This window comes from Patiria miniata, unplaced genomic scaffold, assembly GCF_015706575.1.
Source record: "Patiria miniata isolate m_02_andy unplaced genomic scaffold, ASM1570657v1 HiC_scaffold_15, whole genome shotgun sequence".
NCBI classification, from domain to species: domain Eukaryota; kingdom Metazoa; phylum Echinodermata; class Asteroidea; order Valvatida; family Asterinidae; genus Patiria; species Patiria miniata.
In genome coordinates, this window is record NW_024037053.1 from 65,633 (window position 1) to 126,882 (window position 61,250).

At 40.6% G+C, this 61,250-nt stretch overlaps 5 protein-coding genes and 1 long non-coding RNA gene across 7 annotated transcripts; 3 read left to right on the forward strand and 3 right to left on the reverse strand.

Moving 5' to 3' along the window:
- The first annotated feature begins 3,761 nt into the window (after positions 1-3,761).
- Positions 3,762-4,966, forward strand: LOC119722280 (alpha-N-acetylgalactosamine-specific lectin-like). The gene has a single exon (XM_038192322.1). It carries the CDS (start codon positions 4,228-4,230, stop codon positions 4,939-4,941), a length of 714 nt encoding a protein of 237 aa, XP_038048250.1. The 5' UTR covers positions 3,762-4,227; the 3' UTR covers positions 4,942-4,966.
- Positions 4,967-18,009: 13,043 nt separating this feature from the next.
- LOC119722281 (zinc transporter ZIP11-like) lies at positions 18,010-28,146 on the reverse strand. Of its 2 annotated transcripts, none has more exons than XM_038192324.1 (10): positions 28,059-28,146; positions 27,509-27,717; positions 27,089-27,127; positions 26,559-26,726; positions 25,007-25,121; positions 24,226-24,402; positions 21,109-21,178; positions 19,180-19,278; positions 18,408-18,566; positions 18,010-18,230 (listed from the first exon to the last, which is right to left on the reverse strand). In XM_038192324.1, the coding sequence occupies exons 2-10, from the start codon at positions 27,614-27,616 to the stop codon at positions 18,152-18,154; spliced, it is 1,014 nt and encodes a 337-aa protein (XP_038048252.1). In that variant the 5' UTR covers positions 27,617-27,717; positions 28,059-28,146; the 3' UTR covers positions 18,010-18,151. The 2 variants fall into 2 exon arrangements, with proteins under 2 accessions (XP_038048252.1, XP_038048251.1); XM_038192323.1 differs by lacking the exon at positions 28,059-28,146 and adding an exon at positions 27,949-28,039.
- Positions 27,972-35,081, forward strand: LOC119722282 (target of rapamycin complex subunit lst8-like). Its single transcript, XM_038192325.1, has 8 exons — positions 27,972-28,189; positions 29,000-29,051; positions 29,602-29,764; positions 30,492-30,567; positions 30,890-30,964; positions 31,831-32,033; positions 32,424-32,566; positions 33,211-35,081. The coding sequence occupies exons 1-8, from the start codon at positions 28,064-28,066 to the stop codon at positions 33,327-33,329; spliced, it is 957 nt and encodes a 318-aa protein (XP_038048253.1). The 5' UTR covers positions 27,972-28,063; the 3' UTR covers positions 33,330-35,081.
- Positions 35,082-35,435: 354 nt separating this feature from the next.
- Positions 35,436-41,805, reverse strand: LOC119722283 (intraflagellar transport protein 27 homolog). The gene is made up of 7 exons (XM_038192326.1): positions 41,616-41,805; positions 40,959-41,038; positions 39,933-39,992; positions 39,695-39,754; positions 38,496-38,610; positions 37,599-37,708; positions 35,436-36,504 (listed from the first exon to the last, which is right to left on the reverse strand). Exons 1-7 carry the CDS (start codon positions 41,662-41,664, stop codon positions 36,403-36,405), a joined length of 576 nt encoding a protein of 191 aa, XP_038048254.1. The 5' UTR covers positions 41,665-41,805; the 3' UTR covers positions 35,436-36,402.
- LOC119722284 lies at positions 37,179-37,588 on the reverse strand. The gene is made up of 2 exons (XR_005270428.1): positions 37,493-37,588; positions 37,179-37,370 (listed from the first exon to the last, which is right to left on the reverse strand). It is a non-coding gene; the product is annotated as an uncharacterized LOC119722284 (long non-coding RNA).
- Positions 41,806-49,280: 7,475 nt separating the features above from the next.
- On the forward strand, positions 49,281-59,582 carry LOC119722285 (N-acylneuraminate cytidylyltransferase-like). The gene is given in 9 exon segments (XM_038192327.1): positions 49,281-49,539; positions 49,542-49,586; positions 50,441-50,593; positions 52,371-52,526; positions 54,887-55,025; positions 55,561-55,748; positions 56,575-56,661; positions 56,961-57,098; positions 58,184-59,582. Coding segments are annotated over 9 exon segments (1,230 nt in total). The 5' UTR covers positions 49,281-49,427; the 3' UTR covers positions 58,396-59,582.
- Positions 59,583-61,250: the final 1,668 nt, after the last annotated feature.

Here is a 61,250-nt window from a genome sequence, read left to right on the forward strand (position 1 = left end):
CGTTAATTCTGTCCCCCTCCAGGTAATTCTGTCCCCCCCCCCCATTTTTTTTTGTCCCCCTCTTTTGAAACCCGGAAGGCCACTTCTCTTTGTTTTTATGAATTCACTCTACAAGGTATACATTTTGGACTTTTAGTCTGCCTTTAATGAATATCAAAATATTTAATTTGGTCTATAATGATTCCTCCATGTGTGCACACAATGTTTCGATTTGGAGTACGGTGAAATCTATCGCGATTCTACCGCGATAGGTCAATACAGCGGCGATGCATGGCGATGGCCCTCCTCTCATTGATACAACGCCTACTTGGATTGGTCTGTGTTCCCATCATAGCGTGTAACAAAATTTCCTATTGGATGAATTTCCATTGTAGAGTGAGACGCATATGTACACATGTGATAATCACTGCCACATATCTTGCAGCATGTACTGGCGCGCGCGACACGCTGCTGCTCTCAGTACATACTGCATGGGGACACATTTACCAGGGGGACACTTTCACCGTACCGTTGGGCAGGGGGACATTTTTACCTGGAGGGCAGTGGCGTAGCCAGGAATTTTTCAGTGGGGAAGGGGGGGGGGGGGGGGGGCGCTGGGGGGGGGGGGGGGGGGGGCTGGAACATTTCATGGGGGGCGTCATGTAGGGGGGCAAATCTACCTGGGTAAAAGTGTCCCCCGGACACATTTACTGGGTCACGAGCCGGTAAATCGTCGCTTTGCTCACGAAGTGACAAAAACCTCCAAAATCGATAATTATTCGATTTTGAGTTTTACTAGCCATTTTATTATAGTTGTCTCAAGGAACAATTTGACCAAGTTTCAAGGCAAAATATTGTTTACTTTCTTAATTATTGTAAACAAACAATTGACAAAAAGCCTGAAATCGGTGATTTTCATTTTCACAAAGTGTAAAAAAGTGTAAAATGTTCTCACGAAGTGACAAAAAGTCACCTCGTGGGCAGGGCCAGAAATTATACAATGGTCTATTCGCGGCAGGATGGAAGCATACACGCGCGGGCGAACGATGTTGAAAAAGAACAGACGCGCGCGCGCTCAACTGTCGTGACGCGCAAAAGTAACAAGTTTGTTGCGTCGAAAAAAAGATTCATGATCCCACGAAGTGACAAAAACTGTGTACAAAGTAATTGGCAAAATATGGGAGCCAAAGTTCTGATGTTCTCACGAAGTGCAAAAAAGTTTTATTAATGAATTACTGTTTAATTACGAACTATTTTTAACAAACAACTATGAACTAACAAAGAGCAAATCATATCCTATCGGACAATGTAAAAATTTCCGAATTCTGTTACTGCAAAATGGTCGAAAATGTCCTTTGAAAAAATGAATAACTTCAAATGCGATTATCTCAGAATGAACTTTTGTCAAATTTTGAGGTTTTTGTCACTTCGTGAGCAAAGCGACGAAATGTGTCCGGGGGGACACATTTACCAGGGGGGGACAGAATTACCTGTCACACCGGCATGCATCTTTTTCATGTTTTTTGGGGGTCCACATTAAACAGTTTATGTCAACACTTTTAAACCATCACATTTCAAGCGACATACAGTGCTGAGGACAAACGTTTGCTGAAAGTTTGTATCATGTGACCACACAGTCAACTAATGTCACATGGTCTATATACAGTTTGGTGAAAATGCAAATGGCGTTGGGCTTTTGGGAATAGCGCCCTCAAAAGTTAAAAGATTTGGTGTCCACTTCTGAATGTGAGGTAGCAATGTGAGCGCAGAAAAATGCGAAAGATCTGCCCAGTTTTAGAATGATTAACTTTTGAAACAATATTGTAAACACCCTATTTAGGCATAATGTGTATTTTATATCTTCTTGTCCAGAGATATTGCCTAAATCATTGACATGGGAACATGCCGACAGGGGAAAGCGTATTAACTGTGGACGCTAATTTTGATGGACAAGAGCTGGAATCTGAATTTAATGAAAACCGCGTAGCCACGTTGGCAAATAACCGTGGTTATTGCTGGATAAAACAGCAGTTCCGGATCAACACATCCGTGCCAGTTTAAATATCACAGTCGTTCTTAACGAGGGCTTCATTTCAGAATTCCACGTTCCAACACTTGCATAAGTGAGACTTTCTGGCGATTTGTTCCATTTTACTCTGTCACAACCTGTATTTCTCAATAAGACTTGCGAGATTGTTCACACGGTCCGAAACCATTTTGCACGATGAAGCTGATCTGCTGGATGAGTGTTGTTGCCATCATGCGTGCGTGTGTTTACGCCGAGGCTTGCCAGCCCGCCCAGGAGAGATTCGGGGGTTCTTGCTATCAACTCCTGGCCGAGAAAATGACGTGGGACCAAGGTGATGCTGCCTGCTCGGAGATGGGCGCTGGCTTGGCGGTTCCTGACTCCGAGGAGAAACACCAGTTCATCTGGAAGATGTTCACGGCAAACGTCACCTTGGGGGACCTTTGGATCGGATGTAACGACAGGGAGGAGGAAGGCAAGTGGGTGAAGTCTGGTGAGGGAGGAGAATGCAACTTCGTTAATTGGGCACAAGGAGAACCAATTGTGGGAGACTGTATGCAACTGTGGCGAGATCGAAACGGCCTCATGGATGACACTGTCTGCGTCAATCTGATATTCGTCATCTGTGAGAGTCCCGTTCCGCTTGCCGTGCCCACGATGTCCTGCCTGCAAAGCTACGCCGACGCCCGCTCCCCATCCCACTGCCTCACCGGTCACGTCATCAAGGAGTTCTCGGCCAAGGGTGTCATCGCGTGCGGCTCGGCGTGCCGGGGTGAGCTTGGATGCCGCTCCTTCAATCTGCGCCGAGGCGGCCCTGGAGAGATGATTTGCCAGCTGAATAGCATCACCCGTAATGAAGCCGACGGGAAGAACATACAACTGGACAACGGCTGCAAATATTTCAATTTCTGAATGCTGAACAAAATATCGGAAATCCGCTCAGCACAACGTTTTGGCCAGGCACGGTTCTACGGGGGGGGGGGGGGGGGGGCTTTAGCCCCCCAAAATTTTGTCTAGCCCCCCCCCCAAAAAATAAATTCCGTAAAAAGATATTGCATTAGCAAAAAGAAGGATTGTGATGTACATGCGAACGGTCTCCCCCTAAATAAATAGTCGTGACAAGGGTGCATTTGTAGTTAATAGAGTGTGAATGATTTTAGGATTTTATTGGCGCTCCCCATTGAAAATATGGCATGAGCCCCCCCCCCCCTCCCCCCCCCCCCCCCCCCCCCCCCCCCAATGATTTTCGGAGGCCGAAGTGTCTGGAGAAAATAACCGGTCTACATTTCAGCACGCCTCCATGAAAAAAATTCTGGATCCACCCTGCTAGCCCCCCCCCCCCCCCCCCCAAAAAAAAAATATTGGTTCTAGAACCACGCCTGGTTTTGGCGAGGCATAACAATTCGATGTACATTTAAAGCTCAGTAGAATGACACCAAACAAACAAACCGAAATTTCTACAGTTTAATTAGTTTTCTGCGTGGACTCCATTGTAATATTCAAACTCTAGTCGCTGGCATGAAATAATAACATCTTTGTAATGTTTTGAAGATTTTTTTTCTGAGAATTTAGCCCGCGCACAATTAGGCCTATCTTTTCCAATCGTTCATAATGTCACTCCCAAATGCCCACTTTATTCAAGTCAATTGATCGGCAGGTCTGCGTTCTAAAAGCTTTTTTAATATGTCATGACAATGTAATAGGTAGAACACGCTGGATCGCTTATCCATTATTAATGGAAAAAAAAGATAAATTGCAGCGGCCATATCCAATGCGTCATTACGTATGCAAATACTATTATGGTAAAGGTTGCCATTGCTATGACAACCTAACAAAGTGATCAAAGAAAATAAACAAAAAAATGTTACTTTCTAGGTCTAACAATGACATGGGAACATGCTGACAGGGGAGAGCCGTATTAACTGTGCACGCCAATTTCAGTGATGGACAAGAGCTAGAATCTGAATTTAATGAAAACCGCGCAGCCACGTTGGCAAATAACCGTGGTTATTGCTGGATAAAACAGCAGTTCCTGATCAACACATCCGTGCCAGTTCAAATATCACAGTCGTTCTTGACGAGGGTTTCATTTAAGAATTCCACGTTCCAAAACTTGCATAAGTGAGACTTTCTGGCGATTTGTTCCATTTTACTCTGTCACAACCTGTATTTCTCAGTAAGACTTGCGAAATTGTTCACACGGTCCGAAACCATTTTGCAAGATGAGGCTGATCTGCTGGATGAGTGTTGTTGCCATCGTGCGTACGTGTGTTTACGCCGAGGCTTGCCAACCCGCCCAGGAGAGATTCGGGGGTTCTTGCTATCAACTCCTGGCCGAGAAAATGACGTGGGACCAAGGTGATGCTGCCTGCTCGGAGATGGGCGCTGGCTTGGCGGTTCCTAACTCCTTGGAGGAACATCAGTTCATCTGGGAGATGTTCACGGCAAACGTCACCTTGGGGGACCTTTGGATCGGATGTAACGACAGGGAGGAGGAAGGCAAGTGGGTGGAGTCTGGTGAGGGAGGAGAATGCAACTTCGTCAATTGGGCATCAGGAGAACCAATTGTGGGAGACTGTATGCAACTGTGGCGAGATCAAAACGGCCTCATGGATGACACTGCCTGCGACAATCTGATATTCGTCACCTGTGAGAGTCCCGTTCCGCTTGCCGTGCCCACGATGTTCTGCCTGCAAAGCTACGCCGACGCCCGCTCCCCATCCCACTGCCTCACCGGTCACGTCATCAAGGAGTTCTTGGCCAAGGGTGTCATCGCGTGCGGCTCGGCGTGCCGGGGTGAGCCTGGATGCCGCTCCTTCAATCTGCGCCGAGGCGGCCCCGGAGAGATGATTTGCCAGCTGAATAGCATCACCCGTAACGAAGCTGACGGGAAGAACATACGACTGGACAACGGCTGCAAATATTTCGAATTCTAAATGCTCAACATCATCGGCAATACGCTCAGCATGAAGTTTTGGCGTGGGCATAACAACTGGGTGTACATTTTAAAACTCAGTAGATTGACGGAATCATTTTGTGAACATAAACACTAGGAAGTTGTTCCAAACGGAAGATGCAGAGCCTGCGTTGACACTCGCGAAAAGACTTTTTGATTCCCTGAAACAGGGTCCACGGGCGGATCCAGCAATCAGACCCGGGGGCGGGACAAGACAATAAGCCCAGGATAACCAGAAATATTCCCCGGTCCACGTCAACCACGGATTTGGAATAAAAAAAATATGGAATGGGGGGTCATAAAACCTGGGAGCGCCGTTCAGTGCGGACGAGACCAAACAATACGAGCGGGATGGAGTCGTATAAAGTTTGTATTTTTGCATGTTTTAAAAAATCTTGTAAATAACAAAAAGGAAGGTAGGAGTTCGTGAACGAAATCCTAAACATTTTGTCGAAAATAATGCATGAAAAAATATGAAAAAGAGAGAGTGATCAAAGAAAAGAGAAAGTATTTTGTAGTGTATTGTGCCCTGTGACGTCATGTTGACTGGCAACCGCCGGCATGCATCTTTTGCATGTTTTTTGGGGGTCCACATTAAACAGTTTATGTCAACACTGTTTAACCATCATATTTCAAGCGACATTCAGTGCTGAGGACAAACCGTCACCGTTTTCACGAACAGCCACATACTATAAATATTATGTTGATTTTGAAGTAAAGTGTTTTCGAGATAATCACAAAAGAAGTTTCTCATATTTTAAAACTGCAAGAAATACTACTTTGCAACAACTTTGTGCAGCAAGAAAACCATCACACGATTCTACGTGAGCTGAAGTTTTACATAAACCCGGTAATAAGACTTAATAAAGCAGTTAATTAGTGGAAATTAATTAGTAAAGATATGTGGCTCTTTGTGAAAACGCAAATTCACGTTTCCGACATATTGGCCCTTTCTGTTCAACGTGTATTTCCATAGGCGCGCGTGAGTACGCGCGCGCGCCTGAAAATGTAACAAAGATATGTGGCTCTTCGTGAAAACGCAAATCTCATTTGACCTACTTTTACGTATTTCCGTGCAATGGGTTTTGTACGCGTTCAAAGGGCCAAAATGTATGTGGCTCTTCGTGAAAACGCAAAATGCAGTTATCGAGATTTCTGCCCCTTGCAACATTAATGTAACTTAGAAATTAATGATGTTTTGCTTACAGAAACATGTCAAAATGGTTAAGTACATTGTTTTAATGCGAAATATCGAAAAAAATCAAAATCGAAAAAAATTGTAATTTTGGAGATATGTGGCTCTTCGTGAAAACGGTGACGATTAACGTTTGCTGAAAGTTTGTATCATGTGACCACACAATCTTATTTTGTAATGTCACATGATCTATATACAGTTTGGTGAAAATGCAAAATGGCGTTGGGCTTTTGGGAATAGCGCCCTCAAAAGTTAAACAATTTGGTGTCCACTTCTGAATGTGAGGTAGCAATGTGAGCGCAGAAAAATGTGAAAGATCTGCCCAGTTTTAGAATGATTAACTTTTGAAACAATATTGTAAACACCCTATTTAGGCATAATGTGCACACAAAAACACAAAGTGAGTAATTGAACTCAATATCGTATAAAATTAGTCATTTTGTCCGTGTAGTGACACACTTTGAGCCAAAGTTTGTCACTACACGGACAAAATGACTCATTTTTTACGATATTGAGTTCAATTACTCACTTTGTATTTTCTGTTTGTATTTTATACATGGAGTATAGAAAATTATGCAGAAGAGGCGTGGAACACGCGTATTGTATATGCACATATACATTGTATTTTGTGTACACTAATTACATGTATTTCTAAATGTAAGATAATCTCATGGTTTGGTTGAAATTTGGAGAATTTGGGTAGGGGAAATGCCTTACATTTGCATGTTTGCAAAGGATACAAGAGTATTGGAGCATGTATGTTGACCTAGAAATAAAAGTTGAGCTGTTTCTATTATGTTGAGCAGAAGTTGATGTGATTTTCAACAGTATTCATGTATATAGACTTGTTTTCATTACACTAAAAGAATTTTACAATGAAAAAATATAACAAATGTTTTGAAATGCATGTGTATTACAAAAATGGCAAATTAGAACGAGCTGCACAAATGAGTGATAATGTCTTTGCATTCATTAAAGGTAATAATTATACAACATTTGCTTTTGCTGTAATTTTCAGAAATGGATGGATTTGGGTGTTAGTATTTTATAGTAAACATTGTTGATGCTGGAAAATCCAAGGAAAAAAATATGCTGTTCTTGCAGTCTGGTTCCCTGACCTTATTTCAGACGAAACGGATCAATTTATAGACGTTGGGGAATTGTAAGGTCAGGAAACCAGACTAGCTGGCTTACGCCCGTTCAACGATGTGTATTTCGACTGCAAACAAAATGTGGACTAACTAGCGTCAGACGTGCGCAATTATGGTAAAGGTTGCTGTGGCAACGTTCAAAAGTAAATAACAAACCCCAAAACAACAAGATGTTTAATAGAGTGCATCAGACTTTCTTGTGCAGAACTATTGTCTAGGTCGAACAATGACTTCGGAACAGGTAATGAAGCGGTGTCTCTGCGCGTCGAGTTTTAATTGGACAAGATCTAGAATCTGAATTTAATTAAAACCACGAAGCCACTACCGAGGTTATAATTGCTGGATAACACAGCAGTTCGTCCTGATCAACACATCCGTGCCAGTTCATATTATCACAGTCGTTCTTGACGAGGCCTTCGTTAAATTTTGAGAATTTCACGCACCAAACTTGCATCAGTGAGACTTTCTAGCGATTTGTTCCATTTTAATTTTTGACACAACCTGTATTTCTCAATAAGATTTGCGAGATTGTTAGCACGGTCCGAAATCAGTGTGCACGATGAGGCTGATCTGCTGGATGAGTGTTGTTGCCATCGTTCGTGTGTGTGTTCACGCCGAGGCTTGCCAACCCGACCAGGAGAGATTCGGGGGTTCTTGCTATCAACTCCTGGCCGAGAAAATGACGTGGGACCAAGGTGATGCTGCCTGCTCGGAGATGGGCGCTGGCTTGGCGGTTCCTGACTCCTTGGAGGAACACCAGTTCATCTGGAAGATGTTCACGGCAAAGGTCACCTTGGGGGACCTTTGGATCGGATGTAACGACAGGGAGGAGGAAGGCAAGTGGGTGAAGTCTGGTGAGGGAGGAGAATGCAACTTCTTCAATTGGGCACCAGGAGAACCACTTGTGGGAGACTGTATGCAACTGTGGCGAGATCAAAACGGCCTCATGGATGACTTTGCCTGCGACAATCTGATATTCGTCATCTGCGAGAGTCCCATTCCGCCGCTTGCCGTGCCCACGATGTCCTGCCTGCAAAGCTACGCCGACGCCCGCTCCCCATCCCACTGCCTCACCGGTCACGTCATCAAGGAGTTCTCGGCCAAGGGTGTCATCGCGTGCGGCTCGGCGTGCCGGGGCGAACCTCGATGCCGCTCCTTCAATCTGCGCCGAGGCGGCCCCGGAGAGTTGATTTGCCAGCTGAATAGCATCACCCGTAACGAAGCTGACGGGAAGAACATACGACTGGACAACGGCTGCAAATATTTCGAATTCTAAATGCTCAACATCATCGGCAATACGCTCAGCACGAAGTTTTGGCGTGGGCATAACAACTGGGTGTACATTTTAAAACTCAGTAGATTGACGGAATCATTTTGTGAACATAAACACTAGGAAGTTGTTCCAAACGGAAGATGCAGAGCCCGCGTTGACACTTGCGAAAAGACTTTTTGATTCCCTGAAACAGGGTCCACGGGCGGATCCAGCAATCAGACCCGGGGGCGGGACAAGACAATAAGCCCAGGATAACCAGAAATATTCCCCGGTCCACATCAACCACGGATTTGGAATACAAAAAAAATGGAATGGGGGGTCATAAAACCTGGGAGCGCCGTTCAGTGTGGACGAGACCAAACAACACGAGCGGAATGGAGTCGTATAAAGTTTTGTATTTTTGCATGTTTTAAAAAATCTTGTAAATAACAAAAGGAAGGTAGGAGTTGCGTGAACGAAATCCTAAACATTTTGTGGAAAATAATGCATGAAAATATATGAAAAAGAGAGAGTGTTCAAAGAAAAGAGAAAGTATTTTGTAGTGTATTGTGCCCTGTGACGTCATGTTGACTGACAACCGCCGGCATGCATCTTTAGCATGTTTTTTGGGGGTTCCACATTAAACAGTTTATGTCAACACTTTTAAACCATCATATTTCAAGCGACATACAGTGCTGAGGACAAACGTTTGCTGAAAGTTTGTATCATGTGACCACACAATCTTATTTTGTAATGTCACATGGTCTATATACAGTTTGGTGAAAATGCAAAATGGCGTTGGGTTTTTGGGAATAGCGCCCTCAAAAGTTAAAAGATTTGGTGTCCACTTCTGAATGTGAGGTACAACGTTAGCGCAGAAAAATGTGAAAGATCTGCCAAGCTTTTAGAATGATTAACTTTTGAAACAATTGTACATACCCTATTTAGGTATACATGGAGTATAGAAAATTATGCAGTAGAGGCGTGGAACACGCGTACTGTACATGTACATGTATTTTGTGTGCACTAATTACATGTATTTTTAAATAATCTCATGGTTTGGTTCAAATTTGGAGATTTTGGGTAGGGGAAATGCCTTAGATTTGCACGTTTGCAAAGGATAAAAGAGTATTGGAGGATGTATTAAAAAAAAACGTTGACCTAGAAAAAGTTAAGCTGTTTTTATTAGCCTATATTGAGCAGAAGTTGGTGTCATTTTCATACCTGTACAGTGTATATAGACTTGTATTCATTACAGTAAAATAATTTTGCAATACAAAAATATAACAAATATTTTGAAATGTGTGTGTATTACAAAAAAAGGCAAATTAGAATGAGCTGCACTAATAAGTAATAATGTCTTTGCATTCATTAAAGGTAATGTACAACATTTGCTTTTGCTGTAATTTTCAGAAATTGATGGATTTGGGGGCTAGTGTTTTATAGCAAATACATGTAGTATAGCTGCTTTCTTGATCTTGGTATAGTTAGGTATTTTTTGTAAATTATACAGTCATCAACGTCTCAATGAGTGTTCATGCAAATTGTTGATTAATGATGGGCAAGGCAAGACAGATTTTTTTTTCAATTCTAAAGAGCGCTTAAAGGAGTAATGGTGTACTTTGTAATCAACTAGTTTTTCTTCTTCAAATAAATGTAAGACTTTTAAGTGTTTAAGAGGAAATTTAAAAATGCTTTTGAAAAGCGGTTTGAAATCCTTTGAAATGAAGTTCTTTATTGGCCTAGGGGATTGTAACAGATCCCTTGAAAGTACAGTTGTTTTTGGTTTTAACAGGATTAAACCAATCTGCCTTGCGAAAATAAAAGATATTTTCTGGTAATTATTCTATTACTATACTATGGTATTACTAAGGCAAATATACAATTATAAAAAAACCTCAAAAAATGACGCATGGTTTGTATTATATGAGTGATGAAGCTTTGACGGAGATCAGCCATCTTGCAGTTGTGACTGGGAAGTAGGTGTGAGTCGTCGTTGTCTTTGAGATTCTTGTTACTGAGACAAATGGGGGGGGGGGGGGTTCTTGCTTAACTCCTGACCGAGAAAATGACGTGGAAGGGTGAGGCTGCCTGCTCTGACAGAGCGATGGCTTGGCGGTTCCTGACTGTGGAGGAACATCAGTTCATCTGGGTGATATTCACGGCAAACGTCGCCGTGGGGAGGAAGAAGGCAAATGGATAAAGTCTGGGGAGGGGGAAGAATGCAGTTTCTTCGATTGGGTACATGGGGAGATAATAATTATCAAGACTGTGTGCAACTGTGGCGAAGTCGAGGCGGCCACATGGATGACTATGTCTCCGGCGATCTCATGTTTGTCATCTGTGAGAGTCTCGTTCCGTTTGCTTGCCGTCCAAACGATGTCCTGCCTGCAAAGCTACGTACGCCGACGTAAAAGACAACATGTTTATTTCCCGAAACAAGTCCACGGGCGGGTCAAGCAATCTGAACCGAGGATACTTCCCTGGTCCAGCGACCGGGAATTACGGGGGCAAAAGCAGAAAGGGGGGGGGGGGGGCATCATACCTGGGAGCGTTGTTCAAATGCGGACTAGACCGAACCTAAAGACTAGTCTATATGATTTTGGCGCAGATTTGGCGAAAATATGCAAAAAAACACAAGACTGCGTCTTGACCTCGAGATGCTGACCATTCAGCGGGCGCCTTCTATCGGGGCTTCCGTAACCCGTTAGGCCCTTTCTTTTGTATTACAAAAACATGGCAGCCAAATTGACCAATCGGCAGCTTAGTCCACAAATTCTGATTGAAATGACGTCACAGCTTCAAAAGTCGACTCCAATTGGCTGGCGGGTGGGGTCGCATATAATTTGCATGCTAAGATAATATTAGACGTTCGTCACGGGGCTCTCTGAGATGCACACGTACGTACGTGAATATCTGATCCTCAGACTACCTATGGATCCCCGACCATGCATGGATCATAAAATGTTGAAGTGCGTCCTCTGTTGCTCGAAGTGTTAACTAAAAGTTTCAAGAGGGCGCTATACCAGTCGTTGGCCACTAGGATCGGACCAGAGTGACAACTACATGCATAATTATCATATATATCAATTTAAGTCCTATTTTTCAATTTGTCCAACTCACTAGTTGCACCCATTATCTGTCGTTATCGTTGATAACTGGATTACAATTACCCCAGATTTTCATGACAAATACTTTCGTATTCTCAAACCAAAAAATGGCACCCCTATTTTATCCTGGGGTTTTTCCTAATAATTATTTTTTTAAAAATGTATCTAGGACTAAAGGTTAAATATTAGAAAGAATAAAAGCAAAGAAGACATTAGGCCTCTTTGAAGAAAGGCTTAATCACTAGTCCAATGACAAAATTCAGAGCGGTTTAAAAATTATAATGCAGACGGAATCTTTGCATTAAGCAACATCCGTCATCAACACCCCCCCCCCCCCCCAAAGAGAGCCTTTGTTCTTTTACCATAATTGCTCCCTGGTCATATTCTTAATGACATAATACAGCGTTTAAAAGGTTATAAAGTAAATAGGCCTTTATTTGTATTTATTGATATTATGTATTTTTTACACGTCGCGTTTGTTTTATTTCAAAACCTGAATAATTTTAACTTAAATTAGTATGTCAAACCACGTCGCTCAATAATTATATGCAATCCCATTCTTTCCATGAAAAAAGCTACTTTTGCAATTTTCGGTAGGAGACAGACAGAACCAATGCACAAAATTAAAAGCCAAAACAAAGCAATGTAACTGGCAGGGTTAGCTGATTTAAATCACGTTGATTTAAATCACGTTGATTTAAATCACGTTGATTTAAATCACTGATTTAAATAGCGATTTAAATCAAATAATCTTCTTCTTTTTTAAATCACTGATTTAAATCACTTTTTTTTGTAAAAACCTAATTTTTGGCAAAATAAATTGATTGAGGTTCATATTAATGATTTACACAACTGATTCCACTTAATTACAAAGTGTAAGATGTTGTTAACACATTCGAGCACCCCTTCTTTATCAGCATTGACTCAACTTACTTGTAGGTTTTGCATAATTACCCAAAATCATTGTTTTGCGATTAAAGTCTAGATCTGATTTGAAGAGTTTCTCTTCGAAGTTCGAATTTTAAAGACACTCACTTTTGCTTTAATCATTCCTTGATCTGTTTATAGTAATATTGTGAACAGAATCAACGGTGCTTGTAGGCTTACCTGAACCATCAAAAGGTGTATTAAAGTCCCAATTGATAGTGTCATTCTTTTTTTTATAAAAATTTAGATTGAATACCTTTTAAAGGTTAAGACCTGATTTCTGTTCTCCACCTTGTATGAAGGACCATCAATCAAACACTAGTATAAGTTACACAAAGATTTGTGCTGCCGGTTTTGAAATTAGAACTAGAAGTATTTTTATGAAATAAACATGCCCATGGAGAACTGTACTCATTTTGTATACCATGTACGCGTACCATAAATCAAATTCATTAACTATCTCAGCTCAATCAAGCTATGCACCTTTCAGGTGTATTCAGTATTAATGTACCATTGACCCAATGAGGTAGACTAATTGTAGATGAAATCAAGTGATTCAATACAATTTGTTTTCAAAAGCATTTGTCATTTTTTTTTTATATATAGTTTTGTGGATGATAGGTATTATAGGAACCTGTAAACTCCTTAGTGATGGGTGTAAGGGTGCATGGGGAGATTAAGACATATTTTTAGACAAATCAATATTAATACTTTGTAAGTTAAAAAAAGTCAAAACAAATCTCATTTAAATAAAAAAGATCTGAGTTAAATCAAATAAATAAAAAAAAAAAAAAAACAAATCCCCCCACCAAAAAAAAATCGCTAACCATGGTAACTGGTACGGACTGATCTAAAACATATTATGGCCTTCTATCTTGATCGTAGATTGAACGAACTTTTTCCTTCTGTCACTGAACTTCATCATTTTTCACCACGACATCTCAGTTTTCATCCGAATTCCCCCCTGCCGTCTTCAACCCAACACTTGCGCCATTCAGCTGTGTTGTTTACTTCCGAGCGTGCAAACCTCACCCCAAGTTTGTTGCCCTTTTTCTTTATTATTTGTACCCGGAGGAACGTGGACCATACCCCCTCGAAGCATAATGGCTTATTCATTCTGACCCCAGTCCCCGTGGCACGCCATGTAACCCAAGCGATAAACAACTCCCAGGAAATTGGTCGACTTGCTTCCAAGTCTTTACGGGAGAATCGCCCAATAAAGGTAGCTCTTAATGTCATTACAATTTGAATGGAAGGCGAGGGACCACTAACGAGTCTACGTTTTCTGAACTCCACAAAATTCCACGGGATTTAATTTGGTTCTTTCTTATCCGGCCCCGAGTACCATGTGCAAACATTTTGGTGTCCAAAATGGTTTGCCTTTGCAATCAAAGTGCACCAGTGGATGCTATAAAATGAGTAGCCACATTTACAGTTTCAAAATTAGACCTACAAAATTAGCACCTTTGCAGAAATGGAATTTATTTCTAAACAACCTTTTCACTAATGTTTTGTTTATATAGAGTGGGACCAGATATTATTAGTCCATGATCAGTATGAAAAATAGAGAAACAAAAAAAATCACAAAAAGTAGGGAAATATTTTTTTTAATAAACCGCAACTGTTCACCTTTTTCAAAATTTTGTCCAGTAATGATTTTTTTTTAAAAAAAGTCAGAATTCGGCGTTCCCCCCAACCCCAAACTAGTTTAAAAAAAATCACTTATCAGAATGGTAAATTGGTAATCAGTGTTTAACCATGGGTTTAACTTACCTCGGCTTTATATTTCCAACATCAAATCGTCATATCTCATAAATTCCAAGTCAGCTGTATAGATGCGTATCCTAGCAACAACAGCTGTAGACATGGTAGATGAGCAAGGATGTCACTAACACTCGACTCGCGCACTTGAAGATAAGATCCAAGTCCTTCCTGCCTGAACATCCTACATTTTCCAGAACAAAATCTCCTTCGAGTAAATTCCAATATATCTGCCTTCTCAGTCATGCAGCTTCGGTTATTTAAGCTGTGTAAAATGTTGATATTGTACTGTCTTGTGATGACATAACTCCACACTGCTGCTGATTTCATTTACATGCACCTGCAAAAGCTAACATTCAGAGCAAAGGATGAACAGCCAGGGCTGCAGAACAATCTCCATCCATTGAGGAAGGAAAATCACGATAAATTCCAAACGATCTTAGCAAATCCACTAGGCACTATAGCTGGGTCAAATCATGGCGCCTGTACTTTAGCCAGGTGCGTGCACGCTGCGACTCGTACTAGCCAGGAGTGTGTGTAACTCCACGGCCCAAATCCAGTTTAGTTTAATACCATCAAGTTTACCAACTCCCAACAATCCACTGTCTCTTCGGATGCACTCACCGGTAAATTGTCATTGACGGAGAAGTTACGCCCCGACCCCCCGGGCCTTACCTGACGAGTGCTCGATCTCGGATCCGGACTTTTTAATTGGGACTGGAGTTGAACTCCTCATGCACAAAATGGTAAGACAGGTCATTGGCCAACGCGAGAGGGTAGAGTGTTCTCAGTTCGAACGCACAGTGCTTGTGTTGTGAGTTTCTAGCTCCGATGTGGTCCGCATAGTTGACATACCGATGACCTATACACAGCGCAGGTTGTTACTAATTGGTCACCTGTTTTGTACCCAGGCAGAAACCTGGACAGTACTCGCACCGTGTGGGGCTTATTATATAGATATTAGAGTTCGTTGACGTCTTCGAGAGATTGCTAAACCGAAAAAGTAATATACTCCACTCGTTTTTGCTTAAGTAAAAGTATTTCTTAATACATGTATTTTTCCACAATAAGAAGAGGCTGAGGGGACATAACAATTCCCAAGCATGTCTTGAAAATCACCGATTCCTCTTGGAAAATTACCTAAATTAATAGCCAAAAAAAGAGGAAATAAAAAAGCAACTTCATCTTATTAACAAATATCATTGGTTCAGAACCATCACGCTTGAAGTTAAAACCAGCCAAGCTGGGAGCGTTACATTGTTTTGTTTCTTGCTAACAGAAGTCAGTGAGAACAAAGAACATATTTTTGGCTGAACATTTTCCTTTTAAAATTAAAATATATATTTGCCCCTGCTGCTGCCACCTGTAACTTGTTTCCCAAGAAAAAGTTTTATAGAAAATTGGTGCGCTAAAAAGAACTCACTTCGACACTTCTCAATTATCATACTCAGTTCTTCAAGCGTAATTTAACAAATGGAAAATAAAAAATGACACGTTGAATTTCTCCCAAATTAAACCACTTTATTGCCCTTCATACATTTACTCAGAAAATATGTACCAACAATATACATAATCAGCAACAGAAATACACAGATTTATCTATAATAGGATAGATTATGTAAAGTACAAAATGTGGGATTACAATGTAAACAAAAACTAAAAGTTATAAAGGACCAGCTGAAGGGAAAGATGTTTGTGATTCTTTTTGGGGGGGGGGGGGGTCTAGCCATCACACTTCCTTTTAAAAAAAAAGGCTCTAAGGCCAAAAAACAAAACGTCTCCGGTTTCTGGTATGGAGCTTGCCCAAAAAGAGGTGCGGCGACGCGTTCTTTTTTTTTTTTTTACCTGATTTTTTTGCTTCAAATGTCGGCTGATGACTGCAAATGGTGCCCGACTAAACTTGGTGCAAATATATGGGAGTCCAGAGAGGCCACATAAAGCTTATTCTCGACCATAACCCAATCTAAAAACACGTTAAAATTGTGCAGCAGCAGGATTCCAGTCAAACCAGTGGGTTTGGCAGTTTTGAGACATCATCTTCCATTGAAAAAAAAACTTTTTCATTTTGCCGACGCGCATGGCTACGGCGACGCGCGCGCATACCAGAAACGGGAGACTTTTTTTTGGCCTAAAGGCTCTTTGGTATGAGCGACTAGTAAGTTTCTTTAAAGTTCTTGTACTATATTCAGATTTTTCTTTCAATTATGACTTTTATGCGTGGAAAAGCCTAGACAAACTACTTTCTCTTTAAAAAAGTTAGAAAATGATAGTTTTGAAATAACGATTCATACCTGCTATGTCTATAAATATGCTAAACTGTACATCTTTTTCAAGGTTGGATATAAACTACAGTCAGTACAAATGATTCGAAATTGATTTGAAAAATAATTCAATAATTGCTGAGAATAAATTTAAGAGAGAAAATTATTCCAAAGAAATTTGAACTTCCCCAAAATATAATCCTCACAAGCCCATTTATTGGTGTCGAACCTCATATCCAGAATAAGACAGATAATAAAATTAAATATGTGTGAAATGTGAATGACTTTCATGGCAAATATTCTAACTTATGAAACATAATTTTTTTCTCTCTCCAAAATTAGACCACTGAAAGATGAAACAAATTGCAGCATGTTGCTGCTTTGATTATCCAATTTTTTTTTTCATTTCCTCTCCCTCTCTCTCAGGGTGTTGGCTGGGGTAAGAGTGTATGAGGGTGGATAGGGTGTTGGGTGAGAGAGGTGTTGGGTGGGGTAAGTGCGTTTGTTTCTGCATTCAATTACTGAAGGTCCCCAATTATTTGGATTCGTGTACAAAACATATGGGAGGTCTTCCTAAAAAGTTGGAGTGCAAACAAAAGAGGGACAATAGTGGGTCCCCGATTGCAGGCTAATACACACTTGAGTGTGTTGACTGGGGTAGGGAGTGGGGTAGGGGTGTTGGGTTGGAGAGGGATGTTGGGTTTTGAGGGGGTGTCGGGTGGGAGAGGGGTGTCGGGGTGGGAGAGGGGTGTCGGGGTGGGAGAGGGGTGTTGGGCTGGAGAGGGGTGTTGGGCTGGAGAGGGGTGTTTGGTGGAAGGGGGGATGGGTTGGCTGAGAGGGATGTTGTGTTTGTGAGGGGCGTTGGGTGGTGGAGGGGTGTTAGGTGGAGGAGGGATGTTGGGTGGAAGATGGGTTTTGGGTTGGAGAGGGGTGTTGTGTTGGAGAGGGGTTTTTGGTTGGAGAGGGGTTTTGGGTTGAAGAGCGGGTTCGGCTGAGAAGGGTGTTGTGTTTGTGAGGGGTGTTGGGGAAAGAGGGGTGATGGGTTGGACAGGGGTGTTGGGTTGGGGAGGGTTGGTAAGTGGGAGAGGGGTTTTGGAATGGAGTCGGGTGTTGGGTTCAAAAAGGGGTTTGGTAGGAGAGGGGTGTTTAGTTGGAGAGGGCTTTGGGTGGGAGAGGGGTGTTGGGTTCGAAAAGGGGGTTTGATAGGAGACGGGTCTTTAGTTGGAGAGAGGTTTTGGTTGGAGAGGGGTGTTGGGTTTGAAAGGGGGTTTTGTAGGAGAGGGGCGTTTAGTTGGAGAGGGGTGTTGGGCTTGAAAGGGAGTTTGGTAGGAGAGGGCTGTTTAGTTAGAGAGGGGTGTTTAGTTGGTGAGGGGTTTTGGTTGGAGAGGGGTGTTGCGTTCGAAAGGGGTCTGGTAGGAGAGGGGTGTTTAGTTGGAGAGGGGTCTGGGCTGGGCTGGGTCTTGTTCGAAAGGATAATTTGGTGTAGATGCATAGAGGGGGTCAGCCAGCAGGGAGGTATAGGATTGGTCACAGCTATCCAAGGCCAACGTCTAGTGACATCATGATAATAAAACCAACAATGGTCCCCCAAGATGCCAGCAAACCATTGCCACTGAAATGAACAAACAAAAACACAGGATGAATAAAACAAGTACAACAGAAGAAGGACGGTTCAAAATCATCAAATGTTCACGTTTGGTAAAAGAAGACACATCAGAGATTTAGGAGAAATGATGCTAAAAAAAAAGACTGCTGAGGGATAACTTAAGATTTGACATATAATTGTTACCTTGTTTGGGCTTCCGGTAGTATGTCGTCAGCTACAACGTAAACCATCGCGCCTGCTGCAAACGACAAGGCGTAGGGTAGAATCGGCTCGGCAACCACCACGGCAAGGGCACCAAGCACCCCTGCGATGGGTTCAACCATTCCGCTCAGCTGCCCGTACCTTCAAGACAAGAAATAATGAACCAAATAGCGAAGTAAATATTTTTGAAACTGGGCGCCAGTTTGCTTAAGGTAGTTTAGTTTGCTTAAGGCATGACCTAACACTTCACTGAAAGTGTATGCTAGATATATTAACAAAAAATAATCCATTCATTGCTATGTGCCGATGACTTGCATACACTTTTAGTAGATTCTGTCAGCTCAGGGCAAGTTCGCTCAAGAACTATTGTTGACCATTAGTTAACCATAGTTCGACTGAAGTTAGCCCGAACTCTGTCTAGTCGACGGTGGTTGACTACACTAGTCGACTATTTGGAACCAGCCTACTGGGGCTGGTTGCATCGCTGGTAACCAATAACCGCGCGCATTCATAACGTACAGCAGGGAGTCAGGATCCAGACGTTTTGCGATGACATTTTGACCAGCGTTTGACTAGAGACGTTCGCACGTTGCTATTAGTGCGCAGGCGTAAGGTACGTCACAAATCAACCACTAGTCGACTTATGGTCCTTGCCCGAACTTTGCCTTTGGTGTCAGCTCTGTTGGCTGTTTTATTGTTCAGATGTGTAGCGCCCTCTGTTGCTGGCGAGAATTTGACTGCCGCCATAACTCACCAGAAGCTCATCCACGTGGAATAACCAGATCCTCGCAGGGGTAGACTCACGGCAAGGCCTTCTGGGAAATTCTGTATGCCAATCCCAATGGCTAAATTTCTACCAAGAAAACAAATCAAACAACAGAAAAATAAAGCGAGAATCATGTTTTTAATTTCTCTATTTTGAAACCAACAACTTGATCAAATCTCGGTTCAAGTAAGACAATTTAATAAAGCAGGATGCAAATCTTTATTAACCTAAAATATATGCATTATTATTACAAATTACACAGTTTTTGCATTTATGATAAGAACAAGTCAGGTGTGTTTACAAACACAAATGCCCCGCAACCGTGACTGTTCCCATGACATAACACCACTCTTTTAACATCAACTTACATGTACCTTGGTCACATGGAACATTCATTGACAGCATTAGTGTCTTCTGTAGGTTTTATATGAATTAATCCCTAATCCCTATAATCTCAGAATAAATACAAGATTTCTATTGTTTTAGCCACTGTGAACTTGACCCTTGACCTTTTGGCCCCAAATTCAATAGGCTTCTTAGGATTACCAAGAACAATCCACAAACCAAATTTGAAGTTCATATGTTAAGTATTTCTCAAGTTATCGCGCTGACAAGATTTCTATTGTTTTAGCCACTGTGAACTTGACACTTGACCTTTTGACCCCAAATGCAATAGGCTTCTTAGGATTGCCAAGAACAATCCACAAACCAAATTTGAAGTTCACATGTAAAGTATTTCTCAAGTTATTGCGCTGACAAGATTTCTATTGTTTTAGCCACTGTGAACTTGACCTTTGGCCTTTTGGCCCCAAATGCAAAAGGCTTCTTAGGATTGCCAAAAACAATCCACAAACCAAATTTGAAGTTCACATGTAAAGTATTTCTCAAGTTATCGCGCTGACAAGATTTCTATTGTTTTAGCCACTGTGAACTTGACCTTTGGCCTTTTGGCCCCAAATGCGAAAGGCTTCTTAGGATTGCCAAAAACAATCCACAAACCAAATTTGAAGTTCACATGTAAAGTATTTCTCAAGTTATCGCGCTGACAAGATTTCTATTGTTTTAGCCACTGTGAACTTGACCTTTGGCCTTTTGGCCCCAAATGCGAAAGGCTTCTTAGGATTACTAAGAACAATCCACAAACCAAATTTGAAGTTCATATGTTAAGTATTTCTCAAGTTATCGCGCTGACAAGATTTCTATTGTTTTAGCCACTGTGAACTTGACCTTTGGCCTTTTGGCCCCAAATGCGAAAGACTTCTTAGGATTACCAAGAACAATCCACAAACCAAATTTGAAGTTAATATGTTAAGTATTTCTCAAGTTATCGCGCTGACAAGATTTGTCCGGACACACACACCCACACACCCACCCACCCATTCTCAAATTTGTATCCTTGTGGAGACATTCCTTTGTTCTCGTGTAGTAAAGTGTTCAATTTTGAAAGTGAAGTTTCAAAATGCTCTTATTTTAACCAGAATTAGTTTCCTTGGCTGAAATTTGGACTTAATATCCCTTTTCTAAAACTCTTTCATTTGCGACAGATCAACCCACCTTGGAAATTCCTAGTTTTTGAGTAAAACCCATATATCTATTTCGTGAAAACCTTGTGGAGACCTATTCATCTATAGAAATTGCCCTGTGGAGACCTTTACAATGTTTTGTTCCCTATTGTGTGTGTGTCTCCACAAGGATACGAATTTGTAGTCACCCACACACCCACCCACACACACACCCACCCACCCACCCACCCACCCACCCACCCACCCACCCACCCACGGAAGGACAAGGCGGAAACAGTATGCCCCTTCGGCTTCGCCGCGGGGCATAAAAATACAAATCAATGACCTAAAGAAGAAAAAAAAATCAAGAAATCACCATGAAATAAATTCGGAGAACATTTCTGCAAATCTTTACCTTGCACTTTCAAATGTTGCTGATGGAGTTTTCCCAATGGCACCAAATCCCACTCCTACAGCTAAACCCTCTGAAAACAAATCAAATTAAACAAACATTCCAGTTATATTTAACTACTTAGTCTTCCAAATGAACTGAAGTGCCCTGCTGTCCAATTTATTCCACATACTTCCCTTAAATTGAATTGAACCAGGAATGCCTAAAACTCTTGTTCCACCTAACCCTCCTGCTATTTCATAGTCACAGTCAAAATTCACTTCCACTTCCCCTGCTATACTTTTAACAAAGGATAGTCACCAGCGCTCGGATCATAATGTCAAGCAAGCACTGTGACTTATCAAACTGGGTCAACAGACAAAGCAGGTAAGTTTTATCACTCACCTAGAGTCAAAGCATAGCTGTATCAAGTTACTTAAACAGGCACAGCCAGTCAATCCTGTTTTATCTAGGCTGGGAATTTTTAACTGTTGAAAACAGTCACTTGTTTGAATTTGCCTGAAAGGACTACTTGGCACAGAATGAATGTTTGCAAAGGAGAGTTAATACAACAATTGCAAACATGAAAAACAAAACTACAAAATTTTTACGAAATACCTTACTAGGATGTTGGTAAATGACAGTTTAAAGCATCCTGTAAAATTATGGCATCTGGTGTGATGTCATTTTCAAGAAAAGTTGTATTTTTGTATTAATTTCCAACGGTGGTCCGCAAATGTACATCATATCTCCAGAATGGGAGGGGCTATGGAGCTCTATTATATACAAAATGAAAGCTTACATTGTGGGCTTTTCAACCATATATAACTCAATTTCATGTTTTTGCGACATAATGCCTTTTTTTGTGGAGCAGGTCACATTAGTGGAATGTGAATTGTTTAACAGGAACATAAAACCTTGTAGCAAAAAACAACTGATATTTTTGGATATTTTTTAGCAACTTAAAGGGAAAATACAACATTTGCAAACATCAAAAAATAAAACTACCAAATCATTTTGAAATACCTTGCTGGACTGTTAGTGAATGACAGTGTAAAGCATCCTTTAAAATCATGGCACCTGGTATACTGTCATTTTCAAGAAAAGTGGTATTTTTGTATCAATTTCCAACGCTGATCGGCCGATCAACTGGCTTTTTTTTCAAATACTGGCCCCAATTGACCATCGCACTTGTTTACAATCGATTACAAACCTATGAACGGGTACGAGCCAGCTAGACTGGTTCCCTGACCTTACAATTCCCCAACGTATGTAAACTGCTCTGTTTCTTCTTATATGGAGTCAGGGAACCAGACTACAGGAAAATGATCGTTTTTCTTGGTTTTTATAGCATTTTCGAACCCAAATCCTCAAAAAAATCAGTGTAACTATATTTGCTATATATTTCCAACCCCCCAATTCCATCCATTTCTGAAAATTACAGCAAAAGCAAATGATGTATATTCCCTTTAAGCAACTTAATCATGGGAAAATCCTAAATTTGCAGGGTCGACCAATTCCCCATAGTTCCTTGCACCATATCTTAAAGAGCTACACCCACTGACCCTAAACAAACAATGTCAAACATTCTACAAATCTCTCTATTGTTGCTTCTGCACACAAGAAGAGCTTAAAAGTTTGGTTTCAATATTTGCTTAAAGGGCCCATGAGATGAATTTTACTTGGAAACATACTTTGTGCAACTTTCTACTCCTCCTAAGTGTATGAAAACCATAGAGCTATATTAAATTACTAGAGCGCTAACTCGATGTACAAAGTAATGCCTGATGGGCGCATCCATGTTTGTGCACAAACCTATGGAAAACTCGAAACTTTGCATGGCTTTTGTACGGCTATTTGCATATCTGAGTTTGTATTCCATACCGGTGCGTCATCGAAGCCGATACGCCCAAAACCAAACGCACGATCAGCAAATGAGCGTTTCATTTTGCTCTACGCAAACAGCGCAACGTGTGTGCGTCCCTCCACTGCAGATGCTTTTCGCCGTGACGTTTTTTGGACCATCATGACGCGCTTAAGTTGTTTGCGTATCTTCTACTTGCGCGTTGCATTTAAAGTACACTTTTAAAATTCAATCCATCTATTTTGATTGTGTACTACAAACACGCACATAATTTCAAAATGTCTGCGCCCAGAGCCGCTTCAAAGCGTCTCTGCGTGCAAGAATGAAGAGTTAGCACTCTAGTAATTTAATATAGCTCTATGATGAAAACAACTTGACATCCTTTTTTGGTTATCTTATTGAAAAGTGCACTTCTTTAACCCTAACTCCCTAGGCATTTTTACTAGGATGCAACCTCAATCCTGCCAAATCCTCCTTTTATTTCTTGAATGTGGTCACTGAAGGGGTGACCACTGCCTCAATCCTGCAAAATCCTCCGTCATCACTGTCAATAGGTTGAGGTAGAGCCAGTGACAAACTGGAGCAGTGCGGAGGATTTCGAGTGTAATATAGGCCTAAATTTATGCACGGCTGGGCATAAACAACACAAGGTCCAGCCCAAGACCTTGACACAGTGCATCCTCCAAAATCAGCAATGCACTTTTGCTATGTAGCCTCAATCCTGCAAAATCCTCCATTTTGCAAACAGGATTTTGGAGGATTCGGGAAGGTTAGGGTTCAACACTTAAAATTGTCCATGCTTTCCTGACAAATGAGGGTTCTCTTGCTGTGATGTCATAATTGTCATTTCAGGAAGACATTGTTCAGTTTAGGGTTTTCTGCTCAAATTGTGAACCCAAAATTTGCTCATTGAAAACATGCGTGAGAAAACATTGCTCACTGGCCTACTGCTATGTACTGAAAACAACAACAAATCACCAAAGAAAAGAAAATTTACAACAGCAAAAAATCCAAACTTCTGGCAAATTTTTGTGCTGAAATAGCTGTAACATTGAGGTTTCTGCCTGAAATGACATCACACTTTTGCTCATGAATATGCAAATTCCTATTAGCGCAAAAACAATGCCCTTAAAATGGCAAAATAAAAATTTAAAATTAGATTAATTGGGACACAAAGGTGCATTTTAAAAGGACTGCATTGAAAAATTACATTACATGGGCCATTTAACAGATTTTTGGGGAATGTGTAATGAACTGATATATTCAACTGTGCTTACCGGGAATGTTGTGGATAGTGATTGCAACAATGAGTAGAAGTATTCTTTTCCATGTCAAGAAACTCTGCTCGGAATTTGACCCTTGACCCGCGAGGTCATGACCTTGTGGTTCCAAGTCGCCGTTCGGGCTGGCGGCAGTCCCTGAGATTTTCCGCCTTCTCTGAGTTACTGTGGAATCTGAAAATGAGATTTAACAAAATGAAATGATGTTTAGCAAGGACAGTAGTGGCGGATCCCGGTTTTTTCCAAAGGAAATACAGTCGAGTCTCGTTAATACACACTCGTTCGGACCTAGCCAAACTGTTAGTTATATCAGAATTTTGTGCTAAGAGGAACATCAGTCCCATTCATTGTGCACATAAATGCACAGTCGGGACTAAGGCTTTATGTTTGTTATAACCAGAATTTTGTATTAACAGAGTTTGTACTAACGAGATTCGACTGTATATTACAAACCATCACGTTTGGGATGTGCAGGAATTCATGACTTTTCCGTGAGTTTTTGTCTTGGAATATCAACTTTCAACAACTACTTGAAGAATAACAAAATTCCAGGATTTTGCATGACTGTGGGAACCCTCAGCAATGAACCAATATTGAGTGATGAGATTATTCAAGGATTATTTTCCAATATGTAAACATTGATCAGTTGGAGGGGGGGGGGGTAGCCACCCAACCACCCTCTCGGTTCTGCCTTTTAAAGAAAGTCAGACAATAAATTTAGCAAGACTTTCCCCTACCAAAAGGAATTTGGGGGGGGGGGGGGTTGCAAAACACTCACCAGTGAGAGCTGCCTCTTCATCTTTGCTGCTGCTTAATACAGAGGTCAATGGTAGGTCATCTTCTTCACGGGCTTTCGGTTGGGACTGCAAGGCTAGTGTTGTGGATGGTGAACCCTGCGACAAATATTTAAAAACAAGAAATTCAAGTAGATTGGACTCGTTCAAAACTGATCCGTTCACCTCTAAGCAACCTAACCCTGTACATGCCAATCAAACTGAACCTAATGCAACCCAATATCAACCTCACCTACCCCATCCAACTTAACCAAACCCAACCCAACCCTCTCCTATTCAACCCAACCACAGCCAACTGAGCCCAGACCAGCCCAACCTAACCCACCCAGTCCAACCCAACCAACACCAAACCAACCCACCCCAGCCCTACCCAACCAACACCAACCCAACCCAGCCCGACCCAACCCAGCCCTACCCTACCCACCCCTACCCAACCAACACCAACCCAACCCAGCCCTACCCAACCCTACCCACCCCAGCCCTACCCAACCAACACCAACCCAACCCTACCCAACCCAGCCCTACCCAACCCTACCCACCCCAGCCCTACCCAACCAACAGCAACCCAACCCTACCCAACCCAGCTCTACCCAACCCAGCCCTACCCAACCCAACCCTACCCACCCCAGCCCTACCCAACCCAACCAAACCCAGCCCTACCCAACCCAGCCCTACCCAACCCAACCCACCCCAGCCCTACCCAACCCAACCAAACCCAGCCCTACCCAACCCAGCCCTACCTAACCCTAACCCTAACCCACCCCAGCCCTACCCAACCAACACCAACCCAACCCAGCCCTACCCAACCCAGCCCTACCCAACCCAACCCTACCCACCCCAGCCCTACCCAACCAACACCAGCCCTACCCAACCAGACCCAGCCCTACCAAACCCAACCCAGCCCTACCCAACCAAACCCTATCCAACCCAACAAACACCAACCGAACCCAACCCAGCCCTACCCAACCCAGCCCTACCCAACATAACCAACACCAACCCAACCTATCAAACCCAACCTCAACCAAACCAACCCACACATGTGTGTAAACACCTTCAATCGTGGACCCCCTATTGTCCCTCTTTTTGTTTGTACATTTTAGGAAGACTTCCCATATGTTTTGTACACGATCGTCAATTGTGGACCCTATCGTTCTCTATTGTTTAACATCCCCTATTGAATGCATAATTTATAAACAAACTCACATACACCCGACCTGACACAACCCAACTCAACTCAACTCAACCCACCCCAACCAAACCCAACCCAGCCCAACCCAACTAACCCCCCCAACCAAACCCGACCCAACCCAACTCAACTCAACTCAACCCAACCAAACCCAACTAACCCCCCAACCCAACCCAACCCAGCCCAACCCAACTCAACCCAGCCCAACCCAACCCAGCCCAACCCAACCAATCCAAAACCAACCCAAACAAACCCAACCCAACCCAACCCAGCCCAACCCAACCCAACCCAACCAATCCAAAACCAACCCAACTGAACCAAAACCCAACCCCACGTTCCCCAATTCTCACCAATACTGGCATCAGTACATCAGCTCCATAAACAAAGACAGCTCCCAACAAGAAGCCAACTGCTGCCGGGATGAATGCCCATTGGCCCTCAGCGCCATAGTTCCCTGATAATTGGGCCATCTCAATGGCTGGGGCTAGGAGCGACCAATACGATGCAGCCAGCATTACCTGCGAAGACATTTATTTTCAAAGTTTGAAATAACTTTAGAATTGAATCTATTACTAAGCACACTTATACTGTCAGACGTTTAGAGGTACGGAATTCTTCCTGGTTATTAACCAGTTAAGTAGCTTAGTTCCATAGTGACAAAGAGTGAAATAAAAACAGTCTAGATTTCAAATTCGGGAAACACAACTTTTCAGGAAGTTAAGCATGCATCGCTTTGTGGCTCTATTACAGAGGATGTCCAGTATTACTAATTAGTATTAGCGACACACATAATATGGGGCAAAGAGCAACTAGACACAACTCCAATTTCACTGTCATTTATAGGCCTACATATACTTGAATAATGTGACAAAATTCTCACCCCTGCAGCAAAACCCAAACTGCCATCAAGAATACGCCTCTGTTGAAAAAAAAATAATAAAGGAAAAGGTGTCGAAAATAAATAATTGCTGATCAACGACAACGCGTACAGGTCATTTTTACACTGGCTTTAACAAAAAACACAAGGGTGACTAAATTATAACACTTCACAAAAAGACACAAGATTATGATTGAGAGCACAGTCATTATTATGTAAACATGAATACAATCAATAGCAAAGTCTGCTAGTGCTAGTGACTGATTTTTGCAGAAAATACAGAACACACAAAAGAAAAAGAGATTGTCAGGCTATCACCATGGAGCTATAATTATAAAACACTTTTTTATAGCTCCATGCATCACGCAGTGATTTTTCACGTCATGCATGTGTTGCCGTGTCCTTTGCTCATAATTAACTTACTTTCCCACTGGAGAATACAAACACAAGGCCGGCGCCAGCTGCAGTCACGCCCCAAGTAAATAACGTCCCAAGCAGAGCCTGAGTAACGGGACCGTAGCCCTGGATCATCGTGGACGGGAGACGCGACTCGATCTCACGGTCGGGAAGTCTGCTTCAACACCGCTACTCCAGCGAAATCCGGGGATGCTTGACACTCGATTCAACGGTTTCTAGAACACAAATCACAAGGATTGTAGGAACGGTGTCTCACTGATGTTGGGTAGAAATCACAGCAAATGTCTCGCACCCATCAACTTTCATTCTCTCACTCTATCATCAGTCAGATTTGTCAACAGTCTACGTGTACATATCCAACAGATCAATAAACCGTTCGTACCCTCGTACCGTATAAAACACACATACCACATGCAAAACCGCGAAAACAGGAAGAAAATGCTCACCGCTATTGCGCCACCAAGAGGTGAATGTAATCCAGGCTTTTCTTGTTCCAAGAAATAATAAATTTTCCAAGAACTTTGCCTGAATTTCTGCCGTTTTATCGGCTGTTTACCTGAAATGGCAAATCCCAACGATGCTGGAGATCGTCAGGTGATCCTAGCGACTGCCGGGTATGACCACACGATCCGATTTTGGCAAGCACACACGGGAATTTGCCACAGGACAGTCCAACACCAAGATTCTGTATCCTTTGCTTTGCTTGCCAAGCCTGCCATTTTAAGTTTCCCCTTTTGCTTCATCTACTGTTGACAACACATGTAGTTGATTGCTAATAATTCTTTTCGAGTGACTGACATTGTAAACTTAACCTTATCATTTGTGTTTGCTGGCCAAAAAGTTTGTATTTGTTAATTCAAATATTTAATGTAAAATCTATATTTTTCTGCAGTGTCGTCAGGTCAGGGAAGCGGAGAGAAATGTTAATTGGGAGGGGCATATGGGGGGGGGGGGAAGAATATTCACCAAAAAATCTAACTTAAGGAAGAGTTTCATTACCATGGCAACAGGCCAGAGTGGTGTATTTTGGAAAGAATGTAGTGCTCTCTATCCAGACGCCTCTTCTTTGCTTGTGTACAAAGTCTATGGAGAGTTCCGTGCATTTTCAAAGTATTTTCTAACAAAATCGGAAATGTTTCTCAGTCCCAGATTCGTGTCTTTTCAACATTTTTGCAATGACTGACCTTTGTTGAGATGATATATTATGAAAAAAGTGGCATCAGGATGCATTATTCTTTCCAGTGTTTAAAAACTGAAGGAGGCATGTTAATAAATAAGAAGGGCATAGGGGAGGGGGGTGGCAAAATATCCCCCTGAAATCCATTACTGAATATTTATTTTAACTTGAGGGAACTCGGAAAAGGGGCATCATGATACTGCATTAGGATGCAGAAAACGTTCACACTATAGCTGAAGGTTGCTTAATGCAGTACATCGTGTACTTGAACTATTGTTTTTACTGTAGCGATATTTTCTTTGACTCTCTCCTCTTTACAGCAAGTAAATTGTTTGGAAATAACACCCGACAAACATCTACTAGCTGCAGCAGGTAGGCGTAGATTATTATACGAAACAATGATAATGGCGAGTAAAAAAAAAAAAATACGCAGTTTCTCGTCTGGCGTTTTTGAAAAAAGGAGGCAGGCGTTGTTTTTTGTTGTGTTTCTTTTTCTAGGATGGGTGGATTTTCCAAGATGGCAGATAGATTCTTCAATTTTCTCAACTTTTTTTGATACAAAATTGTGTCCATTACCATAAGCCATAACCCTTTCTACATAGCTACAATTTTGTTGGAAAAAAATAAAAAGACGAAATAGTATGAATTAAAAAAAAAAAAGAGACTCAGTACCAGATGTTTCTTTTGATACAGTTGATTGATGCAGTACTAAAGCGGTGTTGGACCGGTTGTTTCGTGTGCCAGTCTATTTCCTTTTCTTGTATTGCATGTTTTTTTCACTATTTTGAAATTCGGGACTCTCATACAATGTACACGTATTGAGAGTCTCCAATTTTTAGACTAGAAAGTCTCTGGTGCCAAAAAAAAGTCTAAGAAAAAAAAAGTTACTGAAATATTTCATGATTTATGTTTTAACACGCAGGCTATCAGCACATTCGTATGTATGACATTAATTCTAACGAGGCGTCCCCAGTCATTAACTACGAGGGGATCTCCAGGAACGTGACGGCCGTTGGATTTCAGGAAGACGGGAAATGGATGTTCACCGGAGGAGAGGACTGTACAGCCAAGATATGGGATCTTAGGTGAGGCCAATTGATGTCAAGGCCAATTAATGTCGATGTCAACGGTCAATATCATTGTCAATGTCACATGTAGACTGAGGCCACAAGTTTCTTCATCAACTTAAAATAAGGCTAACTAAATGTACCATTTAAGACTATGCATACCACTTGTAGAAGCACATTTCATTACGTCACAATGGCAGTTTTGTTGTTAGATATAATGTCGCATTTCAATTTTCGTCGGGTACACACGGTTAAGGCTGGTGTTTTGATCAGTCAAATATTCGATTGAATCCAAGTGTGAGTAATCAAAAATATGTGCTGAAATGTGGGGTGCTGTGGTCCAGTGGTTACGGTGTTCCACTCGTGTGCCGTGGTACATGGGTTCAAATCCAGACGGGGAACATGGTGCGTGTGCGCTTGGGCAAGGCACTTTACTACGATTGCCTCTCTCCACCCAGGTGTAGTAAATGGGTACCTGGTAGGCAGAAATTCCTTCAATGCTTGAGCGCCGTAATGGCAGCCGTGCTAAAGCCAGGGTAATAATAAGAGCGCCATGAGCTATACAAGAAGCCATTGTTAGGTTTAAATGTTTGAAAATGCACAGCCCTACGTGGCAAATGAGGTCAGGAGTAGTTTTTTGTCAGCCAATTATGAGCAGGGGGGGGGGGGGGGGTGTTAATGCAAAGTAATACTTCAAATGTGTAAAACATGCCACTATTATATTTTTTCCCTTGTTTATTTACAGAATGAGAAACTTGCAATGTCAAAAGATCTTTCAAGTCAACGCGCCCGTCAACTGCGCCTGTCTTCATCCAAATCAGGTAACAGATTGCATTTTAGATTAATACAAAACAAACACACTGCAGTTCCTTCAGTAATCTGTGCAGAACATATATTTTAATTTAATGATCCAATTTTATAGGCACTGTATACTCTAATGTTTATGAGCTTGCAAGAAAGGTACACAATCTTACTCAGTAGGGACTTGAACCCACGACCTCCTGCTTACTAGTGCAGACATCTTAATCACTGAGCTTGCTGGTGTCGGCTGGTAAGTCTAAATCTTTCACGTCAGCAGCACATACTGCACTCAATATCATGTAAATAACATATGTTGTGTTTTTTATGGGGTTTTGTTTATAGGGAGAGCTTATAGTCGGCGACCAGAGTGGAACAGTTCACATATGGGATTTGAGAAGTGGCCACAACGAACAACTGGTAGGTATTATATAAAATAGTATCTGTATATCAGATCAAGGTTTTATTCATTTGTCCTGCTTTTTGTCAAAAAGACACAAAATCTCATGAATTCACCCCATGACGTTCTGTTTGCACTTGTCTGGCTTTCCTAAGTTGGACGATCCGTTATGTGGTTGCTTTTCCACAGAAAAAATACTCTCCTCCGTCATCCTTCTCCACCCAACTCCCCATATTCTACTCGTATGCTGAAACGTGAGTTGACGTTAAATGGACTAACCTTTACCATGCTCAGCGCAACAGAATGCAACAGTGGTAAAACTTTGTTGCATACTGTTGCATTTAGCAGTCAACTCAAGTTCCATGCATTGTTACATCTTGTTGCATTTAACAGGATAATTGCTGATCGTGCCTTGGTTGGTGCAACAGAAGCCACTGTTGCATTCTGTAGCATTTAGTGGCGCAACTGCTAATTGCCATGGCTGGTGCAACAGAACCCACTGTTGCATTTTGTTGCATTTTGTGGCGCAACTGCTAATTGCCATGGCTGGTGCAACAGAACCCACTGTTGCATTTTGTTGCATTTAGCAGCGCAACTGGTAATTGCCATGGCTGGTGCAACACAACCCACTGCTACGTTTTGTTTTATGTAGCGGCGCAACTGCTAATTACCATGGCTGGTGCAACAGAACCTGCAACAGAACCCACTATTGCATTTTGTTGCATTTAGCAGGGTAACTGCGCAGTGCCATTGCTAGTGTGTAATTAATTCACTGTGCAACGCAATTTTGTTGCAATTATCAGGGTTCTCATTGCACATGTGTTCGAGTTTTGTTGCACGTAGCAGGGTACATGAAGAGACCTGATGAAAATATGTCATTTTTCAGGTGCCCGAGCCAGACTCTTCCATCCAGCATCTCAGCATCGACTCAGAGGCCACCCACATGGCCGCCATCAACAACAAAGGCAACTGCTACATCTGGCGGGTCTCGCCCGGCAAGGAGGACCCCATCTCCCAACTCCTCCCGAAGACCAAGATCCCCGCCCACAAGAAGTACGGCATCAAGTGCAAGTTCAGTCCTGACTGCACGTAAGTAACTCAAGTCTTAAAAAGATTTCTTCATAAATTCTAGGGTCCACGATGAAACGCATTTTCTGCAAATGTCCATTCGTCAGTATGAATATAACTAGATACACTTTTCATTCATATTTTGGGCATCAACCCGTAATTCATTGACTGTGGCAAGCTGATACATCAGCTCAGAGAAGTATCCTCACAATTAAGACCCACGATACATGCACAAATTCTATCGTTTATACTATGACTTTTTTAACAAATCCAGTTGCGGCTTTGAAAGAAATCTAAAATTTTGAACTTTTGAAAGCAACAATTTTAAGCTTGAAATTCAGGAATAAAATCTTTGAAACCCCGAAGTCGAAATTTCATATTCTCTGATATCATTCCTGTTATTTTTCAAAGGCTTCTTGCCACAACAGCAGCCGACCAGACAGTGAAGATTTGGAAGACGGCTGACTTCAGTCTCCTGACCACGCTGACCGACGCAGTCCAGAGATGGGTCTGGGATTGCGCCTTCTCATCCGACTCACTCTACCTAGTCACAGGTTGGTATTTAAAGCTCAGTCACTTTGCCTTATCATAAGAGAGCTGTAGCTTGATGTCATCCAAATGGGCTTGTAGCAGATGCTCCCAATTGCTTCTGTTTTCCTTCTGGCAGTTAGCAGAGGAGGCAGAGGAGCTTTTTAACTTTCTGTTTTTTTACGGATGAAACTCCCCTTATTTAGTTTTCAATGTTGAAGACATTGATGTTGTGAGAAATGTCTCAACTACATATTACTAAGACAAGACAAACCTACATGAACTGGTCTCAGTGCACACAAAGTTCTATTCAATTGTTTCAAAATAGCTAAAATTAGTTGTGGAAGCGGTTGTGGTAATGTGATGGAAATTACAAAAATCCACTTTCGCCAATCACATGGGGACTTGTTAGTTGTATTAGAAGCGCATGGAAAAAGCGACGTCAGACTATGTGATATAGATCGTACATGGCATTTAAACAAATCTTGCAAAACTGGTCCAGACCAATTTAAGTCACAGGTGACAGCAGTCAGTGAGTTAGTATTAAGTCAGTTAGTCAGTCATTCAGTCAGAAGGACAGTCGGACAGTTGGAAGCAACTTTATGGTCGTGTTAGATTTGAACCTTTACTGCCCTTTTTAACAAATCGTTTATTTCTATTTGTGTCCTAGCCTCATCGGACCACACAGCAAGGTTATGGAGTGTCGAGCAAGCGGAAGTCAAGCGCGAGTTTAACGGACATCAGAAGGCCATCACAGCCCTGGCTTTCTCCGACGGGGTTTCAACATGAGTGGCAGAAACTTCTACACTTGGGAATTTATTTGATGAAATGGAATTTACGTCTGGAGATGTAAATTTTATATTTTCTTTTGCTGCTACATCAGACTCAAACCGGCTGTCTGACCTCCTGCAAGCTCGGTGGTCGATCGGTAAGACGTCAAGTCTAGTAAGCAGGAGGTCGTGGGTTCGAGTCTCACCCGAGGAGTTTGTGATTTTTTTTTTGCAATCCCTCGGACAATACCAAGTATACAGTGTTTATAATATACATGTATGTCGGCGAAGGGCAAAACCCAATATAAAATTTACTCCAAAGATATTGGCAAGAAACTTGTTGGGTTGCTCTGCCTACATGAGAAATATTTTTAAAATCTGAGTTCCCAGAGAGGTGCTCTAAGAATTAGCACTTCAGAATTTACGTGGTACATTGTGTATTTCCACGAATTTTTTTAGCTGGACCATTTTTCTACCAATGTTGAAAGTAGACATGTTACAAATTTATGCTTTGTGTAGGTTTGGGCTTTGTTGTGCTTACTATTCAAGGCAGGAAACACTTTTCACTGTCCAAAACAAATAACAGCAGCAAGGACATTGTAAACTGAAGTCTGAAATACTCTGAAGTGTGTCTGTTGTAATAGGTGAGCCCATAATATGTAGGAAAACTTGTTCTTTAGTCGAACCCCTTGAGTGATTTACTAGGAACCTTCCTCACTCTTGCAAAATCCCACACCATATGGTAACTCAACAACCAAACTTTTGGACTCTGATTATGAAGGTATGCCTGACCCATGCAAAGCATAATCAGTTTACAAATACAAGTACTCGCTCCAACAGTTTCCAGCAAAACATGCAGTTGGATTTTGAAAGATTAGGTGTGGTTAGGGTTAATCTATTATGTTCACACTCTTTATTACAGAACTTTGACAGTCGCATCACTTGTGCTCTTCAACAAATTCAGTTTTTTTCTCTTAATACATTTTCAAATTGCATGTTTTATTCCAACCAAAAATACTCCTATTTGTATAGCTTCGGCATCTGTGAATTAGCCATATTCAGGTTTATGAAAATATACACATATGGGTTGGCCATTATCACAATGAAGCAGTAGTGATTTTGTTACTTCCAATAGCCCAGCCAGTTTTAAAAGAGTCAATTTTCACAACAATGTCAACCTTTTTACACTCATTTGAGTGCATTTAATAAAATGTACTGTACACAATTTTGAGGGCCTTTCAATAAATGTAATCCAGAGATCTATGTTAACTCAATTTATTATGTAAATTACAGTATTGTACATGTGCAGTAAACATTTGTGTAAATAGTATCATGAATACAAAAAAGTGATTAAAATATAATCAACACAAATCGATCTGAAACTGTCATGTGTTTGACTTTCTTGGCGTTCCCTTTACCGTCCTTTAATTCCTAACTATAGTTGGGACGATTTTTTTCACTTTATATTCGCTATGAAAGCCACTTACATGTACCTGTTAGATAACCAGAAAAAAAAGAAAGAATTTCCATACCTCTAAATGTTTTGTTATCCTGTAAATTTCAGGGAAATTTGGAAAGCATTTGTCCAAAAAATGATTTTTCTCAAGGTCATAGGTCATGCACCTTTGACCTTTTAATTCCCCCCCGTTTATTAACCAGGTTAGTAGCTTCAAATATCAAGTGAAAAATGGTCTAGATTTCAAAAATTCAGGAAACAGAACATTTCAAGAAATTTGGTACACTACACATCGCTATGTGGCTCTAAATGCATACAAAAGTCCAGTACAGTGGAACGCCGCTATAATGAACATCACGGGATCCACAAAAAATGTTTGTAATAGTGATCGTTCGGTATAGCAATTTTAAGCTGCCGGTGCTCCGGTACTCACTTTTCAGTAAATAGTGCCCTTCATAACTTCACCCTGCACGCCCTGGTAGTTACTGAAAGATGACTTCGAACACGTGCTGACTATTGAATTATGTAATTACACAGTTTTTAGCTTACTACCTACATCGATGGGTGGCTTTCCCTTTCTATGCCTTGGGGAAATAATAGCCACTTGTCGCTCTTCTGTTGACGGTTTTCAACAACAATGTTCGGTTGGTTTTGTACACAAAAATCGGGAGCCAAGGACGATGTTCGGTATAGCCGAATGTTCGGTATAGCGGTGTTCGGTATAGCGACGTTCCACTGTATTTGAAATGCATTTATGGGGCTAACTATTTAATTAATAACTTAAGATCATTTCAAGACAAATGTGATGTACGTATACCCTGCATCCATGTACGCTTTGTATGAGAATTGTTCAGGGTGCTGTTGAGTGTTGACAACCAACAGAGGAACATTATGTTTCAAGGGAGCTAGCATTAGATTGTACACATCCAAGCCAAGCACTGTGCCAACTGGGTAGGGTAGATCGCCAATTACCAATCACACAAGGTCAAAGCATGAACTTACTTTGCGTGTCTTTAGCCAAGTTTACATTAAATAAAAGAGCACACATGAAACAAAAATAATACCAAGTACCTGCACCAGGCCCATACGCTTGGGGGGTTGGGGGTGGGTTTTCGAACGAACCCCCTGCTCGGTGAAGAGTTACGCTCAGAAATAAAAAACAAAACAAAAATGCCTAACAAAATATCAATTTTTGATGGCCCATCCCCCTTAAAAATCTAGCCTTCAAGTTGTAAATACGAGCAAATTTGATTCAAAAAGTCGGAGGAAAGTGGCCAGGAAATGCCTCAGATTGCACCAAAGAGCATCTACATGTAGTATCCAATATTTTTCAAAGCAGGCCCCGAACCCCACGCCGTAAGGGCTTCGCGCTCCACGCTCGCATATAAAAAGTTCCACTTTGGGATTTGAAGAACCCCCCAAGTCTCGGATCAGGGAACAGGCCTCCTACACTGTATGGAAAAAATTGCAATATCACCGTTAGAGGGGTACACATGCACAAGGGGACAACTACAACTAGAAGCTGCTTCTACTCAGTCCTGTCTGCACCTGTCAGTGCAAGACATCCCTCATTTAGTATTCTGAGCATGTAGTTCAAGTCATTCACATAGTTGGTATTTCCCACAGGCAGTTGACGTCATTCACATAATGATTCTGTCATTGCCACTTTCTCCTGGTACTGTTTGTAGAAGGCATTTGCTAAGAAGTAGAATGGGGCTTCCACGTTCTCCCGCTCCTTCTGCATCAACGCCAACAAGGCAGAAAAAAAAATTACGAAAATCAAAATCAACGAAATTGAAAACTCAAAAGCCTGGATTTGTTGCAGTTGCGGGCTGGAGTCTGATCACATTGTGTACTCCACATGTGGCGTTGTGTACGCTACATGTGGAGTGTCATGGCCAAGCGGTTAAGAGCACCGGACTCATGCTCTGGTGTTTCAGAGGCAACAGTGGCGTGGGTTCAAGACTGCCGGGTGGACACTAATGCCCTTAAGCAAGGCACTTTACCATTACTGCTTCGTCCTTCGGATGGGACGTAAAGCCATAGGTCCCCTGTGTTAAATGCAATGCACGTAAAAGAACCCAGTAATATTTATCGCTAAGAGAAGGGGTTTGCCCCGGTGTTTCTGGCCTCCTGTTATTACTCCCATGCGGAGTCCTTAGGAGAAGAACCAACCAAGAACCAAGAACCAAGAACATGACTCATGAAAACAGTTTCGCAATCTTTTTATGCAGTACTGGGTGTGCAGTCTAGTACTTGGCGCGCGACCACTGCAGCCGCTTTGCGTCTTCAGCCTTCCTGTGTGATTGGTCACGGTTTTACTTAGATCGTTGTCAGTTGCACCGCAGTGAATAGGTTTTCTATACCTGAGTTTGTGTTAATTGATTGGGGTTGGGGATATTTCTTAACAAAAGGATTCCAGTTTCTTCTGTGGCCTTATTACGCTAAGTTTATTTCTGCATCTGGCAATTTTGAGTTTGACTTAACAAAGTCTCCGGACTGAAATTTCAAGTTAGCGTGGGCAAGTTTATACACGATTTGCTATTCTTTTGATAGGAGTAAGTTCTTTAATTTAAACAGGTTTTCGAGTTAACCGGTTTTGACCTATAGAGATTTCACTGTAACATCTTTAGAATTAAAACAAGTGGTAAACTCAGACAATCAACTGCAATTAAACTGCTAATATTCAAACAAAAATTGAGAGAAGGCAAACTAACCGATTTGACTTATCAAGATTTCACTGTAACATCTAGTAAGCATAGAATTCAAACATCATTAGAATTCAAAAAAATTGCTAACATTTCAAAAATTTCTGAGAGAAGGAATACTCACCGCAGAGCATTCAAAGTACACGACCTCCATCCCAGCAGCAGCTTTCTGTGCCATCTCTGCAGTCACCACTCGCCTGGTGTCCAGATCAGTCTTGTTCCCAACTAGGACAGCTGTATGATCAAGGGGATATTTATGTAAACACAGTATTATTACCCCTGCTCATCGTGCCCACAAAACATTTCTCAGACCATCTCGCCTCTCTGTGGGGATTGTACAGCTTGATGCTGCCGTTTTGGTGCAAACAGCTCATTCAAACACAACAAGCATCTCTGCCTCCACAGTACCCATTTAGCTTCTGGGAGGGAGGAAGCAAATTGTGGCAAAGTGTCTTGGTACGAACAGCTCATTCAAAAATAGACTTGAAATCAAGTCGGTAATTGAGCGGGGCTAAGTTTGCCTGTAGACTCAAGTGTAATTCAAACACAACCATCTCTACCCCAACAGTACCCGGCTTAGTCCCGGGAGAGGAGAAGCAAATTGTGACAAAGTGTCTTGCCCAAGGACTCATGCACTGCAGCCCACAATGCTGCCCATGAACAGTTCATTCAAAAATAAACTTGAAATCAAGTCGGTAATCAAGCGGAGCTAAGTTTGCCTACTCAAGTGTACTTCAAACACAACCATCTCTAGCCAAACAATACCCGTTTTAGAGGGGAGAAGAAAATTGTGGCAAAGTGTCCTGCCCAAGGACACATTCACTGCAGTTCAACAGGCAGGTCTCCAACCCACTAACATGCAGAATTACCTACATTATCTTGATTTTGCCAGACCAAAAGGTTGTGGGCATGGGGTGCAAGGGAACGGCCAAGGAAGACCGTGACTTTCAAAACGGTGCGATATTTAGCCTTCCTCGATATTTCTTTAATTCCAAAGACACCGTATCTGCTTGGATCTTACCATGGATGTCTCGCCCTGCTTTGGCCTTGACCCGTTCTAGCCATTTTACACAGCTGGATAGAGACTTCTCATTGGCCAAGTCGCACACCACAACAGCCAATGAGGGGCTGTCCCACTGTTAGAAGAATTGAAAAAAAAAATTAAAAAAAAATTAGGATTTAGGAAGATTTTGTTCAACGGCCCCGTTCCTGTAAGAGAAAAAAAAACCCAGTTATTTGGCTCTTCCAATAGTGATGTTTAAAACCAACAGAAGCATCATGGAGAGAAGCCAGGATTTTGATCTTTTTCTAAGCAAAATTTGGGTTAAAACAAAAAAAAAATGAAAGTGCAAACCAGCATTGATAAAGATGGCATCAACTTAAAGGGAATATACAACATTTGCAAACATCGAAAAATAAAACTACCAAGTTTTTGCGAAATACCTTAATAGGATGTTGGTAAATGACAGTCTAAAAGCATCCTGTAAAATTATGGCACCTGGTATACTGTCATTTTCAAGAAAAGTGGTATTTTTGTATCAATTTCCAACGCTGATCGGCCGATCAGCGTTGGAAACAACTGGCTTTTTTTCAAATACTGGCCCCAATTGACCATTGCACTTGTTTGCAATCGATTACAAACCTATGAACGGGTACGAGCCAGCTAGACTGGTTCCCTGACCTTACAATTCCCCAATGTATATAAACTGCTCTGTTTCTTCTTATATGGAGTCAGGGAACCAGACTACAGGAAAATGATCGTTTTTCTTGGTTTTTATAGCATTTTCGAACCCAAAACCTCCAAAAAGTCAGTGTAACTATTTTTGCTTTATATTTCCAACCCCCCAATTCCATCCATTTCTGAAAATTACAGCAAAAGCAAATGATGTATATTCCCTTTAAAAAAGTGTAAGAAAATTACATTTTCTACAAAAAGATACTATTCAAAATTTAAAAAAATGTAGGATCTTTAGAATTAAAAGAAGACTGTTTAAGGTTGCAGAAGTCATTTTGAAACGATAAAAAGACTTCAAGAACTATTGAGAAATAGTCAGGCTTTAATGTAATATATAATTTCACTGAAGAGAAAAACATTCAACAGTTTCAATTATTTGTTTTCTTAATGTTGCACTTTTTTGCACACTCGGTATAGGACACTGCATGCTTAAGTAAACTCAAAATGTTTTTGGAAAATCAGGCTTGATAAAATTTTTAACTCACCATCTGCTGAACATGATCTGAGAACATTTCCTTCCCTGCTGAATCATAGATGTATAATTCCTAAAAGGGACAAAAAACAAACAAGAAAGCAATTTACTACCCAGGACAATTAAATGAAACCATCTCAAACATTTTGTTTGAATAGCTAAAACTATGCATTACAAACTTGTCTTGAACAATTGAAGGTCTTAGATGAAAAAAAAAGTTTGACAGTTTAAAAATGAAACAGTAGACTTACCACACTGTTACTAGTTTCTGGAATGTTCACACTTTTAACGCACAGCTCTACTCCGATTGTCTAAAAAAAGGGAAGGAATTTTGAAGATTATTGGTGGATATAATCTTCTGCTCTAAAAAACTTTAAATACCAGTCACTTCTTGTCATTGAGGATTACCACGGGTTAGATCTTGAGTACTTCAAAAGCCAAAACTGTAATTTTTAAACGACTTCTGCATCTTTGTAACGCACTGAAATTGTTATGCCTCAAATATAGCATCGTCCCAGACTGGGACCTCGAGTGCAGAAAAACATGCAAAACATTTCCAGGCCAACTTTTTTCACTCTTCATCTGGAAAAAATCTCCAAATTTTTCATGAGGCAAAGACAAGGTCCGTACTATTTTCAGGTACCCGAGCCAGACTCTTCCATCCAGCATCTCAGCATCGACTCAGAGGCCACCCACATGGCCGCCATCAACAACAAAGGCAACTGCTACTGTTTGAAGTCTCAATTCAAGGAGGCTTTTCTTCAACATTTTACACCTGAGAGTGAAGCCAAGTGATTTCAATTTGAAGTTCTTACAGTTCTGGAAGTAAATTTGAAGCCTAAGACTAGACTGTTACATGTCCAACTGTCTGAAAAGACTGACCTCTTCACTAGTCTGGTGGTAGACTATGGAGAGATACATGTATAGAAATAGAGACCAGTACCAGATGTTTCGTTTGACACAGTTGACTGATGCAGTTCTAAAAGGGTGCTGGGCTGGTTGTTTCATATGCCAGTCTATTTTCTTTTGTTGCATGTTTTCAATACCTTAAGTTTTGGGATTCTCATACACAGAATCGAGAGAGCCACATTTTTGGACTAGCATCGTCCCAAGTTGAGACGGTCCACTTACGTTGGGGCCAATGGTATAGTGTGGGGAGTAACAAAACAAACTGATTCCAAGTGAGTAGTTGGGATTCAACAGTACAAAGGCAAACTACTTTTTGATAGTAGGCTAAACGTCAAAATGTTTACTCCGCAAACAGAGAATTCTCTTACCATGGAGTAGGCTTTTGGAAAGTGTGTGCCATCACTGTGGAAAACTTGGGTCAGTGCGCTTTTACCCACCGTAGAATCACCTGTGATACAAGTCAATGTAAATTTTGTAGTACTCATCAACTGCTTAACTGAGCAATATTGTAATTTGTAAACCACAATTCTACTGCAAGGAAGATTTCTTGAGTTCACTTTATTCTACTCAACTCTTGTCTAACAATTCATTGTTAGCCTACTTACATTAATAATAATATGCAAAATGGAATATAAAACTTTTTTGGGCGTTTTTCATTTTAAAGTGTAACAGATAACTAGGCATAAGTTTTGTTTATGTCTTACGTTTTAACTAAGTTTTCAAATTTAAGTAGGCCTAGGCCTAGGTTGGTTTGCACATTGTGTGGCAAAGGATACAGCGCAGCATTACCGCACTAGTGGGTCTATGTATTGTTTAAGTGCACAATTATGCGAAAGAAAATTTTAAGCTAATTAATTAAACAGTGCCCCCCCCCCCGGTAACCCCCCTACCCCCCCCCCCCTCCCCCCCCCCCCCCGCCCAAAAGTAAAATAATAAACCACCATGTCGCAACTGGTGAATGTAATTGTGTGTGTTTGTTGTCACTTGTCAGTTAATCATTCTTATGATAAACAGTTATTACGTACCTACAACCACACACTTTGCTCGCAAAACTACCGGCATAGCAACAGGCATTTTAATACACCTTTACTCTGAGGAGCTGAATGGTGATATTTACATCAAATTACGAGTTGTTTGGTTTCATTTTGCCACACACATTGACAGTAACTAGTGGAAACTGTACACAACTTCGTTCAATTCATGGAATGGAATGAGTGCGCTGGTATCCCTTCACGCGTATTCACATACAATTTTATACGTTCGGCAACCACTGAAACTCAGCACACTTTGATATGGAGTACAAATGTGCACAAAATTAAATGTTCATTAATTTTGTTTCATATTTAGCCCATACGGAATTAAGGCGGAGTATGCACGATGTAGACTGGACAGAGGCGGCGCAAGACTCAATTTTTTTTATTTGGGGGAGCAATTGGGGGAAATGAAATCTTGAGGTTTTGAGTTTTTTTTTTTTTTTTTTGGGGGGGGGGGGGGGGGGGACGCAGTCAAATCAAATCTGATGATATCCAATAATGTGGGAAAAGTAAGGAAGAGCCCAATAACTCGAGGCATGTTGACTTCCATTAGGATTGTATTTGTTGCAAATAAAATCCTGTATTGTTACGGTCATAATAGCTTTATTAATGGACTTTTTTTATGAAATGAAATCTTTGATGCCAAACATCATGACAAATGAGTGTACGAAAATTAATTTTAATGTAACGTGTATTTCTTGAGTTGTTGGCCCCAAATCGGGTTTGGTGGTAGAGATCGAGATCACTATAATAGAGGGCGCGCCACATAAATAGTGGTCTTAACAACGCATCAACACGGATGCTGCACAAGTGAAGAAAAAGAACACCTCGTTTCCGATGAACTACTCAAGAAATACAAAATGGATTAAATTGAAATTTCGTGCAATTAGTTTTCACGATGTGTAGCATAAGTAGTTTGAATGGCGTGAGAATCCGTGGAGCTATAAATACAATATGATCGTAACAATCTAGTGTTTTAAACATTAAAAATCCACGTTGACTTACATTAGGAGTGTATTTGTTGCAATTAAAATCCTGTATTGTTACGGTCATAATGACTTACATTAGGAGTGTATTTGTTGCAATTAAAATCCTGTATTGTTACGGTCATAATAGCTTGATAATTTGACGTTTTTATTATGAAATGAAATCTTTTGATGTCAAACATCGTGACAAATGAGTGTACGAAAATTCATTTAAATATAACGTGTATTCAGTGGCGTAGCCAGGAATTTTTCAGTGGGGGGGGGGGGGGGGGGGGGAGGCAGGAACATTTCATGGGGGGGGGGGCGTCATGTAGATCAATGATAATTATTTTAGAAACTCAAAATTTCAGTGGGGGGGGGGGCGACTGGGGGGGCGAAAAGATTTCATGTGGGGGGGGGGGGCTATCGCCCCAACGCCCCCCGTGGCTACGCCACTGCGTGTATTTCTTGAGTTGTTGGCCCCAAATCGAGTTTGGTGGTGGAGATCGAGACCAATATAGAGGGCGCGCCACATAAATAGTAGTCTCGGCAACGCATCAATACGGATGCTGCACAAGTGAAGAAAAGAACAACCTCGTTTCCGATAAACTACTCAAGAAATACAAAATGGATTAAATTGAAAATTCGTGCAATTAGTTTTCACGATGTGTAGCAAGAGTAGTTTGAATGGCTGGAGAAACCGTGGAGCTATAAATATAATATGATCGTAACAATCTAGTGTTTTAAACGTTCAAAATCCATGTTGACTTCCATTAGGATTGTATTTGTTGCAAATAAAATCCTGTATTGTTACGGTCATAATAGCTTTATTAATGGACTTTTTTTCTGAAATGAAATATTTTGATGCCAAACATCATGACAAATTAGTGTACGAAAACTAATTTTAATGTAACGTGTATTTCTTGAGTTGTTGGCCCCAAATCGGGTTTGGTGGTGGAGATCGAGACCACTATAATAGAGGGCGCGCCACATAAATAGTGGTCTCGGCAACGCATCAACACGGATGCTGCACAATCGTCACCGACACCACGAAGTAACACTCTACCGTGTTAAAGCATATTTTTTTCGATTTTCAGTTTTTTGGATTTTTAAACATTATTCATCAAGGCCTACCATTGCACGAAGTTTCAAAGCTTCAAGAGCTTTACTTTAATAATTACGCAAAGTATCTATGGCAACTTTTGCGCGAAAGTGACAATTTTCGTTTTCACGAAGTAACACTCAAGTTCCATTTTCCATTGCAATGCATGGCGCGCACTCTGCTCATAAGTGAGCAAAAACGTTTTCACGAAGTAACACTCTTCTTGTAACAAGTTACATGAGCGCGCGCGCGCTGACCTGAAGTTGCACTTTCCTCGTGTTAAATACATTGAAGAGTGTTACTTCGTGAAAACGAAAATGTACAGTTTCGCAGCTTTTTCGGTTTCACGAACTAACACTCATCTTTTTTCTCTTATTTCTTGTTTATTTAATACACAAACGAGTGAAAAACAGCAGATTTAATAAATTCAATTCATCAAGTGTCCACAACGAGAAACCCAACTGAAAAAACTCTGTCGTTTTGACGCAAAGTGTTGTTTTAGAAGGCGTTCAACTTTAGTTGCCGTTTTCTCCGATTGCTAGTTTTTTACTGGTATGTAGATGGGTGTTACTTCGTGGTGTCGGTGACGAATTGAAGAAAAAGAACAACCTCGTTTCCGATGAACTACTTAAGAAATACAAAATGGATTAAATTGAAATTTCGTGCAATTAGTTTTCACGATGTGTAGCAAGAGTAGTTTGCGTGGCGTGAGAAACCGTGGAGCTATAAATATAATATGATCGTAACAATCTAGTGTTTTAAACGTTCAAAATAAGAGCCCTTGAGGCCTGCGCGCGCGAGCGTACCGTGGGCATCACCTAAAATAAAATGGCTTGCTCGTCGTGATTGGTTCATTATGTATCCGCAGACATGCATGATTCATATTACTTGAAAACAAATGAATAATGATGAGCTCCACGAGATGGTAGCGCTCTTGGCTTCACCACTTGCACTGGTCTTTTTTCATGCCAGAATCTGGGGCGTCAGGCGTCCGGGTAGACACGCGCGCTTTGACCAAAGGCTAAATACGCGCACGAAGATGGCGCGCGCACGTGGTATGTTCCCTCAACCCTTGGGTACCGTTGCGTCGGTTCTCGAAAGTGCATGGTCAAAGTGCCATCTTATTCCACACACACAACAAAAACTTCTGGCGTGTTAATTAGTGATGAATAATGAGCCTGATTTAAGCCCCGATGTCTGTCCAAAGGTTTAGTTTAAAAAGGTGTCTCGTACGTTAATCATGTTAAAAAGTCAACCCCTTCTAGCCTAATCCCGTCCAGGTATTCCGTCAAATACAGACGGAAACTTTAGAAAACACTCCAGACTTTTTCTAATTTGCAATATATGACGCTCTGAAACCCTTTTGAAGAAATGATTTTCATGTGATTCCGTTGGACCGTAATTAGGGAATAACAGTGTGAGGACCCGGTCTTCATTGCACTGCGTCACATTATGACAGGTTAGGGATGGCCGATGTTAATAAGTTGAAGATTTTTAATTAAAAGGCCGCATCTCAGTGATTCCCGTTTGCTATTCCCAGATTCGCAGCATTGTCAATGATGCTAGCATATCGTGACTTGGGGCATGGAGGAAGGAATATGCTTGGGGCGACGGTGATCCCTGGGTAAAAGAAGTGTGAAGTGTTAATAGTATAATTTATATGTACATGTACTTCTACTTCTAGAAGTATAAAATGCAGAGTTGATGCGTCGCAGAAATTACCAGCTGCTCTCTCGTGATAGTTTCTCGTACCACACCACCTTTTATTGTTTATTTTATGGAGTTGTTTGTTTGGTGAAACCATAGAGCTATGGGTGAAACTAAGGCGGATATATAGATGCACCATTAATCAAATCATTTACTGATCCTCTCATATTTTGGGAGTACACTGACATTTTCACGTCACATCAGTCTCCCTAAACTTGGGTGATTTGTATGTAATAAATGCAAAATCGGCCGCCCATAGCTTTGAGCTTTTCATAGTAGTATGGTTCTATTTACAAGCGCCCCACGTTATGGAAATGACAAACAGAAGGACACACGACTTTTATTAACCCAGCCGCCCACCCATATTTTTTTTACTAACCAAGCTCAAGGTAGCCGCGGATTTGGCCGGATTTCTGGCCGCGCATTCAGCCACAGATTCAGCAGCGCATTCACCAAAAGACAAAAAATCTATAATACATGCGGCATAAGGTGATCTATTTTCAAGATCACTACCCCTTTAAAACAAGGTGTACCTCTCATGTTGTCAAAAACTCGCAATTTTATTTCATAATCCACGAGATCATGTTACTGGACACACTGAATTTTGGTATTGGCTTCAGCCGAACACTAATTGGTGCCTAATTAGCAGAGTTGCTGACTCGAGTCATGTGACTTAGACTCGAGTCGGACTCGAGTCGCTATTTTTGTGACTTGTGACTTGACTTGTAAATACCAGCTTTGACTTGTGACTTGACTTGGACTTGCAAACAATGACTTGTGACTTGACTTGGACTTGCAAACAATGACTTGTGACTTGACTTGGGATTGCAAAAAATGACTTGTTACCAACCCAAGTCAGACGCTACTCGAGCGACCCGTTGAATTAAGCTATTATACTTTTAATTAGCTTTTTCATTCCAGAAAATAGACCTCAGTGACTGAATCCAGTAAAATGAATAGTTTCCCACTAGTTTAAAAAGTGTTCAATAAGACCGTCACAACAAACTACAGTTTTCAATGACCAATTGTCTCTTGCTTAATGTATGGGTTGAACAAACTTTGAAAGGAACCTTTCATGAAAAGAAAGCAGGCCTTTATCAATTGCATGTAAAATACCGGATAGCCTAACCCATTGGTAGGCGTTTAGTATACATGAAAATTGAACAATAAAGTGTTAGTATACTACATGTAATCGAGTGAGGAAGTCTTTTTTTCACGGTCATCTCAACATTTATTTTTACAATGTAAAGTAAATTTATTAAAGTATACAAAGGGCTCATATCCGACAGATATGTGATAAACTACAAGAATAGTAATTGCAACACATTGAAAAAGGGGAATAAAGGAGGCATGTTCAAATAACTCGTAAGTTCACGCCAGGTTAATTCTTTTAGCTTATTACAGCTGGACAAAATAATGTGCAACTTGAGGTGTTCTTGGACAAAGATACTTGTGACTTGACTTGTTTTTAGACCAAATGACTTGTGACTTGACTTGTGACTGGACCTAATGACTTGTGACTTGACTTGGACTTGCAAACAATGACTTGTGACTTGACTTGGACTTGCAAAAAAATGACTTGCTGCCACCTCTGCTAATTAGCCCGTTCAAGTGACCATATTTTCCCTGCACAATAATTGGTTCTATTCGGCTGCGTATATCACTGCCTATTTCAAACAAAGTGTACCACGTGCATTTTGTAAAAAAACTCGCATTTTTATTTCCTAATATACGAGATCATTATACTGGGCACACTTCATTTTGGTATAAGCTTCAGTTGAAAACTAATTAGTGCCTAATTAGCCCGTTAAAGTGACCCTATTTTACTGCACAATTAGAATGCGTTCTTTTCAACTGCGCATAATTATCACTGCCCCTTTAAAACAAAGTGTACCTCACATGTTGTCAAAAACTCACAATTTAATTTCATAATCTACGAGATCATATTACTGTTCACATTTAAATTTGGTATTGGCTCGAGCCGAACACTAATTGGTGCCTTATTAGCCCGTTAAAGTGACCCATTTTACTGCGACCCCAGGCAGTCAGTCATTATACGCAGCCGAATAAAAACCAATTCTAACAGTGCGGGGAAATGGGGTAACTTGAACGGGCTAATTAGCTGAAGCTTATACCAAAATGTAGTGTGCCATGTAACTTGATCTCGAAGATCATGAAATAAAATTGTGAGACTTTGACAGCATGTGAGGTACACTTTGTTTTAAAGAACATACAGTTTATTGAAATTCAATCTGAATTCAAGTGAACAAAAATAAAGCACTCTGATAACTCAAGAAAAACACATTGCACTGAATTGAAATTTCGTCCAATAATTGTTCTGGATATAGGACTCAAACGTTTTGAAAATCGACGGGAACACTATGCAGAATAAATTTATAATGATTCAAAGAAAATACAGTTTATTAATCGCGAAAAACTCAATCCGAATTCAAGTCACTTTTAGTTGAATAAAAAGAAAGCACTCTTTCTGGAGATGATAACTCAAGAAAAACACATTGCACCGATTTGAAACTGCGTCCCATAATTGAATGATGATATACGACACAATAAATTTGAAATTTGACAGAAACTGTTGAAGAAAAAAATTAATACAACAAAAACAAATACTACAGTGTGTAAGGGCACTCCCGTACATTTTACCAACATCAATTTCTTCCAAAAGAGGGCGCGCTACACAAATACTGGTCACCACCGTAAAGACGTCTGTCAACGTGGATCAGGATCTGCCCAAACGAAGTTGGCATTAAGTGAACAAAAATAAAACACGCCTTGTGGAGACGATAACTCAAGAACGACACAGTGCACTGAATTGAAATTTGGTTCAATAATTGTTCGGGATACAGGACACAAATGGTTTGAAAATCAATGGGAACCCTTGAAGATTAAATTTAATATGATTTAAAGAATATACAGCTTATTAATCGCGAAAAATTCAATTCGAATTCGAGTCACTTTTAATGGAACAAAAATAAACCCCTCTTTGTGGAGACGATAACTGATGAAAAAGACATTATATTGATTTAAAATTGCGTCCCATAATTGACTGTGATATACGACACAATAGTTTCAAATTTGACAGAACTGTTGAAGAAAAAAAGTAATGCAACAAAAACAAACACTACAGTGTTTTAAAGAGGCAGTAATATACGCAGCCTAATAGAACCAATTATAATAGTGCATGGAAAATGCGGTCACTGTAATGGGCTAATTATGCACCAATTAGTGTTCGGCTGGAGCCAATACCAAAATTAAGTGTGAACAGTAACATGATCTCGAAGATTACGAAATGCAATTGTGAGATTTTGACAACATGTGAGGTACAATTTGTTTTAAAGGGGCAGTGATATGCGCAGTTGAAAAGAACTCATTCTAATAGTGCAGGGAATATGGGATCTCTTTAACAGGCTAATTAGGCACTAATTGGCGTTCGGCTGAAGCCCGTACCAAAATGAAGTGTGCCCAGTAACATAATCTCGTAGATGATGAAATAAAATTGTGAGTTTTTGACATTACGTGTGGGTATATTACACTTTGTTTCACTGAAGTGATGCATTTACTTTCAAACGTCTCCAAAAGCGTTGAAAAATACCGCGAAATGTCACGATTCCCATCATGCAGCTAATTTAATAGTAATTATTGCGTCAAAAATTGTTGCTTTTAAACGGTTGCTTAAAATATTGTTATTTGCCCGTTTATTATGGAAAATTCGTTGATTAAATGGATCCCCTTTTGCCGCATGTATTATACACTTTTTAATTTTGGTGAATGCGCGGCTGAATAACTCGCTGAATACGCAGCCAGACATCCGGCCAAATCCGCCGCTACCTTGAGCCCGGTTTTTTTACTCGTGCCAGTCGTGGGCAAAATATTGTGCATGTGGTATGTTTACATTATTATTTACGATAGATCGATCGCTGCAAGTTGGCTCATCATTTTTCAACTGAAGTTCCCACAGCCTCGTACTTGTAGTCGCATTGTATACTGCAAATAGGCAAAACAAACCAAAAGATGACGGAAACCGATTCATCGACATCGAGGAGAAAGGGCAAATTCGCAGCACTGATTCTTGCAAGAGGCGGAAGCAAGGGCATCAAGCTGAAGAACATCAAGTTGCTGGCTGGTCACCACTGATTTCTTGGGTCCTCCGATCAGCCGTAGATTCGGGAGGTATAAAATGACATGCTATTATTTTTTTATAGTAACTTTATATATTCATAGTAATTATTTTTTTCTTGTAAATATAACATTATGTAGGCTATGTGGCTAGGCAAATTACCATGAGTGCTTGTCAACAAAGACCCAGACAGCTCAACCGCTCCACACTGACATGACTGAGCGGGGTGTCTGTCAAATTTTGCGGGGCTCTGTCATGTCTGTGCCCGGCCCGATCTGGTACGGTGTCGAAGTCTGTCAAGCGAGCTAATTTATTTTTGAATATTCATGATCTTACGATTTGGCCCTTATTATTGAGTTCTGATTGATAATGATTGATAGGCCTAAGTCAAAGTGATAACTATATGACCATGATAACCCAGAGCACAATATCTTTCTCTTTAAAATGAACTATGAAATGTCATATTTGTTTTTTTCTCTCTAAAACTTTTTAAAGCAAACCTTATTAAAGGAGATTTGGGTGAGCAGTGTTCTCGAAAAAGTGTCACATCACATGCATACATGCCTGAATGCATCAGCCCATGTAGTTATTTTAGAGAGGAATTTAACATCATCAATTGTGAAATTAATCAAGTTTTGAGTGGAATTGTCACATATTTATAAACGAAGCTAACTCACACATGCTACTCATAACGGTTATTAAATTATTGTCAAGAGGAATTTAAATTGTTTTTTATCCATTTAAGCCTTTAGTAGCGCCAGAAATTGCCATGCCTATTACTCATTGTAACCGCCTGCAACCTTTGAGCACTCCATGTTTGATTGATTCTTCAGTGAATAAACACAGTGTGATACAATGTAGTACATTAAGTGCTAATGAGTTAATTGATCCTTTTTTATTTGTACAGAATTTGACGAAGTGTGGGTCTCCACTGATCATGATGAGATAGCTCGCATCTCGGAGGAGTGGGGTGCCAAGGTGCATCGGAGGTCCGCGGAAGTGTCACATGATGCCTCCACATCCATTGAGACTGTACAAGAATTTTTGAAATTTCATCCAGGTAGTAAAATTCATTCGAGTCACCTCTCCCACTAGACTACTCACCGTCGATATCAGAATTTTCATTAAATGATATATCGGAAATCCAATATCGAGAATATTTGATATATTTATTGATTATCCCATGTAAAAAGTTAAAGACCATAAAGATAACACTTTGATTTAAAAAAACCCCAAAAGTCCCAATTTTCCACGGTTTTCTCTGGAGCATATTGCTCAAACTTTTTAAAGGGAATGTATAAGGGAATGTGTGTAATCAATTGCAAAGAAAATGCGGAACACCTAAATATGAAAATTTCGGAGCAGTTTTTGAAAAAGAGCAAGTTTTCTCCAACGCTGGTCGGCCGACCAGCGTTGGAAAAATGCAAATTTTCTTGAAAATGTCAGCGCACCAGGAGCCACGATTTTACAGGATGCTTTAGACTGTCATCCCTAACAATCCAGTATGGTCTTTCGTGATGATTCGATCATTTCGTTTTATGATGTTTGCAGATGTTGTATCTTCCCTTTAAAATAAATCTCAGCACTGAGAGTTTGTCCAGAATGGACAGGTTCTTTTGAGGTTTTACATTGGGGGAGACCGCAAATTCTAGGAAAGGCAGAGCGCAAAGCGACGTCGCTTGACATTTCGCGATGTTTTTAGTTTGAGTCACAACCACAAATTGCCACCCGACTTTTATTTCATTATACAGCGAACGTTAAACACATAGAAAAAAAAAAACACAAACAGGAGATATATTGTGACGCTAATCTGACACAATTGTGATATGATTCCTCAATTATAAAAATTAAACATTTCGAGTGAACCGAACTCAATGCAAATTTTTTACAGAAAATAGTAGGCCCAACAATAAATATGCTTCACAATTTTGTAAGAAAAGTAAAATAACATCTTCTTTTTTTTTTAAATTCTTCTACAACCTAAGAGGAACATTTTTTTTGGGGGGGGGGGGGGGCCCTGTATTGTAAAACTTGGAATGGAGCATATAAACTAGTGTTACATTAAATAGCCTTTGTTTCAAAACCATTGAACTGAATCTAACAAAACTTCACAGAAAAAAGAAAAATGTTTGGGCTTATCAATTCTATAATTGCATTTGAAATATTTTTTTCATAAATTGTGAGAAATCTGTATACCCTCCAGAGTGACTTTTTGGGGGGGACGCCCTGTATAACGTACATTTGGGCTAGGTCTGGCCATAGTGACCGTTTTAGCCGATTTTCGGCTAAATTTGACAGATTTTTTTTATAAAAAAACGAGTTTGACAGAAAATTTGACAGAATGGATTTTTTTGGCAGATTCCTGGCAGAATTCCGCAAAAATGGTTGTTTGACAGAAAAAAACAAAGCAAATTTTTTAAAAAATGGGAAAAAAGGTCTAAAAAAGCTTCAATCTTTTCAAACAACCCCTTGCAAAATTGGATAGGTTACCTGGTCTAGGTGCTGAGGTTCACTGAAAACCAGACTTTCGTCTTGACGCAACCGCATTTTGCCTGAAGTTTACGCATTTTCATAACATCTTTATGTTTTGTAACTATAGTTTGTTTATAATGTAATTCTAACATTAATTAAGGGAATATTACAACATCTGCATGTGATATGAAATGTTTATAGTGCATTGCGAGTAATTCTGGGGAATTTGGCAGATTGTTGATAAATCTGACGGATTTTTTGAAGTGACTTTAGCAGGATTTGGTCATGACCTTACAGTCACCCTGGGTCTGGCTGAGTTTGTATTAACGAGAGTCGACTGTATCTGTTTCTCCCCCGTCTAACAGAAATTGAACTAATTGGGCAGATTCAGTGCACGTCGCCTTGCCTCCAGCCATGGCACCTACAGGGCCCCGCTCGTATGGTCAGGGAAGGAGGCTACGATTCGGTGTTCGCCGTCTCACGCAATCATCTCCTCCGATGGAAAGAGGTGAAAAAGCCAGGTATGTCAGCTTTCAAAAGCCTTGGAGAGAAGAAAGCTTCTTAGTGCTCTTGTGTGACCACTATTTATACAAAGACATTTTGCGTCAGGGACATGTACATTCAATATTGGTAATATTGTCTTTCACCGACATCATTGTTAAAACACTGTTTACACAGTGTTTAAGTGGCGGATCCAGGGGTGCGGAGGAGGTGCCCCCCCCCCCCCCCCCCCCCCCCCGCAGTGACTGCAGTTTTCTCAAATAAGGCCATTTTTCCACTTGATAGCCCTTCTGCAACCCCCCCCCCCCCCACGGCCAACTTTACTTCCCAGAGATTAGTTGAGGGTGGAGCACAAGTGTTGTGAGTACAGCACATGCCAAATGAGGCTTATAGTTCCTGTGGACAACGAAAAGTACTCCTGAAAGCTCGCAAAAGTCCTACTTTTATCTACTTTTGTCCTCCAAAGTCCTACTTTTGTCCTGTTTTTGTTTGGAAATTTTGATCCTACTGCTCTACTACTTTTTCACCTGGGTCTGCTTGAAAGCTTGCAAATACAAATATTTGTTTCACCAAAAAAAAAGTTTTTCAATATAATATAACATTCATTATAATATTTTTCTTCAAATTAGGTTTTGCCCTTACGCCGATATACATAACATAATATAAACATTACATAATATAGGGCCTAAACTATGAAATAGAGGAAAACCTATGTAAAATCAACCCTCCCCAACACACACTCATACATATATTCTAAAATTTAATAATGGTACACATGGTCATACGTATTTCACCACTGTGGGTATATTCAGTGACACTGCAAAAATGCATTGGATTTCCTTTATAGATACCTTTATAAAGAATCAATAACATCCGTTTGCATAGCATGCAAGCTACACTTTGAGCTGCTATTTAGAACATCTGGTTGTGATTTCTGTTATTGAAAGGGATTGTTAATTGTCCAGTCTTGTGTGGATTCAGTTTTCCATACTAGATCCTTCAGGACTTTGCTGTACACAGCATATGCAAAACAAATAAACACCCAGTTTTAATTGAATAATGTTAGCGCTGTTACATGTTTGCATTTTCCCAGTACGTAACAGTGCGTTTGTTTATGGTGTAAATTGTGGAGACACACATGCAACATCATCGATGTATCGAGGACAGGAACCAAATCGAGGACTCCTCGAAGTAGGATATAAACATCCACACAACTATCCTTTCAAAACTGGGCGTTTTTTGAGTTATTTCTGTATTATGCGTGTAAAATTTATTCTGTATAAATTCGAGCTGTTTTGATGCTAGTTGTGATTTCATTCGTAAAACCACTTTTTTTTTGCATTGGTGATTGGTCACCGCTGTTCCCGAGACACACAACATGTATATCGTACACTGAGAGCGACACGAAAAAACGTATTCGTACCGTACTCCTTTGTGTCCGATGTAAACAAGCGGGTTTTTCTCATCTTTTCTCAGGAACAGTAATACATTAGGTTGGGTTTCCTTTCAACCAGATGTTTGCAATAGGATAAGTAAACAATCCAAAACATGACATTTTTTAGGGATTTCAGGACCTAGTGCCCCTTTAAATTCTTGCAAGAAAATTCACAGATTTTTATCAATGTGTACTGAAAATCAAAATCTACATTTCAAAACGTAACACTCCATGGCGGTAGTTTACAGCGCTTTACATTGACCATGTCATGTTGTACATTAAGGCCTAAGCTAGAGTTGTACCAAATATATTTCTATCATTGCAAATACAGTCCTTCTGATTTGAGGCGTGCGATCACACCCCCACACCATCGCACACCTAAAAGCTTCCTGAGAAGTGCGAATAATTGCACGCCTGAATTTCCCTAGACCACAGATCACACACCCAGAAAACCACACACCTAGAAAAAACACATACCTAGAAAAATCCAGGTGTGTTTTTTTTCCACACGCCTGTGATTTTCAAATCAGAACTGCAAATATTGTACTTTGTTGTTTCGAATTTTTTTTTTTGCTCTGAGTGTAACGCCCATAACAATGGAATTGCCCAAATGTTGTAGTTTTTCATTCTGGCCATTCTTTGTGGAGTACCATCGATCACAATCGATTGCATAGATACCAAGTGGGTAAATTTAAACACGGGAGTCTGTGACTAGACTGGTCAGTGTTTGGTACAAGACGTTCACATGAAAAAGTGAGCACGGCCTGGCGACTTTTACACGATCTGTTATTATTATTACCTGTGTTTTCATGGCTAACTCTACCTGTTTGGCTACTACACATGTTCCTGTCTATTGTGACTTCCTTTGCAACGTAGTTGTTTGTCATTTTAGGGCATGAATGTTGACCAAGTGGCTATTTTTCTTTCGTAATTTGTGTTTTGAAGGTGAGCAGACAGAGGCAGAAAACTTCAATCCCGCCAAGAGGCCGCGGCGGCAGGACTGGGCCGGTCATCTCTGCGAAAATGGAGCCGTTTATTTTGCAACTCGGGAACTGCTCATGAGCGGGCTCTTCCAGGGAGGAAGGTAAAGTAATAAAGTAGGGAAGAAAAAGTTGGCAAAAAATATTCAGGGCAATTTGAAATGGCAAAAAAATACCTCAGTTTCCAATATTCTGTTTTGGACCAATTTGATTGCCCTTGGCAAAACGTGAAATTGTGTGCGCTCACTTGTTAATTTTTAGCATACTTATGCATGCTTGAAAAGGACTCCTACATCTGCATGTATGAGTATAAATGAAAGTACACACGCCTATGTCAACATATAAACATTAACAACTAAATTTATACATTTAAATAACAATTTTACTTTTCAAATTGTGCAAAAAAGCACTGTAAATTATCATCAGCAAAACATCCATCAGTGTGGACAATTCAATTTTTACTTTGGTAAAATTTGGAATAAATGTATATTAAGAAGAGCGTTTGGTTCATAAAAAAATGCATGAGGTGTCTTCAAAGGTTATACTTAAACATGAAAATGTTACTCTTGGTATCATGTAAACCATGAGCAGTTGATAACTTGGGCTTGCCTTCTTGCCTTGCGTTGTTTTAACTACCAGGGTTGGCTATTTTGAAATGGGGCCAGAGTACAGTATTGACATCGACACCGACGTTGACTGGCCAATCGCGGAGCAGCGGGTCATCAAGTTTGGTTACTTTGGCAAGAAGAAACCGCAAGGGGTACGACTCGTGGTCTTTGCAGCAGACGGTGTTCTGACCGACAACATGTTACACATCACCTCTGCCGGTAAGCTGCTATAGATAAGCGAACGAGGAACCAGGGAGCTACGAACTGTCGGGCCCCCGCCAGGCTCCCATAGAGCAGTGTTGCAGTCGAGTACTTTATTCGGAGTACCGAGTACTGCCGAGTACTTAGTTAACCGAGTATGAGTGCTTGTACTTCCGAGTACGAGTGCTTGTATTCCGAGTACGAGTACGAGTACTTCTATTTCCCAATGCAGCCATACGGCAAATGCTTCATTGTGCGCCCAGGCCCAGTCAGACCGATATACAGACCCACTCACGGCTAGCTGTTAAATGTGTTTGTCCGGACGTGCACAGAGAAAAATCAGGAAACTTTCATTTCTCTGCAAGCCAATCAACCATTTCCAACTGAAAGTATCGATAATAAAATAAGGCCGTGGTAAGTCAAGCTAAACCATTTTTTTTGTTAGTACTGCTTTTCGAGTAAGAGTACTTTGATGATCGAGTACAATTTTGATATGTCGAGTACGAGTACTTTGCTGCCCGAGAACGAGTACCATCATTTCGAGTACAAGTACTTTGACATTTGAGTACGAGTACTCCAGTAGTATTGAGTACCATTTCGAGTATGAGTACTACAACACTGGAAAAGTACACACGTAAATAAAGTGTAACGTCCGCGGTACAGATGCTTAAATTGATCAAAATTTTGGGTTTTTTACACAAGGTTATGTTTTTGACAACAAATGAATATTTGGCATCCGATATATATCTTGTACCCACTTACACCCCTATTTTTTTCTTCTTTCTTATTAAAAATGTGCTTAAGTATTGTAGCATATTGTATCTTGACTTTTTCTCTTTGGCAGGCGATGAGTTTCGTTCATACAACTTCAGCGATTCCATTGGCATCCAGGAATTAATACAAAAGGGAATGGCAGTCCGAATCCTGAGCTGTAAGTAGTTGTCTGAAGCCACAATTCATTTTGAATTTTCAAATGTCAAAGTGGTTCAGGGAAACTTTTGTCAGTACGCTCGGAGTCATTGTGAAAAAAGTTGAATGTAGTAAAAAAATCTCTGTGAAGTAAAATCAATTATTAGTCATGCATTGAATCCCATTGAAGCAGAGCTAGTTATGTGTGGATTACAAGATATTTACAATACGTTTGTATAACTATCATAATTATTCCTGTGTTTTTTCCCCTATTCCCCTTGAGCTGGTGGATTTGAAGTCATTGTTTTCTTTCTTCTGCAGGTGAACAGAGCATAACTCACCAGAAATACGCAGACAAGCTGAATCTGCCTTTGACCATGGGATGCAAGGACAAATTAGCCGTCTTGGAAGAGTGGAGAAAAGAGTTGCAGCTGGACTGGCTGGACATTGCTATTATGGGTAAGTTAACTCCAACCTTCCCAGACCCTAACTTGGCATTTTATTGCAAGGAACCTATCTCCATCTAGTTTTGCAGACAAATCCATCACATCCTGACAAAAGTCCTCACACATAGACACAAGTCCTGACAAAAGTCCTCACACATCGACACAATTCCTCACAAGTCCTCACAAACCTCGCAAGTCCACACAAGTCCTCAAACATCCTCAGAGGTCATTACAAGTTCCTAACAAGTTCACACAAGTCCTCACAATTATCCATGTCCTCCATGTCCTCAAAGTCCTCATGTCTCACAGTTCTTCTCAATCCTCTTAAGTCCTCACAGATCTTCACAAGCCCAAACAAGTCCTCATACATCCTCGCACATACTCAAAGGTCTTTGCAAGTCCTCACAAGTTCACACAAGTCCTCACAATTCTTCACAGGTCCTCACAAGTCCACACAGATCCTCACAAGTCCTCAAAGTCCTCACATGTCTTCACAATCCTCATAAGTCTTCGCATGTCTTCACAAGTCCTCATACATCCTTACAACTCCTCAAAAGTCTACAAGTGCACATGAGTGCACCCAAGTCTTCACAAAAGTCTTAAAAGTCCACACAAGTCCTCACATGTCCTCACAAGCCCTCGTGCACAAGTCCTCACAAGTCGTCAAGTGTAGGGCTGTCCATTACTGAATAAATTAGTATTCAAGTATTAAAAATTCGCTGATCAAGTTTTACATTTGCTAGCTACAACAGCGTGCCGCACCTTTCAAACTTTGTAAGCAAAGCGCCCCAGTGAAAATGTGTGTGCTGCGTCGATATTATGGGCCTCTGGAGTGTTTTGCAGTAGGCCTAAGTATGTTATAACTGTCCATGGTCTTTAACCTTTGAAAACAGAACTGCATCATTTTTTCACTTCATCTATAGCCTACAACTGATCAAAATGTAGAACAGGTTTTATGATGTTTAAGAAGTAGCAAAAGAGTTATAACCATTGGAGAAACATTACCGTATTTTTCATGTTTGAAACATTAAGATAATTTTGAAAGCCTTACAATGACCAGAAAGGCATGTTTGATTTGATTTACTTGTCTCATTGCAGGGTGTGACACGCCAGACTTTGAATGCCTGAAGCGCTGTGGGGTCAGCGGTTGCCCCGCCGACGCACAAGCGCCGGTCCAAACAGCGGTACAGTTTGTCTCCAAGCTTGCTGGCGGCCGGGGCGCGGCCCGGGACTTTTGTGAGTACCTCCTGTTACTCCGGGAGAAAGCCAAGTCGGCTGTGGAACAAGAGAAATGCGCAACTCCGAAATAGTTGGCTCATTGCTTAAAAGTTTGGCTGTAGAAGGTATCCAACCTCGATAGTGGCACCTCACTTTCAACTAGGCTTGCATGGTACTTTTTTGTAATCCCAAAACCTTTGTTGGAAGGTGATTGCTTCACACTACATGTACACTACTAAGATGAGAGTGAATTTTCTTACTCTAGTTTTCATTCAAGGCCAAAGGTGTAAAGATGAAACCATGTTAAAGGGAGTTGTCAGTGAAGTTTTGTAGAATCTATACTCTAGTACATTGTGCAGTATCTGCACCGTCACAGGCTGAATCATAAACTCATTCAGTTTTGTTGTGTTGAACAGAAAATTGAATTTGTTTTGTTAAACTTATGTTTTTTCCCCATGTACTTTTTACCAATAGTCATGAAGTGAACATGACTTCAATTCGGGCCAAAATTAAATTAATAGTTCTGCTTCGGATTACATGGCATTCGAAAATAGGGTAGGTAAGTTGGGAATCTTTTTTTTCTCCAATTTTTGTGTGCAAGATCATATGGAGGTGTCTGCGTGTAGTCAAGGGTAAAAGTAGAAATTGGGGTTTGGGTGTTTTTTGCTCATAGCAGAACTATTTTTTGTTTGGCCTCATAGAGTGCCAATGTTGTTTACTTAATGAAATATATATTACTTTGCTTACCGGATGACTGAGCTAAGTTGAGTTTGAAATTCAAAACTGCATTTCGCCCCCGTAGAAACAGACTTCCATCCTGTAGGAAAGAGCTTGCAGATTATGTACTTTTTGTAATTTGTAAATCTCCATGATTTGAGGTTTGAGGAATTCATGTTTAAATTAGCTGAAATTGTTTATTGTAAAATTGATATTTAATTGTTGAATTTTATTTTACAGGTGAGGTAAACGGACTAAAATATTACTGAAATGTACTTGTGGTTATTTTATAGGTGTTTTTTTTTTTGTGCTGTACAGGGCGACCCAAAAAATATGGAACCCTGAAACATGTGCCCTTTTTTCCAAAACGTGATCTGTGAATTTTTATGTTTTGGATATCAGATTAAAGCTGAGAGTTTTTTCTTCCAAATAACGAAAAAAAATCATGAAAACCTGGCATTACCAATGGCATTATCACAGTTAAGAAACAGTCAGTTGAAGAGGTCTTCCATTTGTGCAATTTCTTTAATATTTTGACAGATTTGTGATGCTGAAAAGGTTTCATAGGACTAAAAATGATAAGATACCTGTTTTGGTGGAAAATAATAGGTATTTCCATCAATTCATTGGTTCTGTTGTCATATTACGTGCCTTGTTGTTTGTAAGGATTAGGACACAATGCGCTACATGTATTTCATGCACAAATAGGTACAGTGTAAATCCCTTAACTGTGGTAATGCCATTGGAATGCACCAAAACGATAATTAGCATTTTCTCAGCAACCTAATGTGCTGTTGTCATGAATTTTTTTCCCAGAATTTGAAAGAAAAAATTCTCGGCTTTAAATTGATATTCAGAACATCATGTTTTTGGCAAAAGGCAAATGTTTCAGGGTTGCATTTTTTTTTAGGGTTAGTCACCCTGTACAGTCGTCATGCAACTTATCTGAGAAAATGTGCGTTTTGTTGTGCTATTTACCCCTTCCAATTGCAAGGCAAAGTTGCAATGCAACTATAGGGCGAGTACCACCCATCCATTGATATTGACAGTCTCTTGAAGAAAAAAGTTAAAACAGTTGTTGTTAACATCCAGTGAATTCTTAATCATGTTATTGAACCTTTTGCAATGAATCATGCAACGCGTGCTTGTACATGTATGATGAAAAACAAAACAATATTAATTGTAAATGTGCTCTTCAATAAATTCGATTTTTGTTCATTGACCCTAACCTTCCCAAATCCTCCAAAATCCTCCTTGCAAAATGGAGTATTTGCAGGGTTGGGGCTATATGGCGTAATGTGTGGCTGATTTTGGAGGATGCACTGTGTGACATCACGTAGCAACAACCGGCTGAATGAGAATCATGTCCCAAATACCGATTTTGGGATTGTGTCATGACTCAGCTACTTTTGAATTGAAATCGGGATCCAGAATATTGGGTTTTCTCAAAATGTACAGCATTCACAGAGATAACGCTTCATCAGGTTAGTTGTTAAACACCCGGCTTTTGATTTAGTGCACTTTCGTTTCGAACCAAAAAAAGGGCACAAATGACAAATGGTCTACTCTATCTTTTAAATAACTTTAAAGAAATTAACTCGTTAGTCCCTGTACCACCCCAAACCCCCCTGCCTATTACTCCCTGTAACGCCCCAAACCACCCCTGCACTTGATGTTTTTATGGATTCATTTAATAGTGAATCAACACAATGTTTTACAATGCGTACAGGTGGTAATGGATTAAAGGTTTTAATTTTTGGGGGCGGGGCAATAAAACTTGACTCTTTTACTGTCTTTACTTTACTTGATTTATCAGTTGCCAAATTCCGCAGTTTTGTTTTGAAGATTACATTTACAAGTCTCTCTCAAATGACGTCACCTCCTACAGATTGCCACGTGCATTGGCATTTTGTGCGTTAAATTGTCATGACGCGCATCAGCTGCGCCCTATTTCGAAGAAATTTTGAGCTGCATACGCGCGTGTTTAGAACATTTTGCAAACTGCGTGCACAAGCACCTGATGGCGTTGAATACACAGTTATGTTCCTACAAAGATGGCGTCCTATGAGAGAGATCTATTGGTAGATAGAATTTATAGGTTGAATAGGGGTGTGTAATAATGGGTACCCGATTGATCAATTAAAGAAACCAATCTCAAAATTTAAATCTTGGAAGCTGCTGTTCACATCATTCATAGAGGTCCGCATGATAATAGTACAACATTGGGGTG

Coding starts and splice junctions, on each gene's coding strand:
- LOC119722280 (XM_038192322.1), top strand. CDS start 4,228: ATGAGGCTGATCTGCTGGATGAGTGTTGTTGCCATCGTGCGTACGTGT.
- LOC119722281 (XM_038192324.1), bottom strand. CDS start 27,616: ATGATCCAGGGCTACGGTCCCGTTACTCAGGCTCTGCTTGGGACGTTA. Junction 18,567..19,179: donor TCCACGTGGATGAGCTTCTG/GTGAGTTATGGC, acceptor CTTGTCTTGAAG/GTACGGGCAGCTGAGCGGAA. Junction 18,231..18,407: donor CTACCGGAAGCCCAAACAAG/GTAACAATTATA, acceptor TGTTCATTTCAG/TGGCAATGGTTTGCTGGCAT.
- LOC119722282 (XM_038192325.1), top strand. CDS start 28,064: ATGGCAAATCCCAACGATGCTGGAGATCGTCAGGTGATCCTAGCGACT. Junction 30,568..30,889: donor CCTGTCTTCATCCAAATCAG/GTAACAGATTGC, acceptor TTTTGTTTATAG/GGAGAGCTTATAGTCGGCGA. Junction 32,567..33,210: donor CTCACTCTACCTAGTCACAG/GTTGGTATTTAA, acceptor TTTGTGTCCTAG/CCTCATCGGACCACACAGCA.
- LOC119722283 (XM_038192326.1), bottom strand. CDS start 41,664: ATGCCTGTTGCTATGCCGGTAGTTTTGCGAGCAAAGTGTGTGGTTGTA. Junction 39,993..40,958: donor TTCCAAAAGCCTACTCCATG/GTAAGAGAATTC, acceptor CCCTTTTTTTAG/ACAATCGGAGTAGAGCTGTG. Junction 39,755..39,932: donor CAGAAACTAGTAACAGTGTG/GTAAGTCTACTG, acceptor TGTCCCTTTTAG/GAATTATACATCTATGATTC.